Raw genomic sequence first — 72089 nt, forward strand, 5'->3', positions numbered from 1 at the left:
GGCTCGGGCTGAAGGATACGCCCGAGCGGAAGAGGCCTTCAAAATGAAGGATGAAGAGACTGCGAGGGAGCGTCAGGAGGGAGATTCTGGCAAGCCCGCAGTTGAGAAGAGGCCAAGGGAAGTCCGGCCTCGCTCCCGATCCCCTCCTGGGCACAAGCGCGCCCATACTCCACCCCGGGCACGCAGGCAGAGAAGCCCGGACAACAGGTTTCGACGGGGTTCCCGCCAGGGAAGTTCCGCAGCTACGCCCCCCTCAACGCCTCGAAGACCCAGGTACTGATGGAGGTCAGGGAGCTGATCCCTAGGCCGGAGAGGATGCGCACGCACCCCGGGAAGTGCAACCCCAACAAGTTCTGCCTCTACCACCGCGACCACGGCCACGACACCGAAGAGTGCATCCAGCTCCAGGACGAGATCGAGGAGCTCATCCGGCGAGGTCGGCTCCACAGATTCATCCGCCGCAGGCCTGAGGGTAGAGGAGACCGGCCAAGAGCCCTCCCACCGCCCGAACCGCAGAAGAGGGAGGAGCAGCCCGGGGACCGACCTCCTATCGGGACCATCGACTCCATCGCCGGAGGGCCTCAAGGAGGAGCGGGAGAACTGTAAATGTATTGCTTATTGTTTCATTTTGAATCTACTTTTCTTTCTAGCTAACGCACTCCTCCTGCTTAACGCGGATGTATTATGACTGGATATGACCTCTCCAAAAAACAATGGTCATGTCAGGAACAGGAAGAGAACCTCGTCCTGACATGAGCAAAGTCAAAGGCCCGGTTCTTTTAGACCAGATGGGGGGAGAGGCCTTACAACGCCCTAATGTGCCCCCACAGCCCTGTTAGGGACAGGAGAAAAACCTCGCCCTAACTTGAGCAAAGTCAAAGGCCCGGTTCTTTTAGACCGGATGGGGGAGAGGCCTTGCAACGCCCTAATGTGCCCCATAGCCATGTCAGGAACAGGAGGAGAACCTCGTCCTGGCATGAGCAAAGTTGAAGGCCCGGTTCTTTTAGACCGGATGGGGGGAGAGGCCTTACAACGCCCTAATGTGCCCCCACAGCCCTGTTAGGGACAGGAGGAAAATCTCGCCCTAACTTGAGCAAAGTCAAAGGCCCGGTTCTTTTAGACCGGATGGGGGGAGAGGCCTTGCAACGCCCTAATGTGCCCCCATAGCCATGTCAGGAACAGGAGGAGAACCTCGTCCTGGCATGAGCAAAGTTGAAGGCCCGGTTCTTTTAGACCGGAGGGGGGAGAGGCCTTACAGCGCCCTAACGCGCCCCTACAAGCCAGGCTGATAACGAGAACCTCGCGCCGGCTCAAGCAAAATGGAAGACCCGGACTCCTACGGGAGCCGGGTTCCGCCGCCAAGGTAAACTCCACCCGGACTCCTACGGGAGCCGGGTTCCGCCGCCAGGTAAAGCTTCACCCGGACTCCTACGGGAGCCGGGTTTCGCCGCCAAGGTAAAGCTTCACCCGGACTCCTACGGGAGTCGGGTTTCGCCGCCATGTAAAGCTTCACCCGGACTCCTACGGGAGCCGGGTTCCGCCGCCAAGGTAAAGCTTCACCCGGACTCCTACGGGAGCCGGGTTCCGCCGCCATGTAAAGCTTCACCCGGACTCCTACGGGAGCCGGGTTTCGCTGCCAAGGTAAAGCTTCACCCGGACTCCTACGGGAGCCGGGTTCCGCCGCCAAGGTAAAGCTTCACCCGGACTCCTACGGGAGCCGGGTTCCGCCGCCAAGGCAAAGCTTCACCCGGACTCCTACGGGAACCGGGTTCCGCCGCTATGTAAAGCTTCACCCGGACTCCTACGGGAGCCAGGTTCCGCCGCTAGGAAAGCTTCACCCGGACTCCTACGGGAGCCGGGTTCCGCCGCCACGGTAAACTTCACCCGGACTCCTACGGGAGCCGGGTTCCGTCCCCAAGAAAGACTTCGCCCGGGCTCCTAAGAAAGCCGGGCTCCATCCGCCGCTTCGCCAGCAAGGGTTAAAAACGGTGGCGAGGCTCGGCCACATGACGAGATCGGATGGAAGGGAAGAGCTCTTTCCCACGACGACCTCTAAGCCAAACAGGCCAAACAACGAGAAAGGGTCAACGAACGACAATATTGGTGCTACGCACGGACAAGGTAACACAAAATACTTTTTTCTCATTTCCGATATATGTACTACAGGGCCAGGACGGCCAGAAAAAGAGGGACAAAACGACAAGAAAAGAAAAGGGGGGCAGCTACAAAAAAGGGGTGACTACAAAAGAACTCTAAGGAGGTCCTGCTCCCTCTAACATAGGGTGATCACCTCCATCCCCCGACCAGGACTGCCTCAGGGTCTCCACCGTTTCCTCTAGTTCTTCCTTCTTTTGCAGCATATCCTGGAGCGCCTGACGAAGTCGCTGGCTCTCAGCCTCCGCTTCCCGATGCCACTTCCGCAAAACTTCGGACTCCGCCTCTGCGTCCGCGACGGCCTTCCGCTCAAGTCCCAGTTGGATTTTTACTTGTTGAAGCTCAGCTGTCTTCTCCCCAAGGGAGATAGAAATCCCTTCGACAGAGCCTCTCAAGGCTTGGAGCTCTTCGTTATCTTGGGCATTAGCAAGCTGCGCCCTAGTAACCAACTGCCTCTGGAGACGGACTACCTCGTCCGCCGCTCGACGGAATCTCCCCTTGTGCTCCTCTACCTGTCGGCGCCAGCTGGCCCGCTGCACATCGTGGCTCATCTCAGCATCTTGAAGCTGCCTCTGGAGGTCGAAAACTTTTTGTGACCATATCTGCTCATCCCGCGCTGTGAGCCGGGATGAGTTTCCTTCCAACTGGCCGATCCTCCTCTTAGCAGCCGACAGCTCCACTTTAAGGGCGCTGATCCTGGCTTCTTGAGCCCAAGTTCGGTCGCTGGTGCTCTTCGTGCATTCTTCGAGCTCCTTCGCAAAGTTCGCCTTCCTCCGGCTGTAGTCCATGATTGCCTTCACTTGAAGACTCCTGAAGTGGGCGGCCTCAGCGGCGGCCTCGGAGTAGCATTTTTTCGCTTGGCAGAGCTCGCCCTCCGACTTTTTCAACTTCTTCGTCAAGTGGAGGACCTCCTTTTTTAGCCGTTGGATAGTTGACTTCAGTGGGACCCCCAGGGGCAAGGGAAGTGCTTCGGCAGGACACTGCCATCGGAAGATGCAAACGTCAGAGACCAACTCTTTACAAGAAGAAAGGCAGAAAAGAAGAAGCAGGGGGAAGGAAAGGCCATCCACAATAAGAAGTTCGACTTTATTGATTAATTTTGAAGACAAGCGGAAAGGAAATATGGCGACAAAAGAAAGATACAAGGTCGGAGGTCTCAGACCTCGGGGGCAGGGGGTGGAGAGCCCGGCGCGGGGGGTGCGACTGCGGCAGCGACGGACGAAGGAGCGGCCTCATCGTCAGACTCCTCCAGAAAGTCGAGTTCAAGGTCGGGGTATCTGCAGGCCACCCTCTCTCGGCAGAGCTCGAACCCCTTGGTGAACGCCTCCAGGCCGAACTGGACGTTCAGCTCCCTCATCTCCGTGGAGGCCTTGAACTCCTCCACCGCAAGGGTCCTGGCCTCCGAAACCAGAACCGAAGTTTGCTCGGCCAGATGGGCGACCTCAGCCTCTGCCTTCCTTGCCGACTCCTCCAGGCTTCGCCTTTCCTCCTCCCGGATTCGTCTTTCCTCTTCCCGGTCTTGTCTCTCTCTCTCCAGGGCCTCCCGGAGGGTGACCACCTCGGCCGTCTTCGCTTGAAGACGAGCAACCTCGTCTTGGCAGCGCTCCTCCGCCCGAAGAAGATCCCTTCTCGTGCGGCCCGACGCCTCGACATAGGCGAAGAGCTGATGCCCGATCTGCAAGGACAAATGGAGAATTACAACAAAGACCGAGCAACTGAGCAAATAAAAATCCGCTTACCTCAAGGAAGGACCCCAAGGTGTCCCAGGCCCGCTGCTCGGGATCAGCACGGTCGATCCTCTCCACGACATCGGGCAGAATACAACCGTCGAGCAGCCGACGGATCAGGGCCTTGTCGTTGAAGGGGTTCTCCGATCCCCCCTCGGAGCAGACGGACTCGTCTGCAGCGGCTCGGTGGCTGCTCGACCTGCGGGCCACCGATTTTCTCCTCCTCCCCGCGGCAGGCGCCTCCGCGGGGCGGACCTCCGGATTGGGGACCCCAGTCGGTGGGCTCCCTGAGGGAGCCCGGGGGCCGCTGGCTCGGCATCCGAAGGAATGTCGATTGCCGGGGTCGCCTGGACGGGCGCGGCCAAGCTCGTCTCCTCCACCCTGGCCCTCTTCGTCGAGCCAGAAGTCGCCGCGCCCTTCCTTTTCTGGGCTCTCATGGCCTTGGCGAGCATCCGTGTGGCTTCGGCGTCCATTGCTAAAAAAAAAAAAAAAAAAAAAAAAGAAAAGAAAAAAAAAAGAGAAAAAAAGAAGAAGAAGAAGAAAAGAAGAAGAAAGAAAAAAGAGGAAAAAGGAGAGAGAAAGAAAGAGAAAGAAGAAGAAGACAAGAAAAGGAAAGACGTGTACTTGCTGGATCCTGAGGGCTCAGGCCGATGTTGAAGAGAAGCTGCTCCCTCAGTAGGTTCGGAAGGGAAGGAGCGGGGTAACTCAGGAGCTTCTGGGCGGCCTGAAGGTCGTCCTCTCCCAGGCCGGGAGCCCGGCGGATGGAATCCCTCAGAGACCCCCAAGGGGGCAGGCCCAATTCCAGGGTCGGGCAGTAAATGAAGAGAAATTTCTCCTTCCAGTTGTGAATCGAAGAAGGGGCGCCCTTCAGCAACCCCTTCTTACCGAACTGGGGGGAGAAGTACCACCAATCCTTCGCTGAAGGATGGCGTTTGAAAGTGTAGAAATGTCTGAACAGGGAGAGGGAAGGCTGTACCTCGGCTATGTGACAGAGGGAGAGAAACCCTATCAAAAACCTAAAGGAATTCGGGGCGACAGAAGCGAGAGAAATGTCTAAGAAACGAAAGAAGGCGGCAACAAAAGCTGGAAGCGGAAGCCGGAGTCCGGCACGGAATGCCTCCTGGTACAAACAAAAGCGACCAGGAGGGGGAGCGCTGGCCCGGTCAGAGGGGCCAGGAAGCTCCAGATCGTACTCTGAAGGGACCCCGTACCGAGCCCTTATCAGGAGAAGTTCGTCCGGAGTCGACGAACAAGGAATGGCACCCGGTGCGAAGACCGGGCGAGCCCCTGCCCCAAACGCGGGTTCGTCCGCAGAGACAGGGGCCGGGGGGTTTGAAGCAGAAGAACTCCCAGAACTTACGGGGGCAGAAGAATCGGAAGACATTTTTCTTTGGGGGAGAACCTAAAGGGCCCTAGAAAAGCAAGCCGAGAAAGGAGGGAGACGTCGGAAGTCAACTCAGGAGAGGACACGAAAGAAGTGGAAGGAGGAGAGGACCCTAAGCGGTAAGAAGGAGAAGGTGGGCACTAACCTATCTTGCTCTGGGGGCCTGGGGAGCGAGAAATGGAAGGCGCCTACGGCTCGAGAGGGCGTTCGCTAGAGCAGACTCTCAGGGAGATGACAGACGCCGGCAAGAAATCAGAAGCGGAGTGGGACGCCTGAAAGGGGGGAGGACGGGTTTAAATAGACCCTGGGATCCGGCGCCATAATGATCTCGAATCTCCCCAGGCCAGTCCGCATCCGACACGTGTCCCACTCCCCATGGCAGACGGCTGAAGGCGGCTGGCGGTTGGCAGGGCCATAATTACGCCGTACCTAGGCCAGCGTACCTGCGGGGTCTTCGAAGCGTCCCCTCGTACCGCCCCAATTCGAAAAGACTCCGGCACGCGCTCATTTAATGCCGAAATATCTGGGAGCGGCAGGGCGCGGGATTCGAAGGGACGGTTCCGGCTATACTTCTGTGTACTTTCTTCGTTTGAAATTCAAAACTCGGATGTAGGGGGACTGGTGTTGGGTATAAAATACCCACAGCCGGAACCCAAGGCGGAACCGCCATCAGCAAGTGCAGCTCCGCCCGGACTCCTACGGGAGCCGGGCTCCACCGCCATCAGCAAGTGCAGCTCCGCCCGGACTCCTACGGGAGCCGGGCTCCACCGCCATCAGCAAGTGCAGCTCCGCCCGGACTCCTACGGGAGCCGGGCTCCGCTCTCAATATCAATTGCTGGTAAGCTCAATCCGGACTCCTATCAAGGCCGGACTTCACCCTTGACTTTGTTTGCAGCGCAGCTCCGCCCGGACTCCTACGGGAGCCGGGCTCCACCGACGACATCAGCGCAGCTCCGCCCGGACTCCTACGGGAGCCGGGCTCCGCCGCCATCAGCAAGCGCAGCTCCGCCCGGACTCCTACGGGAGCCGGGCTCCACTGCCATCAGCAAGTGCAGCTCCGCCCGGACTCCTACGGGAGCCAAGCTCCACCGACGACATCAGCACAGCTCCGCCCGGACTCCTACGGGAGCTGGGCTCCACCGCCATCAGCAAGCGCAGCTCCGCCCGGACTTCTACGGGAGCCGGGCTCCACCGCCATCAGCAATTACAGCTCCGCCCGGACTCCCACAGGAGCCGGACTCCGCCGCCAACATCAAAACAGCTCCGCCCAGACTCCTACGGGAGCCGAGCTCCGCTCTCAATATCAATTGCTGGTAAGCTCAATCCGGACTCCTATCAGGGCCGGACTTCACCCTTGACTTTGTTTGCAGCGCAGCTCCGCTCGGACTCCTACGGGAGCCAGGCTCCACCGACGACATCAGCGCAGCTCCGCCCGGACTCCTACGGGAGCCGGGCTCCGCCGCCATCAGCAAGCGCAGCTCCGCCCGGACTCCTACGGGAGCCGGGCTCCACCTCCATCAGCAAGTGCAGCTCCGCTCGGACTCCTACGGGAGCCGGGCTCCACCGACGACATCAGCACAGCTCCGCCCGGACTCCTACGGGAGCCGGGCTCCGCCGCCATCAGCAAGCGCAGCTCCGCCCGGACTCCTACGGGAGCCGGGCTCCACCGCCATCAGCAAGTACAGCTCCGCCCGGACTCCCACAGGAGCCAGACTCCGCCGCCAACATCAAAACAGCTCCGCCCGGACTCCTACGGGAGCCGGGCTCCGCTCTCAATATCAATTGCTGGTAAGCTCAATCCGGACTCCTATCAGGGCCGGACTTCACCCTTGACTTTGTTTGCAGCGCAGCTCCGCCCGGACTCCTACGGGAGCCGGGCTCCACTGCCGCCATCAGCACAGCTCCGCCCGGACTCCTACGGGAGCCGGGCTCCGCTCACGACGGCTCCGACCATTGCCGAGCTTCAATCGACAGATCCACGCCCCCTGACAGGACCTCAAAACGGCCGCGACCCTGCTCCACCTCCTGTGGCGGACTCCATGCAGTATCATCATTCCCTGACAAGCCGCAGCAGCCATAGCCGCCCTGCTCCACCTCCTGTGGCGGACTCCGCACAGCTCCATTATCCCTCTGGCAGGCCACAGTAACGGCCACGAACCTGCTCCACCTCCTGCGACGGATACCATGCGATTCTCCTGACGACGGACGCTGCTCCACCCCTCATAACGGATTCCACATGGCAAGTCGAGGTGATGCCCACGTGTCTGCTCCATTATCTTTCGCAATCAATTCTCCTGACCGTGGGCGGCCCACTACCAGGCGGTTACACACGTCGCCATCAGTCCATTGCCTCCCCCGCCTATAAAAGGGGGGACTCAGATACGTTATTTTTTAAGCTCTTTTGCCTTATCTAAAAACTCTGCTAAATTCTCCGTTCGAGCACTCCATTCTTGTTGAGGCAGAGAACTGACTTGAGCGTCGGAGGGTCTTGCCGGAGCAACCCCACCTCCGGTTTAGACTTCCCTTGCAGGTCCCGGCGGCGACCGCGGCTTCCTCAACTCCAGCTTCTCCGGCGCAGGCGGATTTTTGCACCAACAAGATGATAGAGTTATGGGTAAATGTTCCTTTGTGTGTCCACATCTAGGTGCTCCTTGATCTCACCATTCATATTTGATTAAAAAATTTAAAACATTTATATCATTAAATAGATAATTATTTTTTTAATTATATTTATTTTATTTTATTTTCAAATCAGATACCAAACCACTGTCATCTATAAAGCAATATTTTAATGCTGCTGTTCACAAATCCTAAGGGTGACAAAAAAGAAAATTAGCCTAATGATCTAGATTATCTTCTTATAAGCATGTAACTAATGGACTTTATATGTCTTATTGGAATTTTCTGCAATTTGAGTAGATAAGATGCTTTTGCTGAGTTTTAAGATAATATCATTTTCAAGCTTTCCTTTTAGTTTAAATACATCCCCATCTAAATATATTGTCCAACTAAGTGTCATATAAATTTCATCTTACTCTCTGGCCAGAGTCGCATGAGATCCAAACTTAGTACTTAATTGACAAGTTGATTCTCGAAGTCCAACAAAAAAAATTTCCTACATTTACATATGTGATTTGTAAGAACATAACTAAAAATTCCATCAAAGCCATATCAAATAATTAGTATCTCTTACATGCCTAGGATACTTTGCCAAGATTTCTTAAAATCAATTCTATGGTGGATCAATACTTGCTAATAACAAGATTCAAATCCTTTATAATATTTGCTATAAGAATCATTTTTTCTTCTTTAGAGAAAGAAGACAAACATATGCAACTAGCAGCTACTCTCAACCAACTTTTCCAGCAAGTAAACAATAATTTACACCAACAGAAGAATAATATAACAATTTGATCAGCAGTTTTAGCCAGATACGACCAGTCATGTGATGTAGATATATAATTTAGTTACCATATCTTTTAGCCTCATTACGAAGGAATTTTTGGACAGCGTGGAACTTGTAATTTACGAGGAGATCCACCAGTCATTGTCACGGTAGAATTTGGGCTCTCAACTTATCATCAACTTCTCGTAGGCAGGCTGGATAAGACTACGACACTCAAACCAACTTATCCTCGTTCACATAAACCGAGACGTGACCCCGTCTCTGTTCCACCTCAATCCGTACTCCTCCTAAGAAGATAATAGCAAACATACTTCCACTAATTATCTCTGACAACGATGGAGAATTAACCACTAATTAACTAATTAATTAAAAAAGAAGACTGCGGCTTATGGTGGACCACTCAAGCTGGAACACCTGGCCAACAGTGTACCACAGGAAAGAGTGGCCAGGGCATCACGAAGACAATTTTCTTTTGGGAGCCAGGTGGCAATGCCTGGCTCTGTATGCGTGGATCCCAAGCCGGCCTGAAGCTTATCAGTTTATGACAACTAAACGACTACTTTATAGTTGTTCAATAAAGGGAGAAGAGAGCCAGAAATGCAACTTTTAACGTGAAAACAAGCAGACGTACTGTAGATTTTCTACGCAGTACACTGCCACTGCTAAAGATCAAGCGGTTTTGAATGGCGTGATGTATCAAAACGTTGGGCTTGTGGGTCCAGGACTATGTGGGGTTGGTGAGTTCTTATCAAATAAGCCGCAAGACTGCTCTCGATAGCAAAGTTTTCAGAGGAGAGAAAGGGAGAGGACAAAAGAGTGTTGGATAAGAATGGCATGGTGTTGGGGACCAACACCAATGTGTATGGTTTGAATGGTAGCTTTCACTAATTTTTGCTTCGGGGGTCTATAGCAAATACTGGTCCCCCTCGTCTTCCGGCAATCGTAGAGAGTTCCTGTAGCATTGGAACGGGAAATGCTTCTGATTGTATTGGAGCCGAGTACTATACTCCCAGTTGTAGTGCCATTTAATTGAGTTTGGTGGTTTCTTCTAGAATAAAAGAATACCATAGTGGTAACAAAGAACGTGAAATTTATATAGAAGCGTGTTATGATCAATTGAAGGCGGTAGACTGGTGTTATTAACCCATTGTCCACATGTTAGATATGATATGGTAGCTGCCTCCTTTACAGCTTCGTAGAAAGAGCAACTGCAAACGGAAAGCTCCCTACGGATCATGGGGAATATGCAGATTATTAGAATTATAAAAAAAAATGAGCATCACTCATGAGAGGTTATAATATATTTCTATTAGAAAATATCAAGAGGTATCAGGAAAGATTTTCAACTGATATTAGAAAATGTTATGAAATATCAGGAATATCGGCCGGGATCTCTTTGATAATATTCTCTAATATTAGCTAAAAATCTTTTGGATGTTTTCTGATATCCTCTAACTGTATGATGTCGCTATCTTAATCGAACCTAAAGTTTTAAGTGATAGAGTTCATTATCTTATGATGTAGCTTGAGTTCAATGCTAAATGATGGTCCCGGTCCAAATCTAACACCCACTAATAGTTCGACATGCGGCATATAGAAAGATCAATTTGAATTCAAGATAATCGAGATTAAAAAAATCAATTACTACTTTGCATGATTCAAGAGATCTACATAAGGGAAGTCCACTATAGCTCTTCCCTTGATTTTGGAGTCCAATTTTAATAGAATTGTACTTCCTCCTCTATATAAATAAGATGGAGGCTCTAGGTGTACATCTTAATCTCAGATCAGATGTATCTCTACACTTCTATTTTGCTCTTCAAACATTCTTCTACGATCATATTTTACCAAAGTTCTGTCTCACTTAGACATCAGAGAGCTTCCTACTAGATCATCTCGACAGCCTTTAATTCTTACTCTTCTTTTTTGAAGGACAAGCTCTCTCTCCGAGCAGATGTACTAGCCATCATCAGATCTGCATCAACAACAATCAAATTTTAATACAACACATTAATTTGTACAAAAAGCCATACGGATAATTTTACGATCGCATAATTAGCTACATTGGGTCTTCATATGTTGATGGAAGGATGAACAAGAACATGTCGTAGGTACTCCTATGATCACACACCTCCAAACAAAAAGCATTTCTAGGTTCAAGTCTTTTAACGATTTTCCACTGGGAATTAGACATGGATAATTGTAATTCATCCCATTGCTTAACGAAGAAGAAAACGAAGAAGAAAACGAATTGCTAAACGTGAAGAGCTTCTGTGCTACTTTTCCCATCCCCATTTACCACCCTTACAACCATGCAATATTTGTACCAGATATCAACAAAGCATTAATATTTCTAACAACATAGTACGCCATGGAGGCTGGACATTCATAGAGACCTTCACTGTACATGCACTGAGAGATTATGGCAACAATAGAATCCATAGACAGAAGAAGAGCAAAACTAACTACAGAAACCAAAGAAAGCTAGCTGCACTGTAACAACAATAGACTTGGACAAAATTTCCCTTCCATCCCCCCCACAACCATTCTAAATCCATTCCCCTCTGCTCCCTTCCCGCCATGGCGCCATCCCCCACATCCTTCAGCAGCTCAGCGCCTCATACTTCACCGGGATCGCCCTATTGAGACCCACTTGCGACAGCAAGCTCCCCACCACCGCCAAGTCCCGGCAGAACACCCCTTGGAACGCCGACACCGCCGCCGACTTCTCCCCACGGACCCCGCACCCCTTCGACCCCAAAACCCTGTCCACCTTCGCCTTCTCGGACCCCAGCACCCCTGCTGTCGCTGCTGCTGCTTGAACCGCCACGGCAGTCGCTGCCGCTGCCGCCGCGGCCGCCGTCGCCGCCTCCTTCGCCCTCTGCTTCTCGTTGGCCTCTTCATCCATCACCGCCGCCATAATTCTAGCGTACCCCTTTTGCAACAGCCTGTAGAGTATCAATGCCGACATCCTAGACTGGTCCCTCACTGCATCCAAATCCCGGTGGTCGTCGGCAAACTCCAACCGATCGACGAACGCCCCCGCCTTATCGGGCTTGTGTTTCAATGAGAGTAACAGGTGGGCACGCTCCAATTCCGATCGGGTGCAACCCCGCCGGACGCCAATTAAGGCGTAGTAGTCCACATCGGAGACTTCCCCCGCCGCCACCCGAGCTCGGAGCTGGTGGATTCGAGCATTGAGAGCCCGGTGGCTGGCTGGGACGTCGCGGTACCGCACATCATGGTGGGGCCTCCACGGTGGACCCGGGAGCTTGCGGTCCCGGAGAATGGAATCGTAGAGGAGCTTGAGATGGTCGAGGTCGCGGAGGCAATCGGGGAGAGAGCGGACAGCCTCGAAGAGGTCGGCGCGGGCACGGAGGGCCGGGATGGACGTCAGGTCGAGGGCGAGAGCGCGGTTGCAGTCGGCGATGGCCTCGGCGAGGCGGCCGGCGGCGCGGTAGGCGGCGGCGCGGCCGATGAAGCAGGCGCCGGCGAACGCGTGGGGGACGCCGCGGCGGCTGTCGAGGATCTTGGAGAAGTGGCGGATGGCCTCGGCGGGGATTCCGGCGTCGAGGGCGGCCAGCGCGGCGGCGCGGCGGCGGAGGAGGAGCTTGATATGAGTCAAAAGGTGGGAGGCGGACTCGGACTCGGACGGTGGAGCAGTGGGAGGTCCAGGAGGGTTGGCGGAGGAGGAGGCGGCGCCGGCGGTGGAGAAGGTGAAGCTGTCGTCGGACCAGCAAACGCTCTCGCGACGGAAGGCGGCGGAGGCGAGGCGGCGACCGGTCTGGAGGAGGACCATCGCATCTTCCATTAGGCCCAAATGGCAGCAGGCTTGGCCCAAAACCAAATACCTGGAGGCAAAAACATAGAAGAAGAGGTGAGCTCACCGTCGATGCTTATATACCCACGAACCGAAAAAAGCCCATGCAGTTCGATTGGACCGGTCGGTTCAGTGAGAAGCCGAGTAAGGATGGCTGATGCTTTCTTCATGTGAGGAAGAGGTCAAAATTATGGATGGGATGTGACAAATGTCCTGGTCTAAATGACTGTAGTGCCCTTTTACTACAATTATAGTATAAAAGATAATTTGATATTTTAGCAGATTATTTAACGGCTCCTTTTATTTTGTGGTCAGCAAATCCAGCATAGGCTTGGCGTTGGATTCTGTTGTAACCCATAAAATTGTCCATGACGATCTCTCTCCCCATGACGATTTCTCTCCCCCTAATTTCCAAGATTCCAACCACCATCATATGTTCTTTATTTTTTAAAAATTAAAAAATTGGAGATTTGGTGATAACTAGTAAGAATAATTAATCTTTTTAAGAGAAATTAATAAATTGTAGGTTTTAAGTCTAGGTTGACCTAATTACCAGTGGACCAGATAAGCGAAGAGAGTAACTTGGAACTTGGATCCAGTTACCGCTTTAAGCAAAATGAATTAAGGGGTGGTGAGTTTACCTCCACTGGTCTTCCTTCTCGCAGCTCTTGGAGAGGCTAGCGAGGAACTTGCGCTTGAGATCGGAGATGGAGAAGCAGCGGAACGAGCGACCGCCGTCGGAGCGCTCGCGGTCGGGGGAGAGGAGATTGGCGCGCTCGCGGGAGAGGGTTTGCGAGGTGGAGTGGTCGACGGCCGAGGAGCCGAGGGAGGAGGAGGAGGAGTCGGGGGCCACCTTGTAGCTAGGGATGTAGTCCTGGAGCATGTCCGCCACCTCCCGGTAGCGGCGGAGGAAGAGGAGGGAGCGAGCCTTGAGCTCGAGCGCCACCTCGAGGCGCGGGGAGAGGGCGAGGGCGGCGTCGAGGAGGGCCACGGCGGCCGAGACATCGGACGGCTCCTGCGTCGCGATGAGGGATCGGGCGTCTCGGACGTACTTGTCGACGATCTGAGGGAGTTTAACAGTTGAATGGGAAATTAACAAAAAAAAAAAAAAGATTTTGATTCACGGTATTCACAGAACACAAAGAAAAAACATGGAGATGGGAATTCGATGAACAGGATTTACCAAAAACTACGAGTTTTTTAAAGAAATGTGGATCAAAACAGAGTAAGTTCGGACTTTACTGAAAATATAAGCAATTAAAACGATTAAAAAAAAGAGTGAAGGAAAAATGTGGTTGGATTGGTGGTGACAATGACAAAAAAATGAAATTTTGACGTCTGGATTTCTTTTCCTTCCACCTATATTTTAGACGAGATAGATGCAGAAGAGTTTTTGATGTCCTTTTTGATGAGATTAAGAAATTACTCTGCTTCTATGGCTTCATATGAGAGAATGAAAGAAGTTAATGGCGATAAACTTCTCCTTTGTGCTTTGTATTTGTTCTCTGAAAAAATTCCAGAAATATAAAATCATTGCGGTAAAAATTTGAACAGAAATGCAGTAAGTTCGTTAAGAAACAACGGGGAAAACAGCAGGTGTCCTCCTATTCTGTTGATAGAAATAGTGGCTGAAGCCAAACCAAAACAAAACAGAGGCTATTCCAAACCCAAACAGAAACCTCTAATATAGCAGCTTCCATTCACCCAATAGCAAAACCCAATAGGAAACTCCAAAGTGTGTTACCAAGCACCATTCCTGGAATCTAAACTCATCAAAAAAAAAAAACAGAGAGAGAGAGAGAGAGAGAGAGAAGAAAACGAGACCAATGGCCCAAACCCCATCCCAAAGCTTCCAACCAAATCCCCAAAAAAAACCGAGAGAAAGATGAAACCTTCCACCCACCTTCCTATTGCTCAGCCACCAGCGCTTCTTCTCTGCGGACAAGGAAGGCGAACCCGACATTGTCTCCAACGCATCACCTTCCCTCCCCTCCAATACAAAAACACAAGAACAAAGCTAGAACGAGGGAAGAACCCCGAAGACCGGGGGAAAAATCCCCACACCTCTAAGATCTCACCCCTCCCTCGCTCGCACTCTGAGGCATTAATAAGGCGAGCCCCGAACTCCCTCAAAGATCGCAGAAAAAGAGAGGAAAACGCTATCTTTGACTGCTCCTTTCCTTCCGGAGAAAGCTTCGATCCTTGGACTTCCTCGCTGGCGAGATGCCTCTCCCATACCCGACCTCCGCAAGCTAAAAAAAAAAATAAAGCGAGGGATAGCGATATAAAATAAAGAGAGCCCGACGGGGCCCACGCGGTAAAAAGCCACGGCGCTCAACGGTGGTCACCGCTCTCAAATCACGGGTAACAACAGCGGAGAAAAAAAGAAACCGAGAGCGATCGCTAGCGTAGTAAGTGAAGAAAAGAGCCCCTTATTTAATACGGCTCCATCTCATTTCCCAAAATGCCCTCTGGTTCACCGATCAGAACCGTTCATTTGATGAACCCGCACTTTGATGTAGGAGTATTTTGGGAGTTTGGGTGGTGGATGGGGGTGGTAGTTAATGCCTTGGGAGGTGTATTTATTGAAGACAGCCGGCTTAGCCACAAGCATCCTGCCACTTTCTCTACTTTGCCTTAATAAATATTTTATTCCCTTTTTACCCCCGCCTCTTAATGTGGTACATTTTAATAAGATACGACCAGTGGGGCCCGTAACGTCAGGGACTCTGCCTTTATGGGCTCAGCTCTCGCCGTTTCGTTCTCAACAACAAACACGTTGTTTAGGCTTTCGGGTGTGCGAGAGAGCAGAGATTCAGATGATCGAACGGCTTTTGATCTGATGGAAATGTGTTTGCTGTTTTGAGTGACACACCGAAATTTCGGAGGGCTATTTATTGGGGGGCTGTCCTCTAACTGTCCCTCAAAGGTAGGAGAAGGGGGGACAGGTCATCAGATCTCGTGCGTGTTAGGTGGGGCCCAAGCTCATGCTGTGCTTGCCACATCATTAATGCTCCACGTGGATGACAGCTGGTGGGCTGTGGTGGTTTGTTATGGGGACCACCACCACCAAGGGATCCAGGTAAGTCTAGTAATAGGGATTAGGGTACAAATGCTATAGTTTACCAACAAAAGGTACAAGTGCCATGGACTAATGATCTAGAAGTCTAGAACTGGTCCTGAACTACCAGCAACAAGTTGGCATTCTTACCGAAATTAATAACAAGTTGGCTAGGGTTGCTAGGTTTAACTTTCCACCACCATCTTTGATAAGTTCAAACTTAGATGACTGTTGCAGGAGCTCATATATATATATATATATATAGTTTCGAAACAGATCATACATATATGATTTCTTGTTTTTGAGCTTTTGTTTTATTTGCCTTGGAATAGGAGTGACAGAGGATTCAAAATTTAGTCATATCCAGTCTTCTATGGTTCAAAAATATCCCAAGTATACACTACTTTGCCTTCTCGTCATGGTGATGTTTTCCTACGTTACAGAGAGTTGATGTAATAGCTCTTTTCTAGTGTTCAGCTCTTCATGGCCTCATAAATGCAGTTGTAGATAGATCAAAAACAAAAAACATGTGGTGTTCAACATCATAGGACGGGTCGGTGATATCTCTATTGACTTCAAGAGGCTAATATTAGGTTAGGATGTTAATAGGTGGTTCAAATAATTTGATTGTAAATAATGCCACCATGATAATAATGGAAGATGAGATATTGGTGTGGTGGAAATTATAGAATTGATTGCACAAATAAATGCAGATGCAGTATGATGATGATTGTTGTAGATTGTAAGATGGATATAAGCTATTTGTGTTGTTTGATTGTTATTGCGGGTCTACAAAATGGTTGGCTAAATAGTAGAGGAGCCCTATGTGTCATTTATGCTATCCTGCCATGTCGGCGCTCATGTGGTTTCATTGAAACTTGGTTGGGCTCAACTGCTATAAAAGGAAGACATAAATGTCAGTTTTTCACATATGCAAGGTTGTACCAAAATGGTAAATAAATAACAATAGGCAAGGGGTAATTTTCCTCTACCATCATACTTAGCCAAGGAACAAGTAAAACAGTTGATTTTGGTTGTTCTTTTACCAACATTGAGAAGCTAAGATGATTAAGTAAATAAGCTAAAATCAAATATACAGTAATATTAGAAAGAATTTTTAGAAGAGCACCTTTAGCAACTAGGAAATCTAGTTGTACTACCTATTTTGCATCTACTATTGCCGTGATGTGGCATCAGAATCAATAAGATATTATTAAAATAGGAAGAGGAATGAAGATATATGTATCTAGTATGTGGTGCCATAAAACAAGTAACCTCATCATTTCTCTCTGTGAAACAATACTTATGCAGTCAACCTGTACTCTGTATGCCCATGTTTCAAGTGTAAGATCTACTTCAATCAGATTGGAATTCTCGAGTGCATTTTATGCACTAATTTGTTTGTAAATTACCTTGAACTTGATATTACATTCCAAACTACATATCCACATTAGGCAGTGTTGAGATCTACTGCCCAGTCGTACCAACCCATCACCTCCACCCAGCGTGAGGTATTGTCCGCTCTGGAACGGAGCCCGGGCCTTTGACCCGGTCAGCACCTCGCCCCGCACGGTTTTGCCCCACAAAAGGCGCCTCACGTGGGAGAGGGAGGCTGGTAGTACTTAAGCAGTAGAGTCCATTGATTGTATCCGATATGGGACTTTCGGGCTCAATGTCCCCGATGCCATCCCACAACAGAGCCCCCAGCAAGGGAAGTCTACTACGCAGGTAGGGGACGGGTTCCCACAGACGGCGTCAATTGTTGAGGTCTACTGCCCAGTCGTACCAACCCATCACCTCCACCCAGCGTGAGGTATTGTCCTTGGAACATTTGACGGTCAGCGCACTTTGCCCAAATGCCTCAGTAGAATATAACAGTAATTATTGTTCTATACTTCTCAATGCCGTCCATCCCACAGCAAATTTGTCAGCCACTTGCAATCAGAATCTTAGACTTTTCGCCTTCATTATTCCGACTCAAGCATAACCCAATCTTTGCAACCCTAGAATTTCTGGTTCATCAATGATCTATGGAAAGACAATTTGATCATGCATCCTATCTTCTCGTCAGTTCTTCAATATTTCTTTATCCCATGTCAAATCTCTAGGATCTGTTGCAAACTCACTAAAAATTTTGTTTCTGAATTGGGCATATTACCCACCTAATTTCCTTGAGCAAATATCACCTACCTATTTCATGCAAGGCTTCCAACAATTTTTTTTAAAAAAAGAAAGAAACAAAGATTCTGATAGTTTTATTTTTTACTTGCACATGTGGAGGAGTATACTCCTGGTAAAAAAATTCAGTGTACAACAGAAGGCACCAAGCAACCCATATGAATTTTCTGGCTTGCTTTTTTTTTTTTTTTTTGGTGTAACTTTTCTAGCTTACTTCACAAGGCTTGAATCAGTACTTGCATTATTAATTCCTTATGAGCAAAATCTCTGTAGCCTAGCTTGCACGCCCACCCCACTTCCTCCACCCCCCACCTTCTCTCTCTCTCTCTCTCTGTGATTTCTTTTTCTTTTTTTGGAAAGAAGGTAGCCTTTTGAGCATGTAACTAGGTGAGAAAGGTGACGCAAGAACAACAATATTGAAGTTGGATAAGTGTACCAGTGGGAGGGACCAGTGAGTTTGTGTCAAACGAGTAGCTACAGCAGTTAACATGGCATCAATGCAACCACTCTTCACAGGTGACAGACCAAGCTGTGAATTGTTATTCTCACAAGAATGTGTGAAACATTAGCATTTGAGCCCTATCCATATATATATATATATTCTCTTTATCAAAGCCAGCCAGCCTTTCTCTAGCTTTCCTTTCTCCCTAACTAATTGATGGTCTGCCACATGAGTTGTTTGGTGGGCTGCTCCTTTGACAATGCCCATATTACAATGCCTACAAATTCCATTGTAAAATGCTTCCAACCAATACCACAGAGAGATCGACATTTGTCCAAAGTAGTAAACAAATTGCGGCTTCTCTTACATGTCTATCTTGGCATGGTATTGGAAGATTAGTCTTGCAGCATGAGTAGTAGGAAATTGTCTAACTATTGGGACACCAATGGCCGCCATTTCGCAGGGCACATGGTGTCATTGCTTTACTTCCATCTCCATGGCAATGTAAAGGGTTGGAGGCTTTCGCTTTTGGAGTTATCCTTCTGATCACAAAACTTCTACTTCAGACTCCCACTTCTTTAGGAGAAATTATCAATCACGGCCTCCGGTTGCCATATGATGATGGACCCTCTCCCCTTTTATATGATGGTGGACCATCCTCTTCTAAATGGGCAAGGGTACCCTCAGTGTGTGCTTGCCCTAAAATCCAAGATAGTTTGATCTCTCTGTGGTCATTTTACCACTTGTTGCACTTAACCACCAGTTGGAACTCAATTTGTTATCCAACCTTTTTCTCTCCGATAATTATATTAAACATCTGATACTCGACGATTTATACATGTAGCAGTGATATGTTTTACTCAAAGATTTATCTTGGTTATGTTGCATTCCACATATCCAAAATTTTCATGTTGCCATGTATATGCTCATAAGCATAAAGGGATCAGACAGAGGATATCTTGATGGAGTTATCATGACCTACCAATAGCCAAGAAAAGAAAAGCTGAGATTTACAAGGCAATTAAGTCATGCACCAGTACTCTTATACTACGTTAGCAGTCCTTCCTTGCTATTTCCTATGCTACAAGAACTAGTTAATAGTATATGGACTGTGGAGTCACATCAACTATAGAGTGTGGCATTAATCTACTTGTCTGTTTTAGCAGGCTCAAAACAGCAACATCCTTCGGTGGATCAGACACTGGAATCCTACATGCATTTTCTAATATCAAATACACAAAAACATCTCTTCTTACAAGCTACCAAGTACCAAAGTTGATTAGTTTTTACGTAGTACATAAAGAATGACTGGATTATTCATGATGTTTTGATTTTGTACAAGCAAAAACTGAAAAGCAAGCATGACTCATAGTAACTAGAAAGTTTTACCACCTTTTCTTTGTCAAAAAATTAAAAAAATTCATTGTAGTACATAACATGTGAATCTTGGTTGGTCGGTTTGCAGATTGAGGAAAATATAGCCTCATTATATCATTTGAACCATCTAAGAGTTCTAGACCAACTAAGCAGTGAGTGTCCTCCACTCACCACTCGCAATCTGGCCTCATTCAAGGAGTGCTGGGGTTGTGTTGGGACGTGGCCTGTCCTCCTCCCAGCACAAAATGAGACCACCTCCAACCAGCAGCAAACAAGCTGTTCTGCCATGGCATTTGCATGCCATGTTGGTTAATGTGGGCATGTGACCTGGTCTCGCATGGTGGAGCTCCCCATTTCTAGGGCATTTAAAGCACACAGCTCTTTGGACCGGGCCATTTTTTTTTTCCAGCCAAGTTAGGCATATAATTATACAATCCTGGAATAAATACAACCACTAGCATCAGCATACAAAATATCTCGTATCTGAAGCCAAATCCTAAATAATGGCATCAGAGAGGTTGGTCACAAAAGAAACTCCCAGTCTGCAGCACTGTTCACCTCTCAATGATTAGAGCATGAAAACTTCTATGCTAATAACCATCTTTGAGCCCCTCTCACCTTCGAGGAGAGACGGTAACACCATAAAGTGTGTTTGGGCTGGGCCTTCACCACCTCTAACGGCAGCCCTCCTTTATCTGAAAGGCACATAGAAACAGAAAGATAGCAATAATAATAGAGTCCTTCGTAAAGGAAAAGGCATTCTCTTACACCCTTCAGTTTTGTCTTTCCATTTGGATGCCTTCTCCTTGTACTTATCTTCCAGCATCAACTAGCACGTGCCGTACATGTGTGCATGTGCCCTTTCTTTTCTGTGTTGATGGGGGAGGGGTGGGGGAGTTAACCGGGTTTAGGTTAACCATAACTCAACTTAACCCAACAGTTTGGTGGGGTTTGTTTTCTGTGTTGAAATGGCTCTCGCAAAGATTATCCAATGGTTTCGGTTGGAAAAATTATCCTAGCAATTGTTTTTGTAAATAGTTACTTTTAGAGCTCTTAGAGTTTTGGGAGTTCATTCTTGGCATCCGGTGCTTCTTGGCCTCTTATAGTTGAGGACATAATTGCAGGTTTCAAAAATATGTTTTTAAGTTTAGTGAATCTGTTTTTGGCTTGAAGGAAAGAAAGAAGGTTAGGCTTGGTTTGAAAGCTTGGGTACTCTTATACTATTATTAACTTCTTATTTTTTCTTAATCCATTTGCTGGTAAAGCATGATAATTGGATGTAAATTTTGGGGTAAGTCAAGGCTCACTGAACGGATTGCTTGCACCAACCAAGAAATGCAGCATAATGAGAAAGGAGTTTACTTCTGTGCAAACTTGTGATACTCTGGTAAGAGAAAGATGAACAATTTATAGAAAGAGGATGCTATAGATTCTAAGATTAAGGGGATTAGGAATGATTGTTGTTTGTAGCAAGTAGAATATGTGACATATATAGGAGCAATAGAGCATGAAATTTGGTTGCACCATTGTCATATTTTGGATGAAATTTTGCAATTTATAAGGGGCCACTAGAAACCATGTTTTTTTGGCTAGAGAGACATGCATTGTGTTTACTTGCATTTGCTAGCAGGTATGAGACAAATCGTGCTCTTAAAAATGGCTCCAGATCGATGCCTTCCTTTTATTTTCCTCAAAGGATGCATCCCTTACATGTATCAGAGAGTGTGTTTGCGTGTACCAAAAGATCATGATACTTTTATACTTTAAAATTATTAACCATGACTTTATAATATGGGATGTTTAGTTCTATCATGAAATCTTGAAAAGATCATAAAAGCAGGAAATCAACAATTTCTGCTTTGAGTAGAAATTATCAAAATTCATATTTTCCTCCTATTCTTATCCTCATTCCTTTCCATATTTCTTCGAAGGCCTGATCCCTATTTTCTTTTGCTTCTTGCTTATGTTTGAGGAGAAGCATCAAGGTCCAGGCAGCTCCATTGCATGGGAAACAATGAAATGGAAGCATGAAAGGACTCCAAAGGACAGTGGACAATCAGCCCAGAAGTAAATGCCAGTTAGTATTTCATATTGCAGACTTGAAATAAAACCCTAATTAACCCCTAGCCATAATATAAGTTAGCAGTCAAAAGTTGATACCGCTATCGGATTGTCAGAATCATATTAGTCCTTGCTAAGCTCATTTTCCTCCCATGAAAATGTCAACTAATGAGAGATCCACTGAAAACTAAGTAGTTGCACATACTTCAGACATTATTACCAAGAAAAGTAGCCATTCGACTTGAGCGACCATAAATAATAAAAGAAAGTAGCTTTACTGAAATGCAGGATTTCTTTTGAATAAGGTCAACTGTTTAGAATCAGCCCAAGGACTGCAGCAACCAAGTAGTCCATGATCTAAATGACTAAATATATACATCAAACCTAGCACTAAGTCCATGCCTTCTCATTTGAACAAAGTGCATGCCTTCTCGTTTGAATAGACTTCTGTAGAGTTGTACACACCAGCAGTCTCTTCAATCTTAAATGGACCTACTTAGCCTGCAAATCAATTATATTAAAACACATGTTGTTTGAAATGAAATTAGCCAATCAAAATTGTTCTAGAATCTAAGGAAGCAAGAAAAAAAGAAAAAAAAAGCGAGCTATGCTACAAAATGGAATCTTACTATGTTCTCCTCTGAAGAGGTGCACTTAGGGTTTCGAGGGGGAGTCGATCATGATGAGGTGTTCGCTGCAGGGACCACCATTTAATTGTAAATATTTTGAAAATGAGGAGAAGAAATGAATTATTTTGGCACTGTGATTGAATTTGATGCTAACAAAATCTTGATGCTATATAATTAACACTATGTACTTGACTATTTGTTCATATAAGAAGGAAAAACATCTACATACCTTTAATTTGGGCTTCAGCGATTCAATGGCAGTTCCTGTTTTCAGGTTGACTCCTTGCTAAAATAAAAAATCATAAAAACAAAAATGAAGTTATACTTTTTAATAAGTTAACTGAAACTTCTTTGGATATTTTATGAATAAAGATGGTGAGCCAGTCCATGGATCACCAATCAAGGATCAGACTCATGCCCCTAAGGTTTATTGAAGCTCATATAAGGGTACTCAAGTGCCTACACTATATATCCATCATGAACAAAGTCCGACCCACTGTTTGATTGGCTAGGATTAGACATCTTTATGAACAGAATGCACATGCCATGGTCACCAATGGTAGCCAAACAATCAGGCTAGACTTGGCCATGCTACTTCCAATCTCTCCATTGAGATGACTCGGTCCATCTTATATTAGATTTGCCATCATACATAGGGCCAATGCTGGAAGTAACACTGTGCTTACCTTACCAAGTGCCCAGTCAGCAGAATCAAAGTAGGCTCTCTCATGGTCCTGCAAACAATTATAACAAAATACCAGGCACAAATTAATAATTTAGATGGAAAAAATATAGAAAGCATCTGGTCACCCTTTCAGAATTCAGAGTTAGTTTCTTTGTGTATCCCCCATTGGCTTCTCCTACCTTTGGATGCATCATGTTAATCATGGAGACAGCTTAACAAATGGCAGGCGGCATGAAGGTTCCTGTTGTGAGCCTATTCAATGTGGTCCAATGGCAAATGTCTTATTAAATTATTGGAAGTGGCCTAACTTATATGATTTTGTTGGAAAGAGCTTTTGACACGGCTAACATTTAGTATGATAAACAGGAACAGAGATTTAATTAGAGGTTTCTTCTACAAGGCCATGATGGAATCACAGAACTATAAAGCCATCAAAGTCTTGGATTCTATATTAGTCAAGACTTGAGAGTTAGACCAGAGCGAAACTCTGTATGATTTCAAATCACTATTCTTGATGTGAATTCTACATTTATAACTAATGGAACTCACCTTTGATATCAAGGGTTTCTTTTTTGGCACAATTCCCCCATATTTTTTCTCCAGTGATACCTGGGATTAAGCAAACATTTTAACACCTAGAAGCAACAATTCACCAACCAAAAATAGAAATCATAGAGTTTATTAGATCCATCCTTTAGCTTGCCAAATTCTCATGTTAAGATTTAGACTAAAAGGAAAAAGAATCAATATCAGGACAAACAAGAAACAAGCAGAAAGGTAGCGCAAAATATTAAGCTTTACATAATATGTCATTTAATTATCTTTTCATCATTCTAATACAAAGATAACTGTCTCCTCAAACCACAAAAATGAAGATAAGCCTGATCATATATAAATAATTTGTTCTCTTTTCTTTTCTTTTCTTTTCTTTTCTTTTGTCCTTTTTTGAAAGAAAGATGGGAAGTGCACCTCTAAATAATTTCTTTAGGATGATGAAATGAACAGTTAAGTGTCTTAAAAGATGAAATGTTGATGGTGATTATGATTTGACAAGGGTGAAGCCCTTTGACAACCTTTGTAATATGTTTCTTTCATTCAAAATAATGCACCCTCAGTTTTGATGAGGATGTGTCACCTAACAAGGAAAGTAAAACTATCGAAATATAGGTGAAACATTGTTGTTTTCTTGTTCTTAGAAACCTGAAACAGGTACACTGGCGGTAGGTAAAAACTTCTAATATTGATAGAGTCGCCATAGATTTACATGGTTTTAATCTAGAATTCAAATATTATAATATAGCACTAAAAAAAAAAGGAAAGCAGGTCATGTGGTTACTCTAGAATGAGCAATGTGCATGCATGTGCATCACATACTCCCCATTATTGTAGAACTTTACTTGACAATTGGTGTGAGATGAAGTAACAAAAAGCAAGTAGGCATTTTCCACTAATACCTGTGTGGATCTTTCATTCCTCCTTAGTACAGGAGATTGATTTGGAACAAATGGTCCTCAAAATATTATTAAGATAAATGGAGGGGAAAATTTGGAAGGACATTTACCTCAGTTATTCAAATTTATTCTCCCTCAATGTAAGGATAGCTACACTAATATTTGACAATGTACAGCCATATTCAATAATTCAAAGATGTTAAAAGTCTTGTCAGAGCTTATCAAGGATTCTTGTGGTGGACCAATGTTCTAAAAGTTGAGGCTACTTTGGAATTTATCACAAAGGCTCCCTTAGACTTCCATTATGATTGTTAAGCCTACCATTATGCGTCCACAAATAGTGTAGCATGAATGATTTCTTTGGAGAAAGATCATGCTGAGTGCACAAAGTTCTGAGAGCACCAAATCCCGTAGACTCAGGCACTGCTTTTTGCTTTCTCTGGTTGAATAGTTTTCATTCTGATTGAAAATTCTTATTCGCAAACACATTTGTACAGACTTTATTTCTCAACAAATCAGGTGACCATTGAGCTACGCTCACTGGTATCCTTTCTTTGTCACACACACACACACACAAAACACAAAAAAAAAAAAAAGAGGAGGAAATTTCAGGCACTAAGTGATGTGAAGACCACCTTTCAATGAATGGCATGAACTTTCACAATCATTAATTTAGTCACTTACAGCCTTTCATGATGGCAACCTAATGAACTAACACAAGCCATCAAAGAACTAACATTTCGATGATCCAATTATAGTGTCCCTTTTTCTACCAGCAGACAAACTTTGAAAAGGCTGATCCTTTGTTCACAGAAAGGGATGCGCCTACGAGTGAATTCTAAGCTAAGCCAAGAGCCACATCATTTTATTAAGGGAATCAGAACCACATCAAATTAGGTTTGTGATTCCTCTAAGTGCAATTTCTTATGATCGATCCTCCCATATTGCAATTGTTTCTTTGAATAGATCTTTGTGTCTTCCTTGTTTCATTTGCCACATATTATTGTAAATTCTATATCATCAAATAGTTACCATCTTATCCTTCTAAATCTGAAGAAACGACATTAATTACCCAAATTGATTACTTGCAAGGAAACCTCACATTTTGTGACATATCAAGCTATTTGATTGAAAATTTGAATTAACAAAACATAATAAACAGAATAATTGTAATTGCAAACCATGTTTGGTTTTCTGTAAAAAAATTTAAAACCACGATACTTTTAGAACCATAAGCTATCTCATAGAATCAACAATAAGGAAGCCAGTAACCTTTAGAATAGCATTCAAGAGTCATAAAAACAAATATGGCTTATCTTTTCAAAAAAAAAAAAAAAAAAAAAAAGGAAGCTTACCTCTTCCTCTTGGGAAGCCATATGCTCTCCATTGCAGCCTGCCATCTGTAATCCTCCTCTCTCTGCACCAAAAAAAAAAAAAAAACAGTCTACAAAAAAGCAATATAAGGGAAAACCGAGATAAATCCGAGATGGTTTTGAATTATGGGAATTGAGTAGTAGATGAGGAAGGTGAGAGAAGCTTGAGACTAAGGACAGGATGGGACTTGAATGAGGAGGAAGGAGATGGGAAGGGAAAAGGGGGTGGAGAGAACATAATATAGTGATCAGGGGGAGGCATTAAAGTAAGGCAAGAACGGCGGGTTGAGTGTGGTTTTAAAAAAATGAGAATATGATTAGAGGGTCACGAAAAGAAAGAGGAAGTAAATTGGTCAACTCAATGGTGCTTGTAATCAGCCTAAAGTTCACACATGCGTGTAATATTCGTAGCCGACACTCTCCTCCCTCCTTTTCTCTATCCATATTCTCCATTCTCTCGTTGGGATGCTCCTCTTTTTTTTTTTGTTTTTATAATTTATCCTTTTCGTATTCGATGTTCTTCTATATCTCCTTCCTTCGTCACCTTTTCATCTTAAAATGAAGGATATTTAAAATAACCTGATGCAATTAGAATTAAAGCCACCACCTTTCCAAGGTCACAACATGATTACTCCTCAAATAGAGGAGGCATAAAACCATTTGGATACAATTAAGTTTGCCGGTTGGAAGGGAAATTATATGGTCTAGATTCAAATCCGCTAATTAGCATTGGCCTCGAATTGAGAATGAGATCCCAATGCCAATCTGATCAGCTATCAAGCTTGCAAGCTGCAACCAACCACCAAATTGAAGCAGGAAAAGAGTCAGCGAGACCCAAAAGTATGGTTTAGGCATGTTGATTTAGGTTCACGTACTTGGACTCCACCCAAATCCAAAATCTCACCCTCCGAAAGAAGAGAACAAATATAACACTCACAGAGCTAGTTTGACTACAATCCAAGTCAAGCCCAAACAAATGGTTCAAAGCTTGGCAGAGCTCTCTCTCTCTCTCTAGTTCATCTTGGTCCCCATGAATAAAACAAATCGAATGGCAATCCATAACTTGTCATCCACAAGTTGCTCTTTCAAGAAAACTAGTAATCGGATATCAATAGCCGGTCCCATGAGTTCTCTGTCTGGTTACCCAAAAAGACCAATGATCTTGGGCTTCTTAGACACTTGTACATTCTATTCGTTTTTCTAACATAGTTTGTGCTTCAAAATTGTTGATCCCTAAACATTTAAAGATTTTTTTTTGTTGATTAGCCAGAAAAGATTGGTGCCTCTTGCTCCTTAAAATTAAAGGAATGCAAGAGAACATGCTATAGTTCCCTCAGAAAACAGAACATGATATAGCTCCGTTTGATTTGAGACTAGCTTGTATGTTTCTCTCAGCGAATTACACCGAGGATTGTATAGGATTGGCAAGATCCACTTGAACAGAGTAAAACATAACAACAAGAATCTCAATAGCAGCACTCACCACGGTACAACCAAACTTATAGGAGGCCACCCACCCTTAATTCAGAGTCAGGCGAAGCCCACCATCTTTCATTGCATCAGCTGTCAAAGGTCCAGTTAATTTCGATATAGATTCTTTCCAACAAACCGTCCACAAATTTTATAAGTTTTGAATATACCACAAATAGTCCTGTAATTGAACTAGATTTCTTCATGACAGATGCAACCCATATCATGGATCTACAACTAATAAAATGTCTAGTCCAGACTAGATCCAAAACATTTTCCATAGGTCATAATTGCAATCTGCAATTAGGATAAGGTGGTTTCGGATGAACCTTGGGTCAAAGCATTTAGGTCCAACAACCCACAGTGCAAGTGCTCAAAACCAGAAATCCACTAGACCACTGAGCATCTACTTACCTTCATCCATAGCCATTTATAGATCCAAATCAGTGAGTATTTTCTGTAGTTTAACATTACACAACTCATGCCTAAAATATAATATTATTCAGCACTCACCATTCAACAACTCCGCAACTTATCATCAAGCCTATCCACGGTGAGCAAAGAGCAGCAGCAGAAACTCACAATCTGCTCTTCTTCACTGGTCCCATCTCCTTGGCTTTTGCCCTCAGCTCATGCTTTTTTATCTTCCCTGTAGCTGTCTTCGGCAGGGGACCAAACACCACAGACTTTGGAACCCAGTAGGCCGGCATCTTCTCACGACAAAACTTCATGATGTCCCCTGCCAATTCTGTCTCATTGTTCTGATTAACACCATCCTTCAGTGTCACAAAGGCGCATGGTGACTCCCCCCACTGCTCATCAGGCCGAGCGACGACTGAAGCTTCCAAAACAGCAGGGTGCAAGTATAATATACTCTCCACCTCCAGGCTACTGATGTTCTCACCACCAGAGATAATAATGTCCTTTGCCCGGTCCTTCACTTCTATATATCCATCCGGATGCTTCACACCCAGATCACCAGAGTGGTACCAACCATCCGCAAAGGCCTCTTCATTTGCCTTGGGATTCTTAAGGTAGCCCTTCATAACTAAATTCCCTCGCATAACAATTTCTCCTAGAGTAGTACCATCAGCAGGGACTGGAGCCATGGTTTTTAGGTTGACGACATCAAGGCCTTCCAAGCCAATGTAGCGAACACCTTGGCGGGCATGAAGACGGGCTCTTTCCTCGGGCGGGAGGCGGTCCCATTCAGGCTTCCAAGTGCACACAGTGGATGGGCCATAGGTTTCCGACAGGCCATAGGTGTGGGTGATGCGGAAACCAAGGCGGGACATGGAAGCCAGGAGTGACGGGGGCGGGGCAGCACCAGCAGTCATGACATTGACAACACGGGGTAAGGGGAGGATGGCATCGCTCGGAGGGGCGTTGATGATGGTGTTGAGGACAACTGGGGCAGCACAGAAGTGGGTCACACCCTGATTGGCTACGGCTGAGTAGACGGCCTTGGCTGTCACCTGCAATATGGATTAGAATGAAGGGAACAAAGAAAATAAGACTACATTTGCGCAAAATGTGCAAGTTCTCTTCAAGGTTTCTGATCTCCAAGATCTCAGCGGGCTCTGTGAGCAAACCAAAAAATTGTGGGCTCTGATGAAAGAACGGACATAATTTATCATGTAATTTAAATTTATAAATCACCAAAGTATGGGCATCTAGACAGTTATATAACACGCACACACCCAAAAAAAAAAAAAAATCAGATCCCGTATTAAACTGTTATAGAAAATATATGACAGTTATATAACACGCACACACCCAAAAAAAAAAAAAAAATCAGATCCCGTATTAAACTGTTATAGAAAATATATGAAATAATATATATATATATATATATAATGTAACTACAGGAAAAAATAAAATTACAAGAAAATAAACTAATTAAAAAAAATTTGTATTGAAGAGTAAGCTTAAGATGAAAAAATAGTGAAATAGGCTAAAAAAAATTTATTTATAATTTAGATGTCAACCAAAATATATATATATATATTAAAATATTTTTTTCTGTGATGTGTATGATACAATTAAATATGATATGATAAAAAATAAAATAAATAGAACCTAGCTATAAAACACTGTCCTAAAGGAGATTCCGGTCCCTTCTCGTATGAAGATCTGAGCCGTACACCCTCCTCCAAGTACAACCCGGAAGTCAAGCACTCCAACGCCCGTCGGTGGCACGATCTCGAACGGACGTCGATCAACTTCGTCCTCAGCCCAATCAACAAAATGAACGAAAGAGAGAGAGAGCACGAAGAGAGAGAATTTTTGAAGATGGGAAATAATTTTTTCAAGATAGGAAGACGCTCGGTACTTTTTTTTTGTTTTTTGAAACTGAGAAAAAGGAGGCGCCTTTTATAGGCCAGACGACTGCGGAAGCTCCGTGTGTGAGAACGGCACACGGAACTGCCGCCCGCGCGCGGAGAGTTCGCGAAACGGCTGCGGAACGACCGCACAGAACATTACCGCATGATCCTCTCGCGGAATGGCCGAACGGCAGAATATCTATGCGCACTCGACGAGGACGTCCATGCACGTTCGACATTCCGCACGAGAGGAGTTTTGAAACTCCAGAAAGGTTCTGAAAAGTCAACAATCCCCCACAAGTTTCAAAACTCACAAAATATTTAAATTTAACAAATATTTAAAAACTTTCACTGGGCTTTTTCTATGCTTAGTACAAGTACCTTCTAGGTTTGAACTTGTATTTAGTATAAAATACACATAGTATGAAGATGACCTGATTAAATACGGGGTAGTGCTATTTAGGCCATGCGCTTGTCTTGATTTTCATGAGAGTTACTAGGGATTCGCCCTAATCCCATAGTCGCGGCCTCACGACTACTCTTACTAAGGTAGATCCTCTAAGAGTACATGTAATGGAATCGTACCTTGCTGAACTTTCAGCTTTGGATCTATTGAGAGCTATGCTCAACCTAACCGTTACACAGAGCACTACACCATAAGGATGGATTGGAGATAAACTCCAAAAATCAGTGCTCTCAGATGTCACCTCAGAGGTCATTTCTCTTTGAACCTTGACCCTGAGATCTCCAAACGTAAAGGCAGGGATCCACTCTAGTGACTAATATATGGGCTTAAGCCCATCTCCCTCGATGTCTCAAACACCAAAGCCTTTGAAAGACCTTTAGTTAAAAGATCTGACGGATTATTTTTTGATCTTATAAATTAAAGTGATATCACATCTTTCATTTTATTTCTCACAATTTTGTATCTGATCAGAATATGATTGTTCATCTTTTTATTTGATGTCTACTGATTTAACAGATCTATTAGAGCTCTACAATCACAATTTATTGATACTACAGATATTTTGAATAGAAGAATTTCAATATCATTAATTAAATCTTTTAGCCACTGTGCTTCAATGCAAGTGGTGTCAAAAACAGTTAATTCAGATTCTAACGTGCTTCTTGTTATTATTGTTTGTTTACATGAACCCCAAGATACTACACCTCCAAACATGAAAAGATAACCTGTAGTGGACTTAACATCTAAATTATCTGTCATCCAATTTGCATCACTATATCCTTCTAGTACTTCTGGATAACCGGAGAACAAAAGAAAGTAATCTAGAGTCCCTTTTAGATATCTAAAGACTCTTTCTAGGGCTTTCCAATGTTCTTCACTAGGATTGCTAGCATACCGACTTAGCATGCCTACAGCATAAGCTATATCAGGACGGGTTCTATTTGCTACATATAACAATGACCCTATCCTCTAGGAATACTCTAATTATCTTACAGGTTCTCCTAAATTCTTAGTTAAATGAGAACTATGATCATATGGGTTAGAGACAGGATTTAGATCAAAATATTCAAACTTTTTAAGCATTTTTTCTATTGAATGTGTTAGGTTTATGGTATTTCGTTATTTGTTCTTTTAAGTTTCATTCCTAAGATTATATCAACTTCTCCTAAGTCTTTCATATCAAAATTATTTGACAAATAATCTTTAATTACTTATATTATTTTTAGTGATGTTCCAAATAATAGAATGTCATCTACATATAGGCATAAAATGATAAAATCTGAGTTATTTCTTTTATAATACACACATTTATCATGTTCGTTAATCCTAAAGTTATTACCTAGGATAATTTCATCAAATTTAATATGCCATTGTCTAGGAGCTTGTTTTAATCCATAAAGTGATTTAATTAATTTACATACCTTATATTCTTATCCTTTGATAATAAATCCTTGAGGTTGGTTTATATAGATTTTTTTTCTAATTCTCCATTTAAGAATGCAATTTTTACATTCATTTGATGAATCATTAATTTATGAATTGATGCTAATGCTACTAAGGTTCTTAAGGTGGTTATCCTAACTACAGGAGCATAGGTATTAAAATAATCTATGTCTTTCTTTTGGCTGTATCCCTTAGCTGCTAATCTAGCTTTATATCTTTCTACTATTCCATCTGATCTTAATTTTCTTTTGAAAATCCATTTAGTTTTCATTGCTTTATTTCCAGGAGGTAAATTTGATAAAATTAAATTTTATTCTCTAGAATTAATTGAATTTTACTATTTATAGCTTCCTTCCAATATGATGAATCTGATGATGACATAACTTCATCGTACGTGCAAAGATCACCCTCTACAAGATATGTAAAGAATTCTTCTCCAAAACTCTTTTCAGTTCTGATCCTTTTACTTCTTCTTAATTCAGTTTCAGTTTCAAGTTCTAAGTCCATAGATCTAGAAGAAGATGGTTCACATTCTAAGGATCTTGAAATTCTAGTTTTAAAAGGAAATATATCTTCAAAGAAAGAAGCATCTCTAGCTTCTAAGATTGAATTATAACTTATATCACTAATATCTGATTTAATCACTAAGAACCTATAGGTATTACTATTTTGGGCATAGCCAATAAAAACAGCATCTACGGTTTTAGATCCTAGCTTTCTCTTTTTGGGTTCAGGAATATTCACTTTAGCTAGACACCCCCACACTTTGAGAAAATTTAAGTTAGGAGCTCTATCTTTCCAAAATTCATAAGGGGTCTTACTACTATCCTTAACAATGATTCTATTTAGGATGAAGCAAGAAGACAGAAGAGCTTCCCTCCACAAGTTCTTAGACAGACCTGAGCTAATCAACATAGCGTTCACCATATCCAAGAGGATACGTTTTTTACGCTCAGCCATACCATTGGACTGTGGAGAGTAAGGAACAGTTACTTCATGAATTATTCCATGTTCTTGACAGAACAGAAAAAAGTCATTTGAAGTATACTCCCCTCCTCGATCAGTCCTAAGAATCTTAATTTTTTTTCTTGTTGATTTTCTACGTCACTCTTATAAATTTTGAATTTATTGAAAATTTCATCTTTAGATTTAATTAGGTAACAATAGCAGTATCTCGAAAAATCATCTATAAAGATTACTATATATCTATTGCCACCACAAGTTGCAATTTTAGAAGAGTCACATACATCACTATGTATCAATTTCAAGATTGCAGAATTTTTTCAACTGATTTGAATGATTTTTTTTGTTGTTTAGATTCAAAACATATTTCACACTTAGATGTATCTAAGATTGATTTGGGAATTAGCTATAAATCCATCATATGTTTGATTTTCCTTAAGTGTACATGACCTAATCTATCATGCCACAAATTTTGATTAGATTTATTCACAAAATAAACTTGATTCTCAGCTTTATTAATAAAATAATTTATTATATTTAATTTGAATAAGCTTTCACTTACATATCCTCTTCCTATGAAAGCATTATTCTTAGTTATTACAACTTTATTACAATCAAGGACAATTTTATATCCCTTCTGAACCAGCTGAGACTCACTGGCAAGGTTCAAAAGGTAACGATCTCTGAGGTGACATCTGAGAGCACTGATTCTTGGAGTTTATCTCCAATCCATCCCTATAGTGTAGTGCTCTATGTGTAACAGTTAGGTTGAGCATAGCTCTCAATAGATCCAAGATTGAAAGTTCAGTAAAGTACGATTTTGTTATACGTACCTTAGGATCTACCTTAGTGAAAGCAGTCGTGAGGCCACAACTATGGGATTAGGGCGAATCCCTAGTAACTCTCATGAAAATCAAGGCAAGCACATAGCCTAAATAACGCTACTCTGCATTTGATCAGATCGTCTTCATACTGTGTGTATTTTATACTAAATACAAGTTCAAACCTAGAAGGTACTTGTACTAAGCATAAAAAAAGCCCAATGAAAGTTTTCAAATATTTGCTTAATTTAAATATTTTGTGAGTTTTGAAATTTGTGGGGGATTGTTGACTTTTCGGGATCTTTCCTGAGTTTCAAAACTCCTCTCGCACGGAATGTCGAACGTGCATGGACGTCCATGTCGAGTGCGCATGGATATTCCGCCATTCAGTCATTTCGCGAGAGGATCGCACGGCAACGTTCCGTGCGGCCGTTCCATGGTGGTTTCGGACCGCGCACGGGTGGCAGTTCCACGTGCCGTTCTCGCACACAGGGCATTTGCGGTCGTCTATGCCTATAAAAGACGCCCTCCTTTTCTCAGTTTCAAAAAACTAAAAAAAAAAAATACAGAGTCTTATTATCTTCAAAAAATTCTCCACTATCTTCAAAAATTCTCTCTCTTTGTGCTTTCTCTCAAGATGATTGAACTCCGGAAAGGCCCCGAAAAGTCAACATAAACCAGTACAAAAACCAGTGGCCAGAGAACTGGGTGCCGGTTTTGCTTTTTCCCCTCCTCTTTTAAACAGGGAGAGTTGTCCGAGAATGATGATCATGTAACAGTTTTGTGCTCAGAATTAAAAAAATTGCACCCAGATTACCTTGGAGGATAGAACACGAACCAATAGTAAATTCAACAGTCACGAGGTAAGGAAAAGAAAGAACAAAGCCAGGAGATGAGATTGACAATACAACATAGCTGGAAGATGTAAGGTTCTCAGTGTGAATACAGAGAATGAAATGTTGAGTGCAGTAATGCCAGATAGAGAATACCATAACCATAACAAGTAAGTTTATCTCAATAATTGTGAGCCACTCATTTCTATCAAGTGTTAGATCTGTTGTCAGTCCTGACTAATAAATAAATTCCTTGTGCAAGTCCAATCCATTTTATCTTATTCATAACCTTTGTGCCCTTCCACAGCCACCTCAAATTATTTCATACATGCTAATAGCATATGATGAGAACCCCACTGTACAAAAGAGGCAAAAAAAGGTCATGCTGTTGAGGTAGCTGTAATTGCCTAATTGAAACCATTTCTCTCTAAACCTTTGAGGTCTTGCTGTTGCCTTTCTCAAACATTCAGACCCATATCCTAATCCACAACCCATCAAACTTCCCTTCAGTTATTCTAAAGACCTTTCTACCACGCCTTTTTAGTTGTTAAACATGACCACACTATGTCAATAAATACTCAAATATATTGTCTACTAAATCTGCATGATGTGTAATCTATATGGCGACAATCATCTCAAGAACACTGAAGGATGTTTGCTCCATTGCAAAATGTTTATAACCATAACCAACAACTCCTGCCTTGTCTATATGGGATTGTTCGTACCTTGCTTGTTTTGTCCTTCACCGCTATACCTGTTTTTTTTTTCCATCTCTATGAGCTTTTCTTTTCTGTCACTCTATTTTCATCCATTTCAGATGATCTTCTCGGGGTCAAAACATACATAGCCCATCACCTCTTTGTGGATTCTATTAATAAGGAGATAATACATTATATCCATGACTCAGAACAACATCCACTTGATGACCTTTCTTTAAACTTTTTTATTTGGCTCAAAGAAATAACATCCATAACCAACAAGTCATGTCTCACCTATATGGAAATGTTCATATCTTGTTTGTTTCATCCTTCATTGTTTGTTTTGCACAGACTCTCTCCTTATTAGGGATTGCAACAAGACCAATTGTATGGGTTACTCACCAATTTATCCCCTTTTGCATTACTCCAAATGTGTCAAACAAGTCTCACTTAAATATTTTCTTAGAGGGGGAGGGGGAATGGTTGGTCTTACCTTCATGTTAAACAAGTCAAAGCCTGACAAGAGAAGAATTGACCGCATATCAATGAAGTATGCTTGTTTCCCTAAGTACCGTTACTGCACAAAGCAGCTGTATGGATATATTAACAACACTAAGCAATATTTGTATATGATTTTCAAGTTCATTACCTCTTTTTGTGGCACCTTTAACAAAAGGTAATCTGGTGTAACTTTTGCCGAAAGGTAATCAAGTGTATATGTACTTCTGGAATGCATTTAACTGCAAGTGGCTTTCTGCTTGACTAAATGATTCAATCATGTTATTTAAATCCATTGAACCACAATACAAGCATTTTATTATTACCAAGAAAATGCACATTAGTAAACTGATAACAATTTTTCAGCAATGGAGGGCCTAAAAGGCAAACTTCAGATAATAAATAAACATCAAAAACAAACCTGGCGAAGACATATGCTTGTTCCACAGAGAGCAGCCAGGGACCAAGCGTAGCACCAGCCATTGCAATGGAACATGGGCAGAGTCCACAAGTAAACAGCCCCTTCATTCATTCCCCATATTAGAGCACCACTGAGAGCCATTAGATAAGCACCCCTATGATGCAATACCACACCCTTTGGACTGGATGTTGTTCCTGAAGTGTAGCCCAAAGCAATGCTCTGCCACTCATCCTTTGGTGGCTTCCAAGCAAATTCAGGGTCACCAGATTCTAGAAACTTCTCATATTCAATAGCACCTTTTCTCAGAGCATTTGAAGGGACTTAGGATCACAGGTTTCATCACGCACAACAATTAGAAGTGGAGGCTTGAAAGCCCCTTTTTTTTTGTTTGCTACTATCTTCAAAGATTCCTCAGCCAATGGAAAGAACTCTTGATCCACCATAACAACTTCAGCTAAAGAATGATCCAAAAGGAAGGCAACTGTAGGAGCATTTAGCCGAATGTTGACACAGTTCACCACTGCTCCAGCCATTGGAACTCCAAAATGAGCTTCATAGAGAGCTGGGATATTTGGTGCAATTACAGCAACCTAATGAAATCAAGAAAACAATTTCTTTCAGCTAAATTGCAATCCTATATATCTAGACTTCATCAGCTATATGACAATAATGACCACAAGAATACCAAAGAAGCAATGGATAAAAATTTTAGCAATGTTTTAAAAATGCATGCATGTAGTGTACATTAATGAGACCACTATCATTAATTTAATAACAGAAAAACTACAAATGCAGTTGATAGCTAATATAACTACATATAGTGGTAGCCCAAGAAAATGACATCCAGATTCATTTCAGCTGTCTGACCTGAAACTAGCTCATCCCACTCCCAAGCATAATAATTATGTTAAACTAGATGAAAAGAGGGTCATTGCAGAAAGAAATCTGAAGTACCTACATCTTTGCCTCCACATCTATGTCAAATTAGGTAATAATATCTAAAGAAGAGCACAATGTGATATCGCAAATTAACCCATTCCTTTTTAAAATATTTGAACCAGAGCCCATGAGTTTCCAATCTTTTGTCATCCTTCTCAACTCACCGGACATACATATCTAGGAACACTGGATCATGCAAATTTGGATCATTCCTCAATTTCCTTTTCCAGGCAACTATGAGTCAATGCTCATTAATATGCAAGAATCTATTACAGTGGCCAACTCTCACAGAACAAAACTTACTCTGAAACTGAGAATAAGCATCCAAGGATGCCGAGTACACATGTATTAAATTATCAGACAAAATTTTGCTCTAAGCAACCATATATTGTCATCATCAACAAAACAAATATTCAAGAAAAAAAAAACATTACATAAATGTGAAGCATTTTCAATCATTTCCAATAACCCTCTGCTTAATTTTAAGTTTGAAAACCACCAAGCTTCTGTTTTAGATTCGTCTCCTCCCAGAAGAGTGTTCAGTTGGTCTTGAGAGAGTTGAACCTACCATTTGCCTTGCTCCTCTATTGGAAACTACCTATTTACAGAGAAAAACCCTCACCTGTTTAAAGAGTCCAAAACTATTCTCCCTCCTCTGTTTGAAATAAACCTCGATTTGACCATTGACCAACTCATATGCCTCCCTCTCTCTATATCACTAGCTTTTTTGACCACAGCCATAACCATCAGCTGTGTCTCAGTCAAGTTCTATGAATGTTATAAATAAATAAATAAATAAAAACTAAACTAAAAAGGTTTAGGGGAAAAATTCATGCATACACTCATGCATGGTGATCCGTCAAAGAATGGAATATATTTCACAAGGCAAGTGATGGCGATGGGTACCCAAGGAGTCCATATCATCACATGAAAAGAGAGGCACATTGGCAAACGCAAGGCCAGCGTATGGACCACTCATTTTCCTTTATTGAGAAAATGAAAAATTATCTCTATCAGAAAGCACTGCACAGCAACAACACGATGGCCGCACAAAATAAGGAAAAAAGAAAAAGTTGGCATCCACCCACAAAAGACCATCATCAGAACTAATTAAAAAAGATACCATACAGGAATGATGAGTCCCTACAAAAGTAGCAAACCAACTTAACTAAGGATTTCCTGGCTAACATAAAAATTGGCAAACAGACTCCCCTTTCTGGTGAGCCATCAAATTGAGCTACTCAAATTGCCAATACATACATCCAAATACTCTTCTATGGATAAATCAATCATTATGGATTTCAAGGGAATACAATCTTCATTTGATGTAGAAATTCAGAACAATACCTCATCAATTCTGTGTTATGCAATTATATATGGAACATTTCATGCATGACTTCTCTACGCAAAGTTCTTACTTTGTATTGGATTTAACCAAAGACACGCGAAAGTGACTCAGCAAATAGATAAATGCTAAGCCAGCAGCTTGGAATCATGGAATTAGGAAATTATAATTTTCGGTAGAATTTGCTTGATCCATGATTTTGCCCTCTCTATCATTTTTATAACTTTCTATGCTGGCCTTCCTCTTTCTGTCTTTCAACAATCAAGAACCTACTAAAAACTTTTGACTTTAAAAATCTAAGAATTTTAATTGAGAAAATGGATGCGGAAGAAATTAAATGTGTCCAACTACGAAACATAACTGTACATAATTAAACATAATTCAATTTCATAATTAAATATTTCCCACTGCAAATCATAATTAAACATTTTACTAACGAAATTAAATATTTCCAACCGCGAATCATAATCCGCTAATTTTTTCTTTCTTATGTTGAGGAAAGGAAGTCTAGTAATCCACTCCACTTTGAAGAACCTAGCTTTAAGCTTCTATGCTAAAATTTCTCATTAGTCTTTAATAAATAAGTTTCGATTCCAAAAAATGGAGAAATCGGCAAAAATTTCAGCAATATTATACAAAACAACAACAAATTATTTTTACGGAACTTAAAAAAAAAATTAAAAAACGTAAATTGAAACACGTGCAAGGAAATTTAATATTTATAATTGGGGATCATAAACAATTACTGAAATAAACTTCGCGCTAAAAATTAAAATTCCAGAAAATCTTATAATATTTTACTAATTGCATCATTACTTCTGAACACAATCTCGAAACCCTCGTTTTTCTACGATTGTCAGCAAGAGAAAAATAAATAAATAAATAAATAAATAAACAAAAGTCTCCTAGAAAGGAGGAGAGGAGGGCAAAAGAAAGTGACCGACCGTGCTCCCGGGACCGATCGAACGGCTGGCGAGGGCGGAAGCGAGGCGGCGGCACCGGCGGTAGGTATCGGCCCACGTGTACCGGACCGGGCCGTGGACCACCGCGAGCCGGTTCGGGTGTACCAGCGCGGCTCTCTCCAGGAACCACAGGGGGGTCAGCGCCGTGTAGTTGGCCGGATTCTTCGGAAGCTCGTCGATATCCCTCTCCGGCCCGTCCGCCATTTCCTCCACCAAGAACGCGAGCGAGCGAGCGAGAGAGAGAAATCGAAGAGGCTGAGGAGTTGCGGCTCGATAGAGCGAGTATATATAGCGAGGCCAGTGGAGGATAGCGACACGTTTTAGCCTCTGTACGAGAAATTATTACATGGACCACGTCCACTGAACCAGTTCAAATGTGGAGGCAGATATACGGTAGTTAATAGGCACCCTTCGTTTGATCTTGAATTGTTTAAATAGGAAAGATAATGTGGCGACTGACAACCGTACCGGTCCAGTGGACCTGTTCATCCAATAATCAGATCCTCTGGACCCGTTTCGCTGTTACCACCGGTCGCTGATGCTTTTGGATAACAGCAGACAGCCTGTCGAACAAATGATCTACTTGCACGACATAACCTACTAAACATAATCTACGTTGCAGCGGATTATTGGATCAATTAGCTGTTAGCTGTTTAGAAGTGGCGCCGTTCCACTTAATTCGGCGACGAAAGTTATGACTATTTATCTGCCAGACATTGCTTAAAGAACCCTACAAAAAAATGGGACCCAGAAAAGAAACTCCCGATCTTGGATTTTTTCTGGGTCCCACCTCTCAATACGGGACTCAAAGTTGTTATATGATGGGTTTTATTCTTGGTATATGTAGTGGTCCTCCAACACCAACATCTAAGGATTATCGTTAATTAAGTGAACAGCTGGGCGTTTGACTCCCTGCAGCGATGTTGGATAAGATGATGCATGCACGATTTGGAAGCCTTCTACTCCCGAGTTTATCTGAGCACATTCATGTTGGCCTGGGTTTTGGACACGCTACACGCTGTCAAACAAAAGGGCCCCTCTGGTAGAAGTTTATTTTTCTTGGCAGAGGTAAGCGTGGAATCGAGGGCTGTTTTTTTATGAGTAAAAAATTTATCTAAAAATTTATATTTTTTAAATAATATTTAAATAAAAAAATAATTTATTTATATTCGGTTACATTTGGAAAGTAGCTTCAACATTTGTTATCCATATCTTTTGTATTACTATTTTTTTTAGATAAATTATTAAAATTTATTTATATTTTTTATAATATCTTTTATGCTTTATTGGGTTATTGGATATTGAACGATGGAGGCATTGAAAATAAAGATAAGATAGTTTAGGAATAAAATTAAATGTCTGCTTTATTAGCTGATGAAAAATTAATTTAGCTGTCTCCTAGATAGGTAAGATTCTTTTTTCATATCATGGATAAATACAATCCATAGAAAATAACTTATCCATTTTGAAAAGCATGAGAATATGAATAAATTGATCAATGAAAAAATCAGCTCATGAGAATATGAGTAAGTTGGTCGATAGAAAAGTTAATCAATTTTTTTATGATATTTATTTATAAAAGAACAAACCTAAGAGGCACGAGTCATGAGATTATTGTTAAAAAAATCAATTTGGTTGGAATTTGATTACCCATCTGCCGATAAAAATTCATGTCAAAGAAGAAGCCAAGCAACAAGAAATTGAATTTTCCTCTCTATAAATACTCACATATAACCTAACATGTGCAATATGTGGACATAATTTTTCTCATTTTTTTATTTTAAAAATATTATTTAAATAAAAAGAATAGATAGTATAAATAATAGAAATAAGAGTCTAATTATATTAATATCATGATATACTACTAGCATAAAAAATTCTAATAACATATATATATAATAAAATAAGTAATAAAAATTTAATTCATCTAAGGCTGCAAATGGGTCGGGTCGACCCGTGATCCGACCTAGCCCGACCCACTTGGACCCGATCCAATCCATTTTAAAGAACCCGCGGACCAAGTCGGATTCTAAAATTAGATCCATTCAATATTCTGGGTCGAGTTAGAATTTATTGAATTCGGAACCGATCCGATTCGATTCGATCTGATCCGAATTCAGTATTGAATCCAACATGTAAACTATAGAATAAATAAAATAGGATTAGAATTCCAAATACTCTTGTAGTATTGTTATTTTTCATACAGTTTTACTCAATTTGACTTTGAGATTTTGAAAAATTACTTATAAATTAATAGCCAAGATAAAATAATATTTATTTTTTTTATCATAAATTTTGCATATGTTGGTTTATCATACGAACAAGGTTTGATCAGAATTTGGACCCGAGTCGGATCCAAAATTTTTATACATGGACCCGATCCGACCTAAATGATCCAATGAGACAGACTTTTTGATTATGGATCTGATCCGATCTGATCCGATTTTTAATTGGGTTGGATCTGGGTCTAACATTAGGACCTAATCAAGGGACTAGATCAGATCGGGGTCACTCATGACCCGATCCAATCCAATCCATTTGTACCCCTAATTTCATCCGGTGAATATTTGAATGCAATATAGTGGGGTCATTAATGATTATACTTTTATCTTTTAAGTAAAGACATAACAATAAAAATATAATATAAATTAATAAAATTCTTATATAATCTAATATCCAGGCGTGATATAGTATGGTACAATTCTAATGAAAGACATTTCACTAATATCGGCGTACATGGAGCAAATAAAGTTATTAACAATACCATTAATTTATTATTGATTTTAATGAAAGATTTTTTTTATTTAATATGATTATATATTTTGATAAAAAATTATATTAAATAAGAGTCCTATTTATTATCGAAAATAAAGAGCTTTATATTGATTTAGTGATACTAATGAAAAGTTCTTAATTAATATATTTTATTAAACTAATAAACTTGATGTTTTATTAAAAAATTATATTAATAAGAGTCCTACTTATTATCCCACATAAAAAGCTTCTTAGGTTATGATACTATTGAATTATATGGAAAAATAGAGGTTTTGCTTGTACAACTTATTGGGAAGGATTCCTTACAAGTGCGAAGTAAGAATCCTCCATCCAAGATTGCTAATCCAGGTGGCAATATCGATACTGTTGGTGCAAAAATCCATCTGCACCGGAGAAGCTGGAGTTAAGGGAGTCGCGGTCGCCGCCGGGACCTGCAAAAAAAGTCTATACCAGAGTTGGGGTTGCTCCGGCAAGATCCTTCGACGCTCAAGTCAATTTTCTGCCTCAACAAGAATGGAACGCTCGAACGAAAATTTTAACAGAGTTTTGGGATAGAAATTAGAGCTTAGAGAATAACGTATCTGGGGTCCCCTTTTTATAGGCGGAGGGGGCAACAGACTGATAGCGATGTCTGTAACCGTCTGACAGTGGGCTGCCCAGGGTCAGGAGGAGTTTGTTGCAAAGAGTAGTGAAGTGTGATCGTGGCCATCACCGGGATATGCCACGTGGGGTCTGTTGCGGGGAGTGGAGCGGCGTCCGTTGTCGCGACTTGCCAGAGGATGGAGGAACCGGCGGTATCCGTCACAGAAAGTAGAGCAGGATCGTGGCCATTATTGTGGTCTGCCAGGGAGTGATGGAGCCGCGCAGAATTCGTCGCAGGAAGTGGAGCAGAGTCGTGGCCGTTACTGCGGCCTGCCAGGGAGTGATGGAGCCGCGCGAAATCTGTTGCAGGAAGTGGAGCAGAGTCGTGACCGTTACTGCAGCCTGCTAGGGGGTCCAGGCCTGTCGGTCGAAGTTCGGTCGGAGTCCGATCTCCATAGAAACCCGGATGGGGATCATTTGGTGAGGAGTCTCGGCCAAGGCCTGTCTACAACAGATATCCGAACGGAATTCGTCCATAATGGAAGCTTGGGTGAAGGCTTACGGTGGGAATCCGGCATGGGCTGCTCGTGGTAGAAATTTGAAGTAGATCGTTTGCAGCGGAAACTCGGAGTGGGTCGCTTGCGGTAGGAGCTCGGAGTCCGGCTCCCGTAGGAGTCCGGACGAAGTCTTCCTGCAGTCAAAGTCGGGGACGAGATCTGGCTCCCGTAGGAGTCCGGGCGAAGTCTACCTGCAATTGAAGCTGGGGGCGAAGTCCGGCTCTCGTAAGAGTCCGGACGGAATCTACCTGGAATTGAAGTCGGGGGTGAAGTCCGGCTCCCGTAGGAGTCCAGACGAAGTCTGCCTGCAAGTGAAGTCGTGGGCGGAGTCCGGCTCCCGTTGGAGTCCGGACGAAGTCTGCCTGCAATTGAAGTCGAGGCGAAGTCCGGCTCCCGTAGGAGTCCGGGCGAAGTCTCCCTACAGCCGGAGTCGGGGACAAGATCCGGCTCCCGTAGGAGTCCGGGCGAAGTCTACCTGCAATTGAAGTTGGGGGCGAAGTCCGGCTCCCGTAGGAGTCCGGATGAAGTCTACCTGTAGGTGAAGTCGGGGCGAAGTCCGGCTCCTGTAGGAGTCCGGGCGGAGTCTCCCTGCAGCCGGAGTCAGGGACGAGATCCGGCTCCCGTAGGAGTCCGGGCGAAGTCTACCTGTAATTGAAGTTGGGGGCGAAGTCCGGCTCCCGTAGGAGTCCGGACGAAGTCTGCCTGTAGGTGAAGTCGGGGCGAAGTCCGGTTCCCGTAGGAGTCCGGGTGGAGTCTCCCTGCAGCCGGAGTCGGGGACGAGATCCGGCTCCCGTAGGAGTCCGGGCGAAGTCTACCTGCAATTGAAGTTGTGGGCGGAGTCCGGCTCCCGTAGGAGTCCGGACGAAGTCTTCTTGCAGCCGGAGTTGAGGACGAAGTCCGACTCCCGTAGGAGTCCGGACGTCGCGAAGAATCCGATCGACGCTGGCGGGGGCTTGTCCGTCGACAAAATTTGGGAGCGTTGCGGAGGCTCGACTGCCAGAGAGGCTCAGAGAGATGTCGTCGGAGGTCGGAAGTCGATAGGATCCCCGGAGGATTACTCCTGTCACGAACTTCGGCTGGGAGGTATTTTGTACCTAACAGATACCATAATAGAAAAAAAGAAAAGATATAAAAAAGACACAATCAAATACATGGATTAGTCTAAGATTTATCTCCACGAGGCATGCAAGCTTCACTATGAAAGAATAAATAAATACAAAAGAAGATCACATCCTCTCAACTCTCATACATCAATCTTTCTCCAACAAGAAGCACTAAAATCCTTACAATGCTCTCAAAAAAAAAATATAAAGAAGACCCTCTACTGCTCTCCAAGATTTTCAGGCTCACTTACTACTCCACAGGCCATCATGCCACTTTTATGGGCCCCAAAATGAGTCCTAGTTGAAATCAGAGTCTTAACAAGACTCAAGAAACTCTTCTAGCTACTTGATCACCCCTACATGCATCTGTGGCCATCTGATCACGTCCACACGCCTTCCTAGCCACCTGATCACGCAAAACAGCATGTGGACCGCGAAAAACACTATGTGAGGCCTTCTCCTAGACAATGCTTGGACCGCGTGGTGCCGGTGCCATGCTGCCATGTGATGGATCACATGTGCACCATGTGCCTCATGTGCAGGTGCACGGTTAACCGTGCTGCTCGCATGCATAGGCCGCGTGCGCTGCGAGTTATGCACCTGCGGGCTTCTCCTCTTAGGCTTTGCATGCTGGATTTCTCTACTGTGAGCTTCTCCATCTCGAACTGCTGTGGATCAAATAAAAGATGCCAAAACCCAACAATTTTCATCTCAACTTGATATTCGGCCTCCAAATAACTTTGAGAGCTTCTGACTGATCTCGCCCCTATGCTTTGGGACATATACCTGACTGCTCATAGATGGACAAACATGAAAGTCGAGATAGACCGCTTGATCCCATCTCTATTATATACTGTGATCTGTCTAATCTGAGATCTGCTCGGGGTAGCCTTCTGCAGCAATAGAAAATTCACCCTGTGACATCGCTGTCATCCTTTCGAGTCCCTTGTTTCTTGTCCAATTTATTATATTTGGAGCTCCACCTCACTCTGAGCTCCAACTAGCTCTTAAAACTATAACTCACGTTGAACTCTCTGTCAAGAGATAATATCCTCCATACCTCTTCCCTTTCAAAACAACCCTACTGCCGCACAAAATCTTCAGGATTCCATCTCCAGCTCTCCATCTGTACTTGCTTAAATCCAATCTATTTAGTGAGATTAGATTATTTCTGAAATTGGGTATGTATCAAACCTCGCCCAATTTCTTCACTGCTTCATCATGAGTCTATAAGCTGACAGTTCCAATACCCTTAATCACATAGCTCGATCCATCCGACAGATGAAATGTACCATCACTGCTCTCTAAGAAGTCAAACAGCATCTCTTCATAACAAATATGATGCGACATATAGAATCTAAAATTTATTATGGGGAAGAAGTAGATACCTCATCAGACACTAAAAGAACATCATCACTTTCTTCTGTATCGCTATCTTTGACCGTCACCACAGTAGTCTTTATCTAATCTCTGAGTTGTGGATAATCTTTGACTCGATGTCCCAACTCATCACACCTGTAATATCTGATCTTGCTGTAGTCCTTTGACTTGGATCTAGACTGCCCACCTTATGATCTTCTGCCCCTTTATCCTTTATCACCACCACCTCCAATCACCGTCATAACTGAGTCACCATCTGAACTTGAAGCTCAATTCTTCCATCTGAGAATCTCATTTTGAAAAAATACAGAAGTTATCTCATCCTTCTTGATGGTGCTCTTCCCCATAAAAAGAGCGGTCACCAAAGACTCAAAAGAAGGGAGAAGCGATGAAAGCAAGACTAATGCCCTGGTCTTCTCCTTAACCTTCTCACCAACACCGAGGAGATCAGTGAAGATCTTCTGAAAGTTGTTGAGATGCTCCTGGACGTTTTATTCCTCGCTCATCCAAAGCTGGTAGAATTGCTTTCAGAGGAAGAGAGCATTGGTGAGTGACTTCATCATATACATCTTCTCGAGTTTTGTCCACATCGCCATCGAAAAAGTCTCACTAAGCACATGGATCACCACATCATCCATCAAGTATAAGCGGATCATACTCACTACTTACATCTAGAACTGCTTCTAACTCTTCTCCTCCATAGTAGTCGGCTTCTCCTCACACAAGAGAGTATCAATCAATCTTTATTGGATGAGCACATCTTTCACTTTTTCTTGCTATAGAGAGAAATTGCTCTTTCCATCGTATCGATTGATCTCTACCTTGATTGAGTCTGTTTTCTCCATCTTTTTCAATCTCGATCAACACCGCCACAACTCCGGACAACCGTGTGCTCTGATACCACTTATTGGAAAGGATCTCTCGTTAGTGCAGAATATGAATCCTTCGCTCAAGATCACTAACCCAGGTGATGATATCGATACCGCAGCAGAAAGGAAGAAGAGATATAAAAAGGACACAATCAAATACATTGATCAGCCTAAGGCTTACTTCCATAGGGCATACAAGCTTCACTATGAAAAAAAGAATAAATACAAGAGGAGATCACACCCTTTCAACTCTCATACATCAATCTCTCTCTCAATAAGAGGTACAAAAATCCTTACAATGCTCTCAAAAAAAATCCCAAAAAAGATCCTCTACCGCTCTCCAAGATCCTCAGGCTCGCATACTGCTCCACAGGCCATCAGGCCTCTTTTGTAGGCCCTAAATTGAGTCCTAGTCAAAATCAAAATCTTAACATGACTCAAGAAACTCTTATGGTCGCTTGATCACCCCTGCATGCGCTCGCAGCCGTCCGATCACACCCACAAGTTTTCATAGCTGTCTGATTGTGCAAAATAGCATGTGGACCGCGACAAACACCGTGTGAGAGCTTCTCCTGGACTGCACGGTAGACTGTGCTGCTCACATGCATGGGCCGCGCGCACCAGTGGGCTGTGCGCCGCGGGCTTCCTCATTGGGCCTCATATGATGGGCTTTTCTACTATAGACTTCTCCATCTTGAGTTGCTGTGGATCGAATTCGAGACATCAAAATTCAATTAATAAAAAATACGACTACTAATGATCTTACCATATTTTATTTAAATATCTCCCAAATATATTTTTTTTCTTGATTATGCATAGATTTGATCATGATCTTATCATTATTTAATAATATATTATTTTGCTATATTACTGGGCATATGCATATTGTTAGAATCTTGTGTGGTAACAACATACAATATTATTAATACCAAAAAAATATGTAAAAAATAGTTAGGCTCTTACATCTATTATATATATTTTATTGATTCTATCTATTCTATTATGTCTATTTTATATTATATTTCAAGTGCGGATGAAGATAAAAAAAAAAAAAACTGCAGTCGTGATCATGCAATTAGTAATTAATTACTTAGATCCCAACTTTGGAAGCATATTTCCGCTCTCGTACTCCAAACAATGACAAACTTCATAGTCATGCTGAAAAGAGGGGTCCTTTGGGCAAAGAAAAGGAAGTATGTACTCCAAAATTTGCAAACAGAATATCTGTGTAATTATTAATATCAAAGGTAGGGACTGTTGAATATAAACATATCCTAAACTTGAATACACATAGGAGTGCATGAACGGACAAACCACGAGTAACAGGAGGACTTCATGAGCCACCAATCAAAGCCGATGAGTGGAGGCTTTATCGAGACCGGTACAACCGTCCATGATTGGCCAAATAATTAAAATATCATAGTTATGATAGAGATATTGACTTGGATTTATATATACTAATCTAGATCGGATCACTGCTGTCACGTTGACCCAATGTGTGGAGGGATAAATAAAAACAAAATATACACTCACTTCCAATTTCTTTTCTTTTCTTTTCTTTTTTCTTTTTTTTTTTTTTTTTTTTTTTTTGCATTTCTTCTCCACAAAGTCTTCGAATATGGACACCGATGATCCAGTTCATATTTTTCTTGCATCATACTTGCTGGCCCAATGCTTTTAACACGGAACAACGTTGGACCCTTGCAACTTTCAATGTACGCTGATGTAATGGCACGGAATTGTCAATGGCTCAATGCTGGTGGCTTTCTTCTCCGTTTGCTGGTGGGTTTCTTCTCTGTTTGGTGCCATGTCAAGACAAAAATCGTGTGTAAGGAAAGCATCTACTCTTAATTAAATAATGTGATGACAAAAAGGTGATTACCTCACGCTAAAACCATTCACATTGAAAGATGATTATATTCATTCTCTTTGATCCTTCTCTCTGTATTTGATTAGAGTCGTAAGAGAAAAATGATAGAATTAGAAAATAGATGATCTTATCTATTATTTATTAAAAAATTAAAAAAAAATAAAAAAAATTATTTATCTGTTCAGGCCTATAATTTGTATCTTTGTAATTTTGGAGATTATAAAAAAATTGATGGACTTGTAAGGAGTGGATTTCTAAATTGAAAAAAATATTTTTTATTAATTTTTGGATAAAATTGTAATATTTTTTCACTTTTCATTTATTTTATTTTTATATATTTTTTATGTTTACCAATACTATTTATCCTATATTGTTAAATTTTATTACTAATTATTCTAATTTAGCACATGATTTCTATAATTATAAGTAAAAATTTGAATTATCTTCTATTTTTATTTATATTCACTATATTTTAGTTAACTATTTCTATAAAATCAATTAACTATTTAAATTAAAATATCAATAATTAGTTATTTATATAATTAATATATAAATAAATTTATTTACATATAATTAATTTATTAAATTATTTATTATATTATATCATATATTTATATAATTTTTATATAATAATAAATTATAAATATTATAAGTTTATGTATTGCTCTATCTTTATAATATAAATAGATATAAAATCGATAAAAATATTTTTTTATTAAAGGATAGTTTAGTAAAAATATCATATAAATATCATTAATCTTTCATTTCATTCCTCTTATATCAAATAGAAGAGAAAATCATCCTCATATATTATTTCATGTTTTACCAAACACACAGGTGGATGGATGGGTTTGTCCATCCTCTCCCTCGTCTATCTTTCTTCCCTAATTCATCTTTTTTTCTTTATCCATTTTTTCTCCAATTCATCTTCTGTATCAAACAAAGGGTTTACGTCTGCGTTAAGTTCAATTTATTGAAGCATGGATACACTCTACACATGGATCTATCTTCATTTTATGTCTACAGGATTTTCATTATGGTTATATTATTAATGTTATATGTTATTATCTTAGTTTTTTTGACTATCTTCAAAGACCGCAGGTCATCGATGTTCTCTCTTCCATTCATTTGCATGGTTACTGCTGTTTGGAATCCATATTTGGTATGGGAGACATTTGAGGCATCTCCACTAAAGTATATTTATTCGAGATTCTATGTTGCTCAATTATCATTTTCTGCAGCTATCTTCTTTTGCAGAGCTATTGAAGCACCTTAGTTAGAGCACATTTCTCCAATGTTCTATGTTGATCGCTTGTCATTTGCTGCAGCTATTTTTTCTTGATCTACAATATTTTATTTTTCTATTGGTTTCTAGTGCAACAAGTTGGAGGCTATAATACAGGAAGGTTTTTCAATTTGCATCGTTCTTCTCATACTATTATTCATGTGCAGAGGCCTAGTTTGTATGTCCAACATCTTCTCTTCTATGTAACAGCTTCATTGTTGCTTCTAATTTTTTACTTCCAAATTATACAACCGATATTGTCTCAATCTGCGCTGTAGACTCTATTACTATTTCTTCACCTCAATGTCAACTGGGGATTTTCAATTACCTTTTTAGATTCTAGTTTTGTTTTGTATATAGGCCTTCTCTGTGGTCCTGACTTTGTACTCTACTTTTTCAGTCTCATGTAAATTGTGATCACTGATTAAACTAATATTGCTATTGCTCCTTTCTTTGCTCAAAATTATTCACACCGCATACTCACAAGATGGTTAGACAACAATCATGAGATTGTTGGAAGAATGCCCTCATTGGTAAATTTTTAGGTCATGGGTTCCCTCTGGAGTTTATTCAAAAAGAATTAAAATCTTGTTGGAATGTGGAGGGAGGATTTCATATTTCTTCACTATTTGGTGGATTTCTCTTTAACTGTCCATCTGAGAAAAATAAAAACAGAATTCTTCAAAGGAGTTCTTGGACTTTAGCTGGCCAACTACTTGCTCTTGAAGCATGGCATCCCAAGTTCTGTCATGGCTGTGATTCAAATGGACAAGCTCGAATATGGATTCGCCTCCCTAATCTTCCTCTTGAACTATGGAGAAAAAAAATATTTTAAAAATAGCATCTCAAGCTGGCACTTTCTTGTTTTTAAATGATGGGATAATATCGACCATCCAGATAGGCTTTGCTCGTGTTTGTGTTCTTATCAATATATCTAAGAGCATTTACACAGGTACCCGAATTAAAGTCCATGACTCTCTGTTATTGCAGTCATTTGTTTATAAAGAATTGCCAGATATCTGTTATCTCTATAACTCAATAGGTGTCACTAAGGAGACCTATAGTTGCCTATCCAATGCTAGATCAATTTCTGAATAGGTCTTTGGTCCCTGGATTAGAGCAGCCAAGATTCTGGTAGATACCAATCCAACTTGGGATTCTCAAAAATCTTTTTCTCCAATATTGGCTGGTGGTCACACTACCGAACCTTGGACCCTACCCAAGAAAACTACCGAGCAACCCTTTGCCTCTCCTTTTAGTGCTAAGTTGCCCTAGGAGTCTTTTGTTTCTACTTCCAAATTCTCTCTACTGATGAGTTCACACTCTGAGGAGATATCTGAGCCAAAGTCTATGAAGGGGATTGCTACTTTACTGTTTAACTTTTAAAGCTATTGGCCCCTTATTTTCTAAAGGAAAGCGCAAAAGATCCCCTCCTAATACTCACCAACGTTGATCGCTTGGTTCCTCCTCACCCCCAAATGCAAAAGTCATTATCCACCCACCTCCTTGAAACAATATAATGGACCATCTGGATCTTAATGCTCAGTCTTCTATCTCGAACTAGCATTCCTCTATTTTAAAAATCTGGAAACCAATTTCTGTTGCCATTGTTCCTATCGGTACTATGGGCACCCCACAAGAGATTCCACAACACTCTTCTTCATTGAGATCCATTCAGCCCACTGATGCTCTTCAATCTCATGACCAGATCTTCTCAAAACTCCAAGTAGTCATCTCTTTTGATGAAGCTCCAACTGATGCTTCTTCCCAAATAGTTCGATTTGAGCCCTCTTCCAACGAGAGTTCTATGGGGATTGAGTCTGGTTCTGTTCAGATTGTTCATAGTCTCCACACTTCTCTATTTTCATGAAGATTCTGATTTGGAATTGTCGGGATGCTGCTAAGCCCTCTTTCACCACTTTCTCCAAGACTTTGATTCGTCAGCATAGATCTAATATTGTTTTCAGTGTTTTATGGGATCTGTATGGGCCCTCAGTTGGCCTTTTTGGAGGCACTGTTGTTGCCTAGCAAAAAGATCACTTTCTTCGTATAAATAATCAAGTTCTTTTTGGAGTCATCTCCATTTCTAATACCAACTTTTGGATTTTAAGTATTGTCAATGCTAGTACCTTCGGAATTGAGCACTGACAAGTTTGGTCCCACGTTTCTAATGTCCCATCCTTAAAACTTTCCTTGCTTCTAGTAGGTGATTTCAGTTATATTTTAGCTGCTGAAGATAAAAAAGGTAAAAAATCTTTTCGTGTCGACTGAGATATTCGATAGTTTAGGTGCTTCTCCCGCTCTTCTAGTCTTATTAACCTTGGTTACCAAGGACCCTATTATACTTGATGTAACTATCGTGCGAGCCTCACTAGGGTCTTGGAACGTACTGCCGAGCTTTTGCTTCAGTAGATTGGTTAAATCTTTTTTCTAAAACTTCTGTCACTCACTTAGCTCGCTTTGCATCCTACCCTTGCCTCCTATTATTCAATCTTTTTCTGCTCTTCAGTATGAGTTTTATACCTTCAGGTTTGAAAAGCTTCGACTTTCTTATCTTGATCTCTAAGGAATAGTTCATAGAGCCTAGAAATGCATCGGTAATCACTCCCCTACCATTCACCTGTCTCTGCTTCTTCGCAACACTAGGAGAGAAATTGGTAAATGGAAGTACAATATTGGAAATATCTTCACTTAAGATCAGCTCCTATATGATCAAATCTATCAATTATATGTTGAACAACCTACCTTGTGCGGCCTATCTTCACAGGAACAAATGCATTTACTTGTCTTCTCTAATAATATCATGTTATTTTGCTTAGGCAAGAAGTTCCATGGAGACAAAAATCTTGTGCATTACGGTTGAAGGATGGTGATGCAAACACTAGATACTTTCACCAAAGCACTATTCTCGGGCATCGCCATAACCACATTCGTATATTATTTATTGAGCAAGGGGAATATTTAACCAAGCCTCAATTCTATCAGCCATCTTTTATTGACCCACTTTCAAAGTCGATAGACTATTGATACTCAAGTTAATCATTTGACATCTCCTATCTTGCTTCCTCAACTTACTTCAGCACAATTTCTTTCTCTTGAGGCACCTCTCTCTACCTATGAGATTGAAGAAATATTATGTAGCATGCATCCGGACAAAGCTCTAGGGCCGGACAATTTTTCACCATTCTTCTTTCAGCACTTTTGGGTCCATATCAAAAATGAGGTGACTAATGCTATACAATATTTTTTTTTACATGCTACTCTCTCTATTTCTTGAAAACAAACTTATATTGCACTCCTATCTAAATCACTAAATCTTAAGACTCCAAATGACTTTCGATCTATCAATTTGTGTAATACTATGTATAAGATAGTTGCAAAGATTTTAGTCAATCGTCTCAAGCCCATTCTTCCTTAATATATATCGAGCAAGATGCCTTTGTTCTAGATAGATATATCACTGATAACATCCTTGTGGCTCAAGAGGCAATGCATTCTCTGATGAAGGCTTCGCGGTCTAAAAGTCTGATGACACTCAAGCTTGATATGAAGAAGGCACACTACAAGAAAAGAGTATTTTTGCATCAGAATTATTTGCGATGTAAATATTTTCATCGCCACTAACAGCATTTACGATGAAAAATAAAATTAATCATAAATAATAAAATATTTATAACAAAAATAATTTTTCATCATAAATAGTTGCATATTAGTGATGAAAAAATTATTCCATCGTAAATACGGATTATTTACGATGAATATTTTCATCGTAAATAATATATTATTTATTTTAATTTTAAATTTTTAAATATTTATGATGAAAATATTTTCATCATAAATAATTTAAGTATTTACGATGAAAAATATTTTTCATCGATAATAACTTTATTCTTAAAGAAAATATTTTCATTGTCAATATTTGAAAAAAATAAAAAATTTAAAAATTATAGATTATTTATGATGAAAATATTACATTATAAATAATTGAGTATTTATGATGAAAATTTTTTTTCATCATAAATACTCTTTATTTACGATGAAAATATTTTCATCGTAAATACTTAAAAAATTAAAAATTTAAAAAAAAATCAAAAATTACTCATTATTTGTGATAAAATTTTTTAATTATAAATGATTATTTTTTGTGATGATAAAAAATTTTCATCATAAATAATTGATTATTTATGATGAAAGATTATTTCATCATAAATAATAATTATTTCTGATGAAAAATTTTCATCACCAATAGCTAAAAAAATCAAAAATAAAAAAAAAATCAAAAGTTGATTATTATTTACTACTAAAATTTTCATCATAAATAAATTATTTTTATGATGAAAAAAATATTTTATCATAAATACTAGATAATTAATGATGAAATTATTTTCATCATAAATACTTAAAAAAAATCAATATTTAAAAAAAAAATCAAAAGTTAATTATTATTTACGATAAAATTTTTTATCGTAAATAAGGATTATTTATGATAAAACTTTTATTTTCATCATAAATATATTTATTTATGATGAAAATATTTATATCGTCAATATATAAAAAATTAAAACTTTAAAAAATCATAAAATTTAAATTTTTGATTTTGTATAAGGCAACTGCATCAATTTTTGTAGCAGCTGTATACATCTTTTGTCTTTTTAAATGATAAAGAAGTAAATATGAGTTATGATCCAGATTGAATTTTTTGTATGGAAAATTATATGAAAATGGATGATATTTGCGGATTAAAATGAATAGATCCTTTTGAATGAAATGAGCTATACGTTTATTTGTAATATAAAATTCATCTATTCATTGCTGTTACTATTACTAGTAATATCAATGAATCTTTTTGATAGAGTGTCTGTCTTAAACTGCATAAAAGGAGCCTCCTTTCATACAGAAATCATATAATTAAGCAGCACATTCTAGCATGGCTTCTATGATCTCGAAAGGTACCATGCTTTCCGCATCGATCGACGCTCAAATATATCTCTGTAGGAGTTTTAATCATGAAAAGATAAACAATACGAGCACTCATCTTCCTAGCAATGCAAAGCATAAATATGAGCTCATGCTTTATAACATAACTTGCACTACCTGCAGGTTTATTTTGATTTTGGTTAATTGCTAGATTTTTGATGCTCACATAATTTTTAACGAATTTCTCAAGCTCGTCCTTACATGCATGCAATATACGAGCTTCTAGACTTCTAACTTTCTGTCCCTACTCTATCATTCAAATCTCAATCTTGATGGATTTCTCTCGTGATCTCAAAATTACTGTGATATTTTCGTACTTTGACTTTCAGAACAAAGACTCCAAGAAGAAGATAAGCTTCTTGAGGATCGAAGATCTCAAAGCTATCGATCTCCCATAGTGCCCATTCTACTACGGAAGTCGAAGAACTGTTCTTATAATAATTATTAGCTACGTAAATTAAATTTTTTATCGTAATTATATTTTTTATGTACGTAATTTTTTTTAAAAAAAATTTAAAAAAAATCATAAATTAACTATTTATATAATTTTTTTAATTAATAAAAAATTAACTTTTTTGATAAAATTATTTTGAAAATTTTTTTAGACCAAAAATTTTTTAGATTAAAGAAAATTAATTTTATTTTTTATCATGAATATTTTTTAATATCATTTTTATTAAATTTTTTGGATGAAAAATTTTTTTGATGGAAAAAATATAATTTTTTTTTATGAAATTATTATTAAAAAATATTTAATTATTAAAAACATAAAATAAATTTCCATCACAAATAGTCTTTAAATTTTTTTATCAATTTTTTTAAAAAAATATTTACGATGTAAATATATTTTTCATCGATAATCAGGTTTTAAAAATATTATTTTAATTAATTTTTATGAATAAAAAATTTGTTAATTGAAAAAAAATTTATTAGCGATGAAAATTATTTTCATCAAACCTAAAAAATTATTAATTTTTCATCGTCGCTAATAACTTTATTGTTAATTTTTTTGGAAGAAAAATTGTTAGAGAAAAAAAATTGATGGTATTTATTAGTGACGAAAATCAAATTTTTATTGCTAATAAAGTTATTAACAATAAAATTTTTTTGATTGTCAATAATTTATTTTTGGATAAAATTTTTTTAGAGAAAAAATTTTTTTAGTGGAGAAATTTTTTTGACAAAAATTATTGATAACAAAAATTAAATTTTCATTGCTAATAAGTTTATTAATGATGAATTTTTTTCATCGTCAATAATTTTTTTTGGATGAAATTTTTTTTAAAAAAAAAATTTTAGTGAAAAAAATTTTTTTGATAGAAATTATTGGTGACGAAAATAATTTTCTATCGCTAATAATAGTATTAGCGATAAAAATTTTTGTCACTAATAGTTCTGCTTTCAATGTACATTAATTTGACATCCCTTCGTGCGAAATCCTCTTCTCTCTTCGAGCCCTCCCCTCTCCCCTCTCCTCTCTCCAACCGAGATCTCCCTCTCTCCTCTTCCTCTCCCTCTCCCTCTCTGAGCTCTCTCCCCCTCTCTTTCTGTCGGCGAGTGCCTCTCCACCGTCGCAGCCGCCATTGCCATCCGTGCCGTTGCCATCCGTACCTTTGATGCCGCTGTTGCCGTCCGCCGTCCATCGGAGGTAAAGGTAGTTCCAATTCTTTTTTTTTTGGTTGATCGGGCCACCGGGGGGTGGAGAGGGGGTCGTGGATGGCCGGGGGCGACACGAGGGTGGGGAGGGGGTTAGCCGGCGAAGGGGGTTGCAGAATGGGGGTGGGCGGTCGGGGGTGACACGGGGGCAGGGAGGGAGCCGTGGGCGACTGGGGGCGACACGGGGTCGGGAAGGGGGTCGGCCGGTAGAGATGGGGTCGGAGGGTGGCCGGGGGCGACACGGGGGTGGGGAGGGGGTCGTTGGCGGCCTAGGGTGACACCAGGTCGGGGACGGGGTCGGCCGGTGGAGATATGGGGTCGGGGGGTGGTCGAGGGCGACACGGGGGTAGGGAGGGGGCCATGGGTGGCCGAGGGCGACATGGGGCCGAGGAGGGGATCAGCCGGTGGAGATGGGGTCGGAGGGCGGCCGGGGGCGACATGGGGGTGGGGAGGGGGTCAGTCGGGGAAGAGTGGGTGACGACGAGGAGGGAGGAAGGGAAGAGAGAAACGATGGAAGAAAAAAATAAAAAAAAATAAAATATTAATCAAATATTTTATTATTTGATTAATAAAAATAAAATTTGGATCACGATTCAAATTGGATCGAGGTCGAGATCTGGGTCAAGATCCCGATTCGGATTGGGATCTAGATCGGAATCTGATCAAAATCCGAGTTGGGATCCAGGTCGCGGGGGGTTGGAGAGGGTGGCGGCACCGCGAGGGGTGGGTCGCGAGGGATGGGTGACGACGACGGTGCCATGGGAGCGGAGATCACGGGGGTCGAGTCTGGATGGTGCGTGTTGGGTGACGGCACCGACGCCGTAGGAGCAGGGGTCGTGGGCGGTCAAATCCGAAGCTCATTTAAGGAAAAAATATTTTTAAAAAATATTTTTAGGTAAAAAATATTTTAAAAAAATAAAAAATTATTTATTATTTTTAGATAAAAAATATTTAAAAAAAATAAAAAATCATCAGACCCTTGGGATTAGGTTTCGTGTTATTATTTTATGTTAATATTATTTTGCATGCTCAACTACTTATAGTTTATTTTATATTTATTGTATAAATTTTTTAGTATTACTGTTGAAATTTATAAATTTTTTTTGTTCCATTAGCATAATGCATATTGCTTTTGCTTATTATAATTTAATTATTTTATGTACTATTTTGTATGCTTTTACTTATTATAATTAAATATAAAAAATATTTTTATTTTAGAGAAAATTTTACTAAAATTTTTTATGAAAAAATTTCAATACAGAGTTACTCTTTTTTGATAAATTAAAAATTTATCTTTGAATGTATGTTCAGAGATGGTAGTTAAATTGCATTAAACCATAGATTTTCGTTCAAGAATCGATCTTGATCGAGATCGACTCTTGGATATCCCGTATTTAAATTTTTTAAAAAAATAATATTTTTATTGTTGTTAATAGTTGATATTTTATTTTATTATGTGGTACTTAGCAATTATCTGTCCACTGTTCTTCGAGCATATGGTGGATAGGGTGCGTAGGCACCATATTCACGTTGTATCTTGAAGAACTATGGAGAGATACTGCTGAAATTTTCACAATAATAAAATAAAATATCGATTAATAATAATAATAAAATTATTACTTTTCTGAAAGGGATAGGATCACACATGTTAGTAATGATTTGAAATGGATATGATCATGCATTTTTACTTCATTAAATTGGTGGAAGGAGATTTTTTGTATTACTGTTCAGTCTGTGTTCTTTAATGCGTGCTGTTTTGTATAAAATGATCCGTGTCTGGATCTGGATCAGAATTTGGTCTAGAATCCTGATCGAGATTCGACTTGAAATTCAGATCGAGATCTGATTCGAATGAATACCACTGAAAATTTTTTTATTATTAATAATTTTCGTGTTTGTTGTTAGATAGATATCAATAAAAGTTGGATGAATGCTAGAAGTATTTTTTTGCCTGAATATCGAAAAGGTGTTTGAGATTTTATTGACTTTGCATGGCATAAGGCTGACGGTGTTAGTCGGATAATATGTCCATGCAAAAGATGTGTCAATATGGTATATCGTCACATAACACTTGTTGAGGAGCATCTGCTATATTATGATATAGATAAGAAGTATACTTACTGGATATGGCATAGGGATGGTGATCCGAATGAAGTTGTGTGCGACGATGACGATACTGAATATGATAGTGATGCTGTTGAACCTGTCGAACATGGTGGTATAGAAAAACTATTGGATGATTTACATCAGTGTGTTTGTTCAAATGTACACATGAGTACTAGTGCATCCGAAGGCAATTTTGATCATGAACACAATATCTGGCTTGAGATAGAAAGAATTTCTGAATAGTTTGTAAAACTTGTAAGGGATGCACGAGAGCCGCTCTATCCAAATTATACAAAATTTTTCAAGTTAGAGTTTTTGATGAAATTACTTCATATTAAAATCATGAATCGATGGAGTTAGAAGTCATTTGACCAAAATTTGACATTGATTAAAGCAGCTCTTTCCAATGGAGAGAGACTTTCAAAATCGTATTCTGAAACAAAAATATACATGCAAAAATTAGGACTTAGCTATATTCCTGTTCATGCCCGCAAAAATAACTGTATATTATTTTATAAGAATAACGAATAGACAATTGAATGTTCGAAATACAGTGAGCCTAGGTTCAAAATCGATAACAAAAAAAGAAAGAAGATACTTCAAAAGATTTTGAGATATTTTTCATTGATTCCAAGACTTCAAAAGCTGTATATGTCCACAAAGACAGCAGAAGAAATGAGATAGTATCATGAGCAGTGGGTTATGGAGGAGAACATACTTAGCCATCCGGCTGACTCCGTAGTATAAAAAGACTTTGATCCAAAGTATCCATACTTTGCGAGTGACCTACGCAATTTCTGATTTGATTTAGCGATAGATGCATTTAATTCCTTTGGCAATTTGAGTACTTCCTACAATATATGGCCTGTGATGCTAGTTGTATATAATGTGTCACTTTAGAAATACATGAAAGAATCATTTATTTTTATGTCACTGTTGATTTCAGATCCGAAAGCATCAGATAATGAAATTGATATATATCTATGATCGTTAATCGATGATCTGAAGGAGTTATGAAAAAATAGAGTACAGATATATGATTTTGTGAGTTGAAAGAATTTTAGGTTGTATGCTTTGATTTTATGAGCTATAAATAATTTTTCTGGATATGAAAACTTATTTAGGTAGAGCACCAAAGGATATCTGACATATTCAATATGCAACAAGGATACATCCTCCTTACATTTAAAGCATGGATGAAAAATATGCTTCATGGATCATCGATGGTTTCTACTTGGTAATCATTCTTAGAGGACCCGTTACAACCAATACTTTGATGGTAAGTCCGATCGATGTCTGTCACCTAAGGAGTTAAATGGAGCAAAAGTTTTAGAACAACTTGAAGTCATTGGAAACATCCAATTTGAGAAAACATCGGGTACTTACAAGTAAAAGCGTATTGAAGTTGAGCTGAATTGGATGAAGCAAAGCATTTTTTTTTGAACTACCATATTGGAAGCAGCTACTACTTTGTTATAATCTGGATGTAAAGCACGTTGAGAAGAATATTTGTGATAATATCATCGGTACTGTATTGAACATCTCAGAAAAAATAAAAGATAGTACAAAAGCTCGTCTTGATTTGCAAAAATGAGAATCTGATCGGAGTTACATTTAGTTTGCCGAGGTGATAGATTTTTTATGCCACCTGCATGTTATTCACTGTTTGACGAGGAAAAGAAGAATTTTTGTGGATGGTTTAAAACTATAAAATTTTCTGACGCATATGCTTCAAACGTATCATAGTGTGTTAGGAACAACGATGGCAATATCTCTGACATGAAAAATCATGACTTTCATATGATGATGCAACGCTTACTTCCTGTGGTCATGTATGGCTATTTGGATGGTGATGTTCAAACTGCATTGATTGAGTTGGGAGTATTCTTTCAAAAACTGTATTGTCAAAAATTGAAGATTAACTTACTTAAAAAGTTTGAGAAGGATATCGTACTCATTTTTTATAAGTTAGAAAAAAAAATTTTCACCATTATTTTTTAATGTTATGGTGCATCTGGCTATTCATCTTCTAAAAGAAGCTCTTTTGACCAGACCGATATATTATCGATGGATATATCCTATTGAAAGGTAAAAAAATTATACGTATTTTGTCATATCAGTTATAAGATATAAATATATTTCTAAAATTTAAATTTATTTTTATTTATAGATTTTTATGTACCTTAAAAAAATATGTACGCAATAAAACATGATCTGAAAGGTCTATAGCAGAAGCATACATAGCTATGGAGTATGTCACATCTGCTGGATATATCTTGATAATATCGAAATAAGATTCAATCGTACAGATTATAATGCAGATCATGAATGGAGTGATAATGAACTAACGCTGTCTATATTTAAATAAACGGTTCGATCTATTGGTGGAAGAAAATATAAATTTATGGACATGAATGAGCTATCCAAGGTACACTTTTACATTCTAAATAATTATGAAAAAATTAAAGATTTTATTGAGTAAGTATTATCTTAGCATACTGTTTAATGTTCTAAGTAATTTTTTTATATCGATGTAAAATTAAAAATCATGACTTATTGCAGTGAGCACAAGAGTATACTATACAGAGAGAATAATATGGATGCTGATGATCGATATAGGAGAAAATTTACAAAATAGTTTGGTGATCTTGTAAGTTACACTAATAATATGTTATTTTAATAATTATAAAAATAATTATTTGAACCAACATAATTTTTTATATTATGGTGTAAATGAAATATAAGTATTTCAATAAAGAAGAGGATGCGATTGATGAGTTATATGTTTAGCATATGGTCCTGATCGAAGGATTAACCACTACGCATCCTATATCATTGGAGGAATGAGATTTTACATAAGAGAGCTTGAAATACAATGACGGATTTAGAATAGTGGGATTGCTACGATAAGATATGAAAGAGAAGAAGAGATTGAATATTGTGGTGTACTGATAGATATCATAAAACTAAAGTATGGGTCTAGTAATTCTGTATTCTTATTTCAGTATGAATGGTGGGATATTAGCAATAAAAAGATTGGTATTTATATCGATCCACACTTTATCAATGTAAATTTTAAACGAACATGATACCATAATGAGTCATATATATTAGCAATTCAAGCAAAACAAGTAATATATTTGAAAGATCTAAAGTATCAAGGTAATTGGTATGTCGTACAAAAAATAACACCTAGAGGCGTATATGATATATCAATCCAATTAAAGATGGATAAAAATTCTAATTTACATAAAGAGGAAGCTTTTTAGGAGGAAGAACAAAAATTAGCCGAGTTTTTTGTTGATAAAGAACTTGTAATAGTTCCTTTGAATAGTGCTGATTGCTGTCCAACGAAGTTGAAGCTGATTTTATATTGAATCTTGATAAGTTAGAGGATGAAGATCAATTCATAAATGATGATGAGATAGAAGACAACACATATGTCGATTATTCTAATTCAAAGAAGAATCTACATATCGAGAAAGATACGAATATTAATGAGTAGATCTATATTCTTTATTCAATCTTCTCTCGTAATAATAGTATGCGATATAATTCTATTCATTAAAATATAATTTATTTTTTTATTATTATTTAATATTATATTTATTTATATATCAAGGATTGTAGGTATGGCATTAGGAGACAGATGACGACGTTCGCATTCGTAGTCTACCCCAGAGGTTGAGGTGCCTTCATCGATTTTCACTACCGCATCAGCTCCATCGTTAGAAGGGTTCTGCACTGACAGATCCTAGTGAGGTGGATCCGAATGGTATTATTATATTTTTTATATAATAAAATTAATTTTTTTTATTTAGATAGCTATCATACTAATGATTTATTTATTATTGTTTCAAGCCGATCTCCACCAGTGGTGAGGCAAGGGTGAGGTCCATCGAAGAACCTCGCTCTAGAGCATTGGAGACACGAACATCCAAGACAGCATCTCCGTATTGAGATACCACCTGACTACACCATGCCCATTAGGGGATGGTGCGAGCTGTGACAGACCGAGCTGGCATCATATGCCGCAGCTATGTCTTCGTGACACTTTTCGATTAGCGTCACATTGTACCGGCTCAGAAAAAGATTTTCTACATCCAGTTACAGATAAAATAATTATACTATGAATATTTAATTAGCATGATATTCTTCTAATATTTGTTATTAACAGGGTATATTTGATAGTATTGATTTTGAGGAGGATCGCGTGCAGCGAGCTGTGAACGCTCATTTATCTTTGCATTTTAAGGAGTATCGCCACCGCATCCATCATCATTGGTATCATATGATGCAGGATCATAGGGTAGAGGCAGCACGGCAGCGGCTCTATAACAGCATCACTATAGATGATTGGGCTATCATATGCCGGCATTATGAGGATTCAGCATATCAGGTTACACATCTAAATTTTTTTTTTTAGAGTTTAATGATTGAATCATTTATTCCTAAATTCATTTTATTACCTATTAATTTGAGTGCTAACTATACAGAGATGATGTACCCAGAATGCCACGAATCGGGCAAAACAGATCGTATCGCATTATCGGAGTTCGAGGTCGTTCGCTCGTCATATGGAGCAGATGGTAAGTAATTTCTAATTAGTATATTTTAACTCTCTAACTATTAAAAAAAATTTTAATTAATTGTTCTCAAATTGTAGAGAGATGCAGAGAGTGGCGAGCTTTTTGATAGGATCGATATCTACCAGTGGACCCATCAGTGATGGTCAGGAGAGTGGATGATGGAGAGCCAGGAGCTTTTTATAAATTTTTTTAATTATTTTTTTATTCACAGTTTGATTTTTAGTATGAAATTAAAATAGCTATAACTTTAATTTTCAAGACTGTATAATAGACATTACATCCCAGCCTACTTCTGAGGGCTCAACTGCACCCACAGATGATGAGATCTATAATCAGATGCTTGGTACGAGACCTATTATGTTAGGAGTCTAAGATATGAGATCAGTGCTCCCTCATCCTCACGCTCATCCAGGACTGACATCCATACTGCTTGTGATACTCGACTGACGGAGGTGCAGAGGCAGGCTGAGCAGCGAGCTGATGAGTTGACTACATGCATCGATGAGTACCAGTGATTTTAGATCCAGATGATGGAGCAGATAATACAGATGGAGCAGATGATGCAGCTGATGAGGCGCAGCAGGTCGGTTCGAGTTCTTCTGAGTGCTTTTCTTCCCCAGCCCATTCTTCTTCTGCAGATGCCGATACTTGACGGCTTATTTATTTAGCTTTTTATTTTAGATTTTTTATAATTTTAATTTAATATAATAAAATGATAAAATTTATTTATAAATTTATTGTATAAATTTTTTATTTTTATTTTTTATTTTTAACTTATAAAAAATATTATAAATATAAATTAAATATATATTTATAAATTATTTTAAAAAATATGTGTAAATTATTAACAATGGAATTATTTCTGATGAAATATTGATCGTCAAAAATATATTAGTAATGAAAAATAGATTATAAATAAATTTTTTAATAAATTTAAAAATATCAAAATTTTATATTAAATTAATAGCGATAAAAATATTTTCATTATAAATAATTAAAAATTTATTAGTAATAAAAATTTACATTGAAAATTATGATATTTGTGACGTAAAATATACATCGCTAATATTTTTTAAATTTAATTTTTATAAAATTTTTTAATTAAATTAATAGTGATGAAAATATTTTCATCGTAAATAATTGATAACTTGTTAGCAACGAAAATGTGCATCAGAAATTATCATATTTGGGTTTGAAAAATTTACATCGCTAATATTTTTTTAAATTTAATTTTTATAAAAAATTTTAATTAAATTAATAGCGATAAAAATATTTTTATCTAAGTAATTGATAATTTATTAGCGACAAAAATTTACATCGAAAATTATCATATTTGTGATAAAAAATTTACATTGTTAATATTATTTTGATTTTCATAAAAATTTTTAATTAAATTAATAGCGATGAATATGATTCATTGTAAATAATTATTTTTTTATTAGCAACGTAATATTTCATCATAAATTATCTTTTTTTATGACTAAAATTTTTTATCGTAAATAGTTTTCGAAAAAAAAAATTTAATGACGAAATATTTTATCAATAATATCGATTATTGACAATGAAAAATTTTTTTTATCATAAAAAATTATCAACGACGTCATTATTTGTGATAAAATATTAACAACGATAATATTGTCATTAATAACTATTACCGACAAAAATTCATTATTAGCGACGAATTTTTTGCATCACTAATATCCTATTCTGTTGTAGTGGCATTTGGTCGGGTGCATTGGCAATTCTTATTTCAAGTCCTTAACACAATTTGGGTTCCCTCATATGTTCATCAAGTTGATTCAAGCTTGTATTCTTCATCCTTCCTTCTCTCTGCTTATCAATGGTTCTCCATCAACTTGGTTTGATGCCTCCTTATGAGCTCTACCACGACTGTCCACTTTCTCTTTATCTTTTTTGCCATGCACTGAGATCTACTCTAATTTATTACATTATACAGTTCACTCCCATTTGCTGAAGGTTTATAGACCATGTCAAGGCTCTTCCATCTCTTATATATTCTTCACTGATGATTGTTTACTAGTGGCACGAGCTACCATCAAAGATGCTATATGCTTAGCAGCCTTGATTGATGCTTCCTGCATGCATTTAGGTCAATCTATTAATCATGCTAAGTCTCGTATGCTCTTTACTCCTTTCACTCCCTCTTCTCTTAAGTGCCAAATCTCTACCTTTCTTTAAATTCTAGAGAAGATGACTAGCTGGCAATATTTAGGATTACTGCTATCTGGTTCTACTCTTCACTCAGCTGATTTTAACTATATACTTGATAAGGTGCAGTACAGAATCTCTTTTTGGTAATAGAAGGTTAGCTTTATCAATGCCAGCTAGAGCTACACTCTTGTGATCGGTACTCTTTTCCTTTTCCCTCTATACTTTATCTACTGTTTATGCGCCTCTTGCCATCCTTACCAACTTGGAAAGAGAGTTTCATACCATTAATGGGGCCATACAATAACTCAACATTGTCTATACTACATCTCTTGGGATTCAATTTGTCTACCTAAATCTCAAGGAGGACTAAATTTTATCTCCTTATTTTATCAATGTCAACAATGTCTTTCCAAGCTAGCTGCTCACCTTGTCTTGCACCCTTCATCCTTATAGGCCCAATTGGTAGCTGCTAAGTATAGATTTCGAGGTTCATGGGTTAATTACCACAAGCCGCGCCATTCTTCTCCTTTGTATTTGTGGCTCAACAATACAATACGGCTTTCAGTGGATCATTGGAATTGGACATCAAATAAACATCCTTCAAGACCCTTGGATTAGTACTACACCAATTATGGTCTGGCCTACCTTTATTAAAATAGATGCCCAACATCTTGAGCTCAAAGTGATAGATTTCATTACTGACTCCAAAACCTGAGATATATCCAAGCTTTCACAATTCTTTTTCTGCTAATATGATGCAACAAATTGCCTCAATTCCCATACCTCAAAGCAATTGGTCTGATATGCTTTCTTGGGGGTTCAACTTTGCTTCATAGGATCTCCTTATCTGATATGCATGCCATCCCACACCCAACTCACAGGTTCAATCCCGTAACTAACTTTAGATGTACATAGAGTCTTAAGGTTCTACCTTAAATCAAAATGTTATGTTGGAAAGTTTTCAAGGATCAACTTCCTTATAAAGTATGGCACTACTACAAAATAGGGATACAACAGCGGTTAGTCCAAAAAATCACCGCTATAGCTTATGGCAGTGGTTAGACAACCGCTGCCAATGTGGCCGTGCCGTAGATCTATAGCAGTGGTTATTACAGTGGTTGGATCAATTGCTGTCATAAACAAGATCTGATAGTGATTGTCCAATTGCTGCTACATAAAACTTATTGCAACGGTTGTCCAACCGCTGCTATAGCTTCTATACCAGTGGTTGCCCAATCACTGCCATAGCTAAGTTATCGCAGTGGTTGAACAATCGCTATTGTATTGGCAATAGCAGCAGTTATCCAACCGCGGCTATATGGTAGAGACTTCACAGAGAAAGAGATCCGTCGATGGGTCGGTGGGTGCCGGGCGGTGACAGTGGGCCGACAAGTGGTAGTGGGGCAATGGCTGCACCAGCGGGGCGGCGACGGTGGCGAGCAACAACGACGGCCCGACGGGAGTGGGGCTGCGGTGGCAGCGAGTAGGGCAGGTGGAGAGAGATCACAAAATGGTTGACTACTTAAATCATTATATATAGGTCATTCATTTATTTCACAATCGACGTGGGACTATCACAATCAACCATAGTTTGGACTTATCACAGCAGTTATAAATAACCGCCGCCACAGATCGGCCTATGGCAATGGTTATCGATAACTGCTGTCATAGGTCAATTTATGGTAGCGGTTGTTGATAATCGCTGCCATAGATGGAGATATAGTAGCGGTTATATCTAACTGTTACCATAAGTTCGAGATATAGCAATGGTTAGTAAACCGCTGCCATAAATCTATAGCAGCAGTAATTATGCAACCGCTGTTATAGAGGCAGAATATAATTTTTTTATTTTTTTTCTGAATATGATATAATTTTAAAATTTAAAATCCATCTTCATCATTCATTATGTAAATAATTATCATTAGAGTATCATCACAAAAGATCACCTCGATGCGATAGCCCTAGGTATGTCGATCATTAAAATTTGATTTCAACAGTCACGAACGATCGCATGATGATCTGATACTACCGATGGATCCGAAAACTTCTAACAATGATCTCGATGATATTTGTATTATACTATCAAAATTTTACTTCAATCGAACATTATTATCATAATCAATTTAGCATGAGATAATTTAGACCGTAAAATAAAAAATGAGTGATAAAAGATCAAACAACGTTCGATTATAAGATGATTTTTTAGATAAATAATCTTTACTACTACTTTAATCGTTTATACATTGATGATCATAAAATTCAAACCGTGTATTTATGAACGATCTAAAACTATGTCTCTTAATTTTCATTTTTAAAGTCCTTAAGTAATTATACTTGAATTTTTGTAAGATCTGCTTGACATAGATGGTTCATATATGTGTGGTTCAGATTTTACGATCACCATCGTACAAACGATTAAAATAGTAGCAAAAATTATTTATCTAAAAAATTATCTTAATTGAACGTCATTTGGCCTTTTGATCACTAATTTTTTATTTAACGGTCTAAATAATTTCATGCTAAATTATCATGATAATGATATCTGATTGAAGTAAAATTTTGCTAGTATAATAAAAATATCATCGAGATTATCATTGCAAGTTTTTAAATCCATCGGTGGTTTCTATCTATCAGATCGTCACGCGACCGTTCGTGACCATCGAAATCAAATTTTAATGATCGACGTACCTAAAACTGTCAGATCAAAACAGTCTTTTGTGATGATATTCTAACGATATTTAGATAATGAATGGTGAAGATGGATTTTAAATTTTAAAATTATGTCATATTCAGAGAAAAATAAAAAAAAAATTATATTCTACCTTTATAGCAGCGATTGAAGAATAACCGCTGCTATAATATCTATAGCAGTGGTTGCGCAATTGTTGCCATATATTGTATAGCACTGGTTTCTCAACCACTGCCATATCTTGAACTTATAGCAGCGGTTATGTAGAACCGTTGCCATAGCTCGAACCTATGGCAGCGGTTATCACCAACCACTGTCATAGATTAGACTTACGATAGCGATCATCTATAATTGCTGTCATAGGCTGGCTATGACAGCGGCTATCTATAACTGTTGCTATAGATTCAACATAGCGGTTATAGATAACCGTTGTCATAGGTTCTAGGACAGCGATTTTAGAACCGCTATCACAGTAAGAGCTGCCATTGCTTTTTATTGTAGTAGTGTGGTTGGCTTACCATAGCATTATACCATCGGCCTACAGTATTGTGATTGGTGCTCATATCAAATTGGAGACCGTTCACATGTCCTCTTTTTCTATCCTTTTGCTAAAACCTACTAGCAGCTTCTGAACTGAATGCGCCAAGTCTTACCAACTCCTATTATTTTGCCGGCATTTAAAGCTTTGTTATCTAATGCCTTGGTAAAGGATAGAGTGAAATCACTTGTGGCATGTTTGGCTTGGAAGTTGTCACAGGTGTGCAATGCACATGTTCACAGGCAAGAGATCATTATTGCACCTCAAACACTTCGACAAATATTTTCTCTAGCTATGTCATATTCAACTTCTTTGTCCACCCCTTCCACTACTTTATTACGGTGCTGGGACAACTTAACTCACTATTATCTATCTTCTGCTACTTTTTTAGTTTGCTAGTTGCCCCCTCTCATTAGAGCTATTAAAATCAATTTTGATGCCTCTGTCCCACATTGTAATGCAAGTGTAGGATATGTTATCAGAGATCATATAGGTTGATTTATCGATGCCGATGTCAAATACATGCCATTAGCATTAGTACCAGTTAGTGAGCTTACTACAGCATGGTTAGGCCTTCAATAGGCTTTTCAACATCTTCAATCAAATATAATTTGGGTGGAGGGCGACTCATCTACGGTCATCTCGTGGCTCTCTACCCAATCTCCAAATAAACTTCAACATCATCCATTGTTTCAGGATATTAAATCTTGGCAAACATCATCTTTTACTATCAAATTTATGCATACCTTTCAAGAAGCCAATATGGCCATTGACTATATGGCACGGAAAATCTTATCTGAAAATTTTGGTTTAGACAACTCTTCTATTTTAGATTCACAGTTTAATCTAATTCTACATGCAGATGTTTATGGCACAGCTTACATGTGTCATCCTTGACATTTCACAGTCTACCGACCACTTATTACAGTAGCTAATCTCCCCTGCCATATATATTCTACATACAATTGCTGGGACTTGGTGTCTCCTTCATTGCACTTCTACCATTGTAAACATGTTGATCTGTTATAGGATTTCCTGCCCTCATCAACTCACATCTTTAGAGTTTCCCTTGATTATCCATGTTATGTTCTAAATGAAGTAAAACCTTCTGCTTGTTATCTATTATGTTTTGTCATTGCAGGACAAGATGTTGTTCCACTCACTGAAGCTGAGGGTGGCATTCTCTTTATTTTTATGTTCTTTGTTCCCAGTTTAGGTGCTAGCATGATGCAACTCCATCTCAGCCTGCTATATCTGCATTCTAACTCTCTATTCTCCATTTTAGAGCCACAGGAAAGCTTCAAAAAACATCTTCTGCTAGTGTACTTTTATATTTTTTCACCTTATGTAGTTACTGATTCTACATCTTTAGTCATTTTGTGCTTCTTATTCACTGTTCAATTGTCTATGTTTAAATTACCGGATTGTATTTATGTAATATCAAATATATGTACCTTATAAACCTTATTCTCATATTTTAACATAGCTTCTGCCTCTCTGCTTATCCAACGAAAAAAAAAAAGAACATAACAATTCATCAGGAGACACCAACTTCCTCTCCAATATTTATATTTGAGTGAAAAAATTACTTATTTTTGCCAGCAATAGCATTCATCGAAAGCATTAATTAATTATATAATACAGTAATAAAATACAAATTTGTCACCTCGGAAACAATAAATCTCATTCTTCCTTAGATTAGCTATTTTTTCCGGAATATGTTTAGATATTTTTCTAGGATTGGGCTATAAATTTTGTAGAAATTGAGCCTATAAAGTTATTTAGCTCATACCAGCACTTGGTCAAATCCTAGGTTCAGGAAGAAAGGAGATCGATGTGATTTTCTCTTTCGTTTGTATCGGTCGTTAGATTGGAAGATACTTGATTGATGGAGCCATGATTAAATCCACGGCCGGTTCAATAAATCTTGGAAATAACAGATGGATGCGGGTTGCATCTTTCTCGCGAAAGAACGATCGATATGCTTTCACGACGCGAATCGTTCGATTATATTTTGCACAGCTTCAAAGTATGACATGTATTTTGTGATCCCATTGAAAAAAAAAAAAAAAGGAGTGCTTACGTGCCGAGCGCGATCCAACGGTTCACGCGGCGAAAGAAGATCAATTATTCTTTTGCGCGAAAGATACAACCCGAACCCCCAACGAATTCCTTCCACCAGTGCTCCTCGTTCTCACGGGTGGGCGGGCTTGCTCCACCTGGCCCCAGAAAACCAGCCACAGGGCTATCTAAGCTCAATCAACCGTCAAGACGAGATCAGACGGAGGGGTTTCCGTTACCACAAAATTCCCTTGGACGTACATTATAAAGTCCACCGTCCGTACGCTTTCGGTCAATGAATTATTATGCTGAATGGACGGCTAACCGTACCCATTTTCCCCGTTACTCGTGAGCGCATCCTTCCCCGGCTCCGTCCGCGCGGCTCTTTTCTTGGTCTCACGGGGACCGTCTCTGTTACTTTCGCTTTCCGTACTTTTTCTCCGACTCCCTTCTCCTCTCTCGCTGGCTGTGGCATTTTCCTCTCTCTTCTCCATCCCCTAATTTAGGGTTTCTCCGAGCTCTTTGCTCCCGATGGAAGCGGGGGATTCGGCGCCGCTCACCGGAGCGGGGATCCACGGCTTTCAGACAGTAGCTGGTACGGATTTGCACACGATTCTTGGTCGAGGGATCCAAGTTTTAGGGTTTATTTTAGACTAATTTTCGGGTTTTAGGTACTGTGTGATTTCTTGGGTTCTGGCTCGGAATATAAAGATTGTTTAGCTTCTTATCAGTTCTATGTTATTCTTTATGCTGTTATGGTTTGAACTTCGGCTCTGGTACGTGATGAGTTTTTGTTGTAGAGCTCTTATTAGGTTAAAATCAGTGGTACCGTGCTTTCTTTTGTTCGTAAAGGATTGCTGATATATTGGAACTTCACTCCTTAAAGTTGTTCTTGAATCTTGATGTTAAACGATCCAGTGACACTCTTTTCAGGTTTTCTTGTTGTCATTTTGCATATCTATGTTTAGTGCAAGAAACAATCAGCATTTCTTCCAGCTTGCAAAAATGATTTCAAATGCAGATGTGCGCATTATTTGTCTGATACTTGTTGGTTCTGATGATTTTTGTGCTCTGTAAACAGATTTGCGTATAGAGAAGTTGATGGAAGATGCCTTGACAAGGTGGCTTCGGCCTAATGAAGTCCATGCAATACTGTCTAACTCCACGCTCTTCAAGATCCAACCTCAACCTAGTGAGAATCCAAAAAGTATAACCCTTGCACTTTTCGATTCAAAAAATTGTATGTATGTATCAAGGTTTTTAGCTTAGTATTAATTCAATGCATATTTTAAAACCTGAATCTCCCTACACCTGATTAACGAAGTTTTTAGGCACAATCCCATGCACCTATAGGTAGTATTACTCCGTTTTCTTGATACTTGAATTTCATTATTTTGCTTGTATTCTTTCATTTGACATGCTCTAACTATATTGTTCCACTAAGTTTTTAGTTACATGTTTTAGACATCACCTTATTTAGATTCATGTTTTCAAAACTCAGTAGGGATCATATTTTCTGGGGATGTGTCAAAGTGCATGCTTTATTTTCTCCCTTTTCTTTCATGTAAATCACTGTATATGACCAATATGTTCATGTGGCATCTTGGTAAGGTACTGATTCGCTAACCAAATAAATGACCCGTTAGCTGTGAGTAGACTTCAGCACTTGCTTATGAAATATCCACAAGAAAGCAAAGGTAAGGGGAGTTTGGTTGCATAGTTGAAGTTGGCAGTCATCAGCAGTAACTTTTCAAATTTTAACCATATATTATTTTGGTGGTCGTCTATTTGGATTATTTTAATAACTGTAAAACTAAATTGATTTCATTTTCTTGTTAACCAGATTAAAACTTCAAATTTTGCTAATTCTATGTTTTAGGAATGGCATAATGTGAAAATTATGCAAAAAGAAGGGAAGAACCCTGAAAGACATTTTGTAATAAGTTTTG

At 39.9% G+C, this 72089-nt stretch overlaps 4 protein-coding genes across 4 annotated transcripts in view; 1 reads left to right on the forward strand and 3 right to left on the reverse strand.

Annotated features, from left to right (window-relative positions):
* Nucleotides 1-11004: 11004 nt before the first annotated feature.
* On the reverse strand, nt 11005-14734 carry LOC105057403 (uncharacterized). Its single transcript, XM_010940003.4, has 3 exons — nt 14395-14734; nt 13133-13554; nt 11005-12522 (listed from the first exon to the last, which is right to left on the reverse strand). Exons 1-3 carry the CDS (start codon nt 14452-14454, stop codon nt 11274-11276), a joined length of 1731 nt encoding a protein of 576 aa, XP_010938305.2. The 5' UTR covers nt 14455-14734; the 3' UTR covers nt 11005-11273.
* A 7143-nt stretch (nt 14735-21877) lies between these two features.
* LOC105057534 (uncharacterized) lies at nt 21878-26183 on the reverse strand. The gene is made up of 6 exons (XM_019854814.2): nt 25731-26183; nt 23474-23533; nt 22926-22973; nt 22469-22525; nt 22240-22304; nt 21878-22111 (listed from the first exon to the last, which is right to left on the reverse strand). Coding segments are annotated over exons 1-6 (276 nt in total). The 5' UTR covers nt 25776-26183; the 3' UTR covers nt 21878-22110.
* A 1434-nt stretch (nt 26184-27617) lies between these two features.
* On the reverse strand, nt 27618-39197 carry LOC105057401 (acetate--CoA ligase CCL3). The gene is given in 4 exon segments (XM_010940002.2): nt 27618-28693; nt 35686-35999; nt 36002-36275; nt 38914-39197. Coding segments are annotated over 4 exon segments (1707 nt in total). The 5' UTR covers nt 39136-39197; the 3' UTR covers nt 27618-27796.
* A 31324-nt stretch (nt 39198-70521) lies between these two features.
* LOC105057400 (calmodulin-binding transcription activator CBT) overlaps nt 70522-72089 on the forward strand; it is a 26151-nt gene continuing 24583 nt past the window's right edge. The window contains 2 exon segments of the mRNA XM_073248333.1: nt 70522-70735; nt 71222-71347. Of these exon segments, the coding sequence (XP_073104434.1) occupies nt 70672-70735; nt 71222-71347 (190 nt within the window). The 5' untranslated portion in view covers nt 70522-70671.

The sequence above is a fragment of the Elaeis guineensis genome, chromosome 14, assembly GCF_000442705.2.
Source record: "Elaeis guineensis isolate ETL-2024a chromosome 14, EG11, whole genome shotgun sequence".
NCBI lineage: Eukaryota > Viridiplantae > Streptophyta > Magnoliopsida > Arecales > Arecaceae > Elaeis > Elaeis guineensis.

Coding starts and splice junctions, on each gene's coding strand:
- LOC105057403 (XM_010940003.4), bottom strand. CDS start 14,454: ATGTCGGGTTCGCCTTCCTTGTCCGCAGAGAAGAAGCGCTGGTGGCTG. Junction 13,555..14,394: donor GGTGGCTGAGCAATAGGAAG/GTGGGTGGAAGG, acceptor AAACTCCCTCAG/ATCGTCGACAAGTACGTCCG. Junction 12,523..13,132: donor GAGAAGGAAGACCAGTGGAG/GTAAACTCACCA, acceptor TTTTGCCTCCAG/GTATTTGGTTTTGGGCCAAG.
- LOC105057534 (XM_019854814.2), bottom strand. CDS start 25,775: ATGGCAGGCTGCAATGGAGAGCATATGGCTTCCCAAGAGGAAGAG. Junction 23,534..25,730: donor TGGCTTCCCAAGAGGAAGAG/GTAAGCTTCCTT, acceptor GCTTAATCCCAG/GTATCACTGGAGAAAAAATA. Junction 22,305..22,468: donor CGCTGAAGCCCAAATTAAAG/GTATGTAGATGT, acceptor TGGTCCCTGCAG/CGAACACCTCATCATGATCG.